Source organism: Melitaea cinxia, chromosome 25 (genome assembly GCF_905220565.1).
Source record: "Melitaea cinxia chromosome 25, ilMelCinx1.1, whole genome shotgun sequence".
NCBI classification, from domain to species: Eukaryota; Metazoa; Arthropoda; class Insecta; order Lepidoptera; family Nymphalidae; genus Melitaea; species Melitaea cinxia.
The window spans coordinates 4,600,387-4,672,475 of NC_059418.1; the positions used below are offsets into that span (position 1 = coordinate 4,600,387).

The following is a 72,089-nucleotide window of genomic DNA, read 5'->3' on the forward strand; positions in this document are numbered from 1 at the left end:
TAGACATCCGCTAAGAACGGATTTTACGAAACTCGACCCCTAAGGGGGTAAAACGGGGGTTGCAAGTTTGTATGAAAGTCCCATGTTTTTGAAGTAGGAGACTTGAAATTTAAAATATATGCTCTATAGATGATGAAAAGGTGTCCAAATAATGTATCTTTAGAAACCAACCCCTTTTGGGGCTAAAACGGGGGATGGTAGGTTGACTCACTCATTACAAAACCTCCGAAACTATAACACCTACAAAATTGAAGTTTGGCAGGAAGGCTCCTTATAAAGTGCAGACATTCGTTAATAACGGATTATACGAAATTCGACCCCTAAGGGGGTAAAACGGGGGTTTAAAGTTTGTATGAAAGTCCTATGTGTTTGAAGTAAGAGACTTGAAATTTAAAATATTCGCTCTTTAGGTGGTGAGAAGGTGTCTAAATAATGTATATTAAACGGTTTTATTTAGCTCACCCCGTTTGTTAAACGGTTTTATTTAGCTCACCCCGTTTGTTTTATTTTTTATTATTCTTGGGTCAAATTTAGTAATTCAAATTTCACCCTCTTCCGGTCAACCGATTAATCTGAAATTTTGTATACACTTTGGATTTTGGTGACAATACAATTATGTTTATTCATTATCATTATAAATTCAAGATGGCCGCCGCTACAAAATGGCGGATAATTTATGTTTTATTAATCCCATCAATATGGGTATCAAATGAAAGGGCTCAACAAGCAGAATACAATATACTATAAAAAATTGAAATCCAAGATGGCGGCCGCTACAAAATGGCGGATAACGTAGGTTTTATCAATCCCATCAATATGGGTATCAAATGAAAGGTCTCAACAAGCAGAATACAATATACTATAAAAAATTGAAATACAAGATGGCAGCCGCTACAAAATGGCGGATAACGTAGGTTTTATCGATCCCATCAATATGGGTATCAAATGAAAGTGCTCAACCAGTATAATCAATGTACTATATAAAATTAAAATCCAAGATGGCGGCCTCTACGAAATGGCGGATAACTTAGGTTTTATCAATCCCATCAACATGGGTATCAAATGAAAGGTCTCAACAAGTAGAATACAATTTACTATGCAAAATTGAAATCTAAGCTGGCCGCCGCTACCAAATGTCTGATAACAATTTTTTATCAATCCCACCAATATGGGTATCAAATAAAAGGGCTTGACAAGAAGAATACAGTGCACTATACAACCTCAATATTTAAGATGGGCCTTGCAATAATGAAGCACTAAATGAATTAAACAGAATGCGAAATAAAAACTAAAAAGTAGAAAATAAAAATAGGTAAAAAAACTTTTTAAGTTAAACGGTTTTATGTTAAACATACATTGCAATGTTTAAGATAAATGTACTAAAAACCAAAAAATGATAAAATAGACACAGTCGTGGGAATTATAAACATATGCATAGACTAGACTAAAATAAAACCGTGGGGCACGTCAATTGTCTACAAATTATCGACTTAATGTGCGATAGAAGAATCGTTTAATTCGTCGTTAAAATAGGCAGTTGGCCCGCAGACGGTGAGGAAATTACTTACTATTTTCTTGCTCATGGAAATTCCAATAGTTATACACTCCATGTAAATAAAAGAGATGTTTCAACTAGTTTATCGTTGGACATAATAGATCATCTTTGTCCAACCTGGATGGTCTATCCATCCAGGTTGGACAAAGATAAAGTTTGGCAGGGATGTAGATTATAGTTAGCAGACGTCTGCTAAGAACGGATTTTACGATATTCCATCGCTAAGGGGGATTAATTGGGGTTGATAGTTTGTATGAAACATATACAGCCTGAAAATAAAACCAAAAATGTGGTGTATAGAGAGGTTTTATAAAAATAACTATTAAATTATACTAAATTGTGCCTTTTAAAAAGTTACTCAGTTTGATAAGCATTTCAAGTGACTGAAATAAAAAAATAATTTGCGTTAAACATCTTAATAGTAATACATATCTTCATAACCACGAGGACGTAATCGCGGATAACAGTTGGTGTATTATAAACAAAGTCCCCAAAAGTGTATGTGATCGATTTGCTCAAAATTTACTGAACGGATTTTCATGCGGTTTCACCATTGTAGAGGGCTCCACCATTGGCAAGACGAAGGTTTACGGAACAGCTAAGCCGATTTTGATGAGAGTTTCACTGGAAGTTGCCGGCAAAACTTTGTGACACACTAATTTCAACGCGGGCGAAGCCGCGGGCACAGCTAGTATTATATAAAAGTGTATGTAGTCTTCGACGACAGAACCATAAATTATTATACGCACATATATGCTTCTTTTTTTTATCGTCCTCTTCGTTTCTTTTCTTTATACACATAATTGTGTTTGCTCGCAAACGAAAAAAAAACCGACTTCAATTACATCGACGAGTAATACAACGTAGATCGACGAAAAAATAGTCAAGTAACTACGCGTTATCAAAAATTACTCAAAAAGTAGTTATCAGATCTCAATAAACATGACAAACATCAGCTTTCGATTAAATTAAAAATTATTAAAATCGGTACACCCAGTAAAAAGTTATTGCGGATTTTCAAGAAGTTCCCTCGATTTCTCTGAGATCCCATCATCAGATCCTGGTTTCCTTATCATGGTACTAAACTAGGGATATCTTCTTTCCAACAAAAAAAGGATTATCAAAATCGGTATATCCAGTAGAAAGTTATGCGGTATAATACAACGTAGGTCGACGAAAAAAGCGTCAAGTAAAAACACATTATTAGATATAACTCGAAAAGTAGTTGTTAGATCTCAAATAAATTTAAATGGGACCAATTGGCATACACTACCTTTCGATTAAAAAAAAAATTGTCGAAATCGGTCCACACGGTCAAAAGTTCTGATGTAACATACATAAAAACAAAAAAATAATACAGTCGAATTGAGAACCTCCTCCTTTTTTGGAAGTCGGTTAATAATGATAATAAATAACAATAATAAATAACAATAATAAATAACAATAATAAAAATAAATACTCAAAGCGATGCATGCAAATAAAGATGTACAAAGGTCTCGGCGGTCTTATCGCTAAGAGCGAATGAAATTGAAGGATAAGTCAAATCATTCTCTCTTTGTGCATGTCTCCGACAGCATGTTATGTACTACCGTATTAATATATTTTAAATGTACAGCACAATATGTTTGATATTGTTTCTATTTATTTCGCTGACTTTGTGTGCATATTGAATTTTTATCTTGTTCCAGCTTTTTCAGTTGATTTTCTATTAGTTATTCTTCACGCAGGCGGGCTTTTTATTTTTAACCGACTTCCAAAAAAGGAGGAGGTTCTCAATTCGACTGTATTTTCTTTTTTTTTTTTTTTTTTTTTTTTTTTTTTTTTTTTTTTTTTTTTTTATGTATGTTACATCAGAACTTTTGACCGGGTAGACCGATTTCGACAAATTTTGTTTTAATCGAAAGGTGGTGTGTGCCAATTGGTCCCATTTAAATTTATTTGAGATCGAACAACTACTTTTCGAGTCATATCTAATAATCTGGGGGCACGGTAGTGCCCCCGCCAAGACGAAACAAAAAAAAAAAAAAAAAAAAAACGAAAAGCACTACCTATCTTTTCTCGAAGTGCTTCGTCGTTTTTTTGAACCTTCATAACTTGGGTTTGGATTATACTAGATAAACAAAATTCTGGAGATATGATGTCAATAGTAAACTTATTAAACATATAAAGTTTCAATTGCATAGCTCTTATACTTTAGATTTTATTGATATCTAAAAAACCCCTATTTCGTCACTCACTGATGATCATCAAAATTCTTAGAGTACTTCCTGAAGTTCCAGAAAGCTGAAATTTGGTATGTAACCTAGTATTAGTACACGAACAACAAAAAAATTCTAAAACTTGGAACTATTACCCCCCAACCCCTTAAACTAGGGGATGGAAGTTTGTATGAGACTTCCGCAAATTTTGATGCTAAAGGTCTGAAAATTGATATAGGGACTCCTTTTTATTAATAATAATAATAAAATACATAAAAAATAAAAATCGGTTATTAGTTTATGTCGAAAATTTACATTTTGTAATTTTGGTATTTAAGTTTTGGCGGAGATCACCGTTTGCATATCAGTTCAACATAAAATCAAAAACAGCGTGCTTAAACCGAATATGGTGAAGATTGGATGATATTTATGGTATAAAATGTGTCGGAGGTAAAATGCAACTATAATATTGTCATAAGCAACTTACAAAAAGAAGTGAAATCCCACCAAAAACATTTTCATGTAAAATGTTGCCAAGACGAGATCATAATTATGGCTCGCACTGTCAAAAAGTTATCAGATCTCATGTAGAGCCAAGCTTCTAACTCTACACGCCCTAACTCTACAAGCCCTAACTTCACAAACTCTACACCTTAGTCAAAATATGTGGCTTGGCCGTTTCGTCACTACCGGCTGCCGATGTTGTAGATGACGACTTTCCTGTCTCATTTATATAAATATATTTTCTCTTTTTATTTGTATTATATATCAATTATTCTTCTTCTTTTTATTTTTTCTTTAATAGAACTATTGTATGATAGAAAAGTAAAAAACAGTGAAAAAAATTTTCACCTTACGCCCACGTGACGGTAGCGAAACGGCCAAGCCACATATTTTGACTAAGGTGTAGAGTTTGTGAAGTTAGGGCTTGTAGAGTTAGGGCGTGTAGAGTTAGAAGCTTGGCTCTACATGAGATCTGATAACTTTTTGACAGTGCGAGCCATAATTATGATCTCGTCTTGGCAACATTTTACATGAAAATGTTTTTGGTGGGATCGTTTTTACTTGACGCGTTTTTCGTCGACCTACGCTGTATTATACCGCATAACTTTCTACTGGATGTACCGATTTTGATAATTCTTTTTTTGTTGGAAAGGGGATATCCCTAGTTTAGTACCGTGATAAGGAAACCAAGATCTGATGATGGGATCCCAGAGAAATCGAGGGAAACTCTCGAAAATCCGTAATAACTTTTTACTGGGTGTACCGATTTTGATAATTTTTAATTTAATCGAAAGCTGATGTTTATCATGTGGTCACATATAAATTTTATCGAGATCTGATAACTACTTTTTGAGTAATCTTTGATAACGCGTAGTTGCTTGACTATTTTTTCGTCGATCTACGTTGTATTACTTGTCGATGTAATTGAAGTCGGTTTTTTTTTCGTTTGCGAGCAAACACAATTATTAATTATTATTTTATTATTACCTATAATTTGAGTTACTTTTCTTTTGCGCCGGGCCTGGGTTTTTTTTTTGAGCATTGTCTTTTGGATGAAATTTTTTTTGAACTGGCAGCACAGCGTCTACGTCAAAATCAAATCTTTCAACAGTTTAGAATAAAAAGTGCTCTGTTCATCGTTTCAATAGTTAAGGTTCAATAACTTCTACAAATGGGCATTTTATTTATTCTTAAAATAGGTAACGCGTAATTAAATCTCTTAAAATGTATTTTACTCATTGCGTCGTTAAAAATTAAATTTTTCATCAAAGTGTAACGATGGTTATTTAACCTAACTACCTACAAATAACAAACATTTTGTAAGTTTTATTTTTACTTTTTATATTTCAAATAATTTAATATGTTAATTAGTTTACATAATATTATATGAAACTGTGCAACGTATTTTAATACCTATTTATTACAGGTCTGTCATTACACTCGTGAAGATAAATAATTATTTTATACATGAGGGTACCTATGACACAAAAATCCTCATGGCGAGTTCAGACATCGATGCAATTTAAGGAACTTTTTAACTGCTAAACAGAAGTTCAGCTACATCGGAATACAAGTATAGTATAATTTTACAGATACTATAAAGCTGAAGAGTTTGTTTGTTTGCTTAAAAGCGTCAATCTCAGAAACTGCGTGTTCGAATTTAAAAATTCTTTTATAAGTATAGCATCACGTTACGACAAATAGCGCTGAACATTAAGAAAACAGGTTACGAAAAATAGAAAAAACTATCTTTTTTAACCAACTTACAAAAAACGAGAACGTCCTTAATTCGACTTTATTTTTATGTATATTACCTCAGAACTTTTGGGTGGACCGTTTTCCATGATTCTTTTTAACCGACTTCCAAAAAAGAAGAAGACTGTATTTTTTACCCGACTGCCAAGAAAGGGTTATATTTTTCGCGCGTATCTTGTATGTATGTATGTATGTTTGTATGTAATATTCTTTACTACCTCATATTTCCAGGACCACTGAACGGATTTACATAATTGAGGTATCGTTAGGTTTGTCTTAGCTGTCCAAGTGTTCTTAGATAGGTGACATTAAAAAAATCAAACATGGCAGCTGCGCGAAGCCATTGTAGTTAATGAAAAAAAAAATTTTTTTCTCGAATACTACAAAATGGGTATCAAATTGAAGGGCACAATACAAGGATTTTAAAAAGGTATATCCTGATTATTATTACCGTAATACTAATAAAGAAATACAATATTAAAGTTTAAAAAATGTGGACAATGCTCTTTCCCACGCCTATGCCATGCCAAACTCGCCTCCTAGGCGACGATCAACTTCGGGGTGTAGCCTTTCTAATATAATTGTGTTTGCTCGCAAACGAAAAAAAACTGACTTCAATTACATCGACGAGTAATACAACGTAGATCGACGAAAAAATAGTCAAGTAACTACGCGTTATCAAAGATTACTCAAAAAGTAGTAATCAGATCTCAATAAAATTTATATGTGACCACATGACAAACATCAGCTTTTGATTTAATTATAAATTATTAAAATCGGTACACCCAGTAAAAAGTTATTGCAGATTTTCGAGAAGTTCAATCGATTTCTCTGAGACCCCATCATCAGATCCTGGTTTTCTTATCATGGTACTAAACTAGAGATATCTTCTTTCTAACAAAAAAGAATTATCGAAATCGGTACACCCTGTAAAAAGTTATTGCGGATTTTCGAGAGTTTCCCTCGATTTCTCTGGGATCCCATCATCAGATCCTGGTTTCCTTACCATGGTACTTTTGAGATATATCCTTTCCAACAAAAAAGAATTATCAAAATCGGTACATCCAGTAGGGAGTTATGCGGTATAATACAACGTAGGTCGACGAAAAAAGCGTCAAGTAAAAACACATTATTAGATATAACTCGAAAAGTAGTTGTTAGATCTCAAATAAATTTAAATGGGACTAACTGGCACACACCACCTTTCGATTAAAAAAATTGTCGAAACCAAAAGGTCCACGCGGTCAAAAGTTCTGATGTAACATACATTTAAAAAAAAATACGGTCGAATTGAGAACCTCCTCCTTTTTTGGAAGTCGGTTAAAATACAATGGTTAAAAAAAAACATACAATTAAAATTACAAATAAAAATTAATAAATGTCACACCAATTTACAATTACATTAATAAAATCAATAACAAATACATAATTTTAATAATAATTTCATTATATTATAAAATAATTTTTAACAAAAAACCGACTTCAAACAGGAAACTTAAAAGTGAAAAATAAATTTACTTAGTACAAGGTAATTCGTATTTTGATTTAGTTAATCAGAAATGATTAAATAAATATTTTATAATTTTGAAGTCGGTGCCAAGTGTATTGATCCAGCAGCTGTAGCGGTCGCGGGGCAAGCAGTAGAGCTCGTAGACGGAGTCGGAATAAGTTATTATATTCATTTTCATATAATTTTCTAGATTTTTCTGGCAAAAGATTGTGAGTTAATTTTGTTGCCAATTCTAGAATATCCGGAGGCGTACAAATATCATCGTCGCTATCCATTTTTAACTTTTAATTTATTAAATTAAATTCACGCGTACGTGTATTGTCACAGTGATTCTGCCGCCATTAAAATCTAACCAATGAGAGCGCAGCTGCGCGCATGCGCGCGATGTTATAATGAGATTTTTAACCGACTTCCAAAAAAGGAGGAGGTTCTCAATTCGACTGTATTTTTTTTTTTTTTTTTTTTTTTTTTTTATGTATGTTACATCAGAACTTTTGACCAGGTAGACCGATTTCGACAAATTTTGTTTTAATCGAAAGGTGGTGTGTGCCGATTGGTCCCATTTAAATTTATTTGAGATCTAACAACTACTTTTCGAATTATATCTAATAATACGTTTTTACTTGACGCTTTTTTCGTCGACCTACGTTGTATTATACCACATAACTTTCTACTGGGTGTACCGATTTTGATAATTCTTTTTTTGTTGGAAAGGAGATATTCCAAGCTTAGTACCATGATAAGGAAACCAGGATCTAATGATGGGATCCCAGAGAAATCGAGGGAAACTCTTGAAAATCCGCAATAACTTTTTACTGGGTGTATCGATTTTGATAATTTTTACTTTAATCGAAAGCTGATGTTTATCATGTGGTCACATATAAATTTTATTGAGATCTGATAACTACTTTTTGATTAATCTTTGATAACGCGTATTTACTTGACATTATTTTCGTCACCTTACGTTGTATTATACCTCATAACTTTTTACTGGGTGCACCGATTTTGACGTTTCTTATATAAATTAAAAGCTACTATTCGTCACGTGGTCCCATTCAAATTTAATTGAGATTTGATTAGTAATTTGTGAGTTATATCTAATATTGCGTATTTACTTGACGGTTTTTTCGTCACCCTACGTTGTATTATACGTTATATCTTTTTACTGGGTGCACTGATTTTGATCTTTTTTGTATAAATCAAAAGCTAATACTTGTCATGTCGTCCGTTTTAAATATGATTGAGATATAATGAGCAATTTTTGAGTAATCTTTGATGACACGTATTTACATGACGATGTTAAGACGACTATGGTCATGTTCAATACTTTGCCACAACGCCATCTATCAAAATTTAATGAAATTACTTCGTTCACTATCGATCAAATTACAATATTCCACTAGAGTAGAGAGTAGCAGTTTATTCGTTATAAATATATTTGAGCTTTTAATTTTTGAGTTATCGCTAATACTGGGTATTTACTTGGCTATTTTACGTCGACCAACGTTATATTAACCTCATTACTATTTTACTGGGTGGACCGATATCGATGATTCTTTTTTTAATCGATAGGTGGTGCTTGTCATGTGGTCCCATTTAAATATAATTGAGATTTGACTCGAACTTTTTGAGCTATATCTGATATGGCGCATTTACTTGACTGTTTTGGAGTTTTCTCCTTAAGAATCGATTTTCATTTAAGGCCCCGGAATGAAAAAATTGAACAGTAAAATCTACTGAACGAATTACCTTGTTAGAGATGGCGTTCAGACGTTTTCTAATAACGCAATTAGGTTCCGATAGATGGTGTTATTGAATTCATTTATTTACAATTTGATATAGTAATAATATATTTCTTAGACTAGTAAGCCTTTTTGTGCCTATTTAGACAGTTGATCTGAAGGGGTAAACTCTAGTCGTGCATCGGAGCTGTGTGAAAACATGAACATTACATATTTTTAATAAAAAAGACATAACCCGTAATTCAATATAAATCCGCTTCAACTAAAAAACCCGCCGTAATAAGCGATGTCAGAGCTTCGCGCGAATCGACGACGGGCCTTTTATGAAATTTCTGCCTACAATCGCTAACAAAATGTTAGAAATAACAGTAGAACATTATATAATTCTACAATTTTATAATGTCGCGTTATATGGAATACGAACAAAGTATTACTATTTTTTCGTCGATCTACGTTGTATTACTCTTCGATGTAATTGAAGTCGGTTTTTTTTTCGTTTGCGAGCAAACACAATTATACGATATCGATGTGGATATTATACCATCATGTGAAATTGCTTAAATTGAGTGTTTTGTTGTCTGCGCTATAACAGTAGTAATTATAAGTCAAGTATTGGAAACATAAGTAGAATGTTACAACATTAGTGTAGATAAACAATATAAACAAACTAAATACAATAAAACTTCTCTAACATTAACACCTATCGACTCTTAACAAAATTACCATAATTAAACAATCCCTTTAAGACCTAGTTTTTTAACAAAATTATTGTGCTTATAACTAGTTAAACCTTTTGTTAAAAGATCAGTAAAACAATAAGTACTCTAGTATCTACTCGTAAGTTGTATTCAGTTTTCTTTCATAATTTGTTTCATTGAATATTAGGTTGAATCACTACATAGTATAAAACAAAGTCGCTTTCTCTGTCCCTGCATATGTATGTACGCTTAAATCTTTAAAACTACGCAACGGATTTTGATGCAGTTCTTTTTAATAGATAGATTGATTCAAGAGGAAGGTTTATATGTATAATAACATCCATTAAATAGTGGAGAAATACAGTTATTTTTGAGTTTTCTAATGTTATGTCGTAAATAATTATTATTTTTTTCGCTTAAATTGCAAACGCAGGCTGAACCCTACGAGATTTATCAAAATAATGTACTAAATATTGTACACATTGAAAAGGTCTACAGAAAACTCCGCGATGGTATATACCTATCTCTTATGGATATCGCACAATAACATTTTTTTGTCATTTACTTTTTACGACAAATAATGGCTAATTTTCGAAGCGATTTTAACCAATACAGCATTAATCCTTATCCAATTAAATACCTTAAATATGTTTTTTATTTAATATAGATCTATATGGCCCTTTACAGCATATGATTTAAATGAATATTTTCAAAGATATTACAGATTTAAAAATCGCGGTACGTAGCGTTTGCGGCAGTTCCGGCCGGCTTTTATTCTAAGTTAACGCGTGCGGGCCACAGGCAGTAATGAATAAATCAAAAATAATTTTTAACAAAAAAAAAACCGACTTCAAAAAGGAAACTAAAAAGTGAAAAATAAATTTACTTAGTACAAAATAATTCGTATTTTGATTTAGTTAATCAGAAATGATTAAATATTTTATAATTTTGAAGTCGGTGCCAAGTAAAACAATAACTACTCTAGTATCTACTCATAAGTTGTATTCAGTTTTCTTTCATAATTTGTTTCATTGACTATTAGGTTGAATACTGTTATTATTCTGTTATTGTTTTGAAATATCTAATAATATTTTTTGTACTTGTTTGTTGTGTGTGTGTTGTTTGTATTTTTTTTTTTGTAGCCAGGTTGTTGTAGTTATTACTTGGCACCAACTTCAAAATTATAAAATATTTATTTAATCATTTCTGATTAACTAAATCAAGAAACGAATTACTTTGTACTAAGTAAATTTATTTTTCACTTTTTAGTTTCCTTTTTGAAGTCGGTTTTTTTTTGTTAAAAATTATTTTATTTTACAATTTTTAGTGATGGGTAGACCTAACAAGGATGCTTTTTCTCTTATGTCGGGGGTTTGGAAACATACACAATACACAAGCACAAACACCCAGATCATGACAAACATCTATATGGCCAATACAAATGTCTGTCGTGCGCGGGGATTGAACCCACTAACGCCAGCGCAACAGCCGGTGCTGTGACCGCTGCGCTAACGCGTCGACATACTATGAGTAAAGTTCGCTATCAGGTGTACGTAATAACAACCGGGACTGACAGCCTAGCGTATTCTCCGAGGCTAGGTTGGGAGAACCACAAGGATTAACAACTAGACCGAAAATAAATATTTGTATAAACATAAATATCCACTCCGAGCGGGAATAGAACCCGCGACCGTCGGTGTTTAGGCGCCGCCGACACGGCACATGCACCATTATATCAAAGCGGTCGTCAAACAGCAAATATTTTTCACTTTTTAGTTTCCTGTTTTTTCAGCCAATTCCAGTCCACTGCTGGATAAGGTCTCGCCAGTTCGCGCCAGACATCCCGGTCTTACGCAATCCTCATCCAGCCTCCATCGACAATCTTAAGTGGATCGTCGGTCCAGCGGCCCGGAAGACGTAGCACACTGCGTTTGCCAACACGCGGTCTCCACTCCAGGACACATCTGCTCCAGCGGCCGTCGGTCCTGCGACACAGGTGACCAGCCCACTGTCACTTCAACTTGCTAATTGTAAGAGCCCCCTCATGGTAATCAAGTGTCTTTTTAACCGACTTCAAAAAAAGAGGAGGTTCTCAATTTGACTCTATTTTTTTCCAACTAAAACTTCGTAGTTCATAACGCACGCTTGACTTGCGGAATAAGCTGGTGAATGCGTGATGAGAGCGTTACGAAAAGTGAGATCGGCCGAAGCGAGCGGAAGTTGAGAGGGAAATATAATATGTACGATTTTATTTTTGTGTTATCCACACATTAGGACGGCGCCACGGTTCGCTTAAACCGTATATAAAAAAAATTAAAAAAAAAATCATCATATCAAAAATTTCGATCTAGCAGGTACATCGTTCCATAGCTTAATTGGCTAGAGCGCCGACACGGTCAGTCGGAGACGCGGGTTCGATCCTCGCTGGAGCGGTCAATTTTTGATATGATATTCAAAAATGTTTAGGGAAATATAAGTTAGTCAAGATAGAAAGGGAGAGAGTTACGTTTCGTATATTACTGTAGGAGATAGAAAGTTTTACATCAGTCGTGTGTTCTGATGCAAATTGATGATTGAAATCGCTCTTTTTTCAACAGAACTCTGGCTTAAAATTATGTGGTGTCATGGGACACCAGGTAGGAACGAAGTTCCTTCTGATAGTATAGAAGCAACACAATTTGAAAAAAAATGTTGAATTTTATAGATATTTTCTAGTTCTTGATTTTTTTTTAATTTTGTTGATTGGTTTTTAATTAAGTATATAAAAGTATTTAGGAAATTTAGTATTTTAGTAATTACCAAATACCGTAATATAAAATAAATAAACAAAATGATAATAATAATAATAATAATAATAATAATAGCCGTGTGGTTCCCGGCAGAGTAGAATAGGGCCACCCTTTCCTACGTCTAGGCTGTCGTAAGAGGCGACTAAGGGCAACAAAAGCTGCATAACACCTACGCAGCCTCCTCGGAGAGCGTGAGTGCCTTTCCAAGTGAGTATATTAGCACTCAAAAAACTAAAATGATGGAGGATGATTTGGAAAGGCGTATAGGGCCGCTGCCTGGGGGACGCCAGGGTGCGTCTGGAGCTGGCGCTGGACGTGGTAGCACGCGGGCCGCCAGCCAACCCCGCCGACCGGTACCACCACCTGACCGGTCGGGTTACCCACCATCCCCACCAGTTGACTTGGTGACGACAAGTCCCAAGGGACTCGGCATTCGTTGCCCGCCGCTGGTGGAGTACGTCGCATGAGATGGACACCGAAAATGAACGAGAGTGTCATGCGTGCGTACTATAGGGCTGTAGGACGTGAAACCGGGCGGACTGGCTACCGGGCAGTAATGCACCGCGAGTTCCTACTGCTTGAGCCTACGCTAACTGTTACGGAACAGAACCTGGCAGATCGAGCTCGGTACATCCAACGAAAGGGCATATTTGACGCCGCCGAGCTCGAACGATATCGACGTGAGGCTGCTCCTGAAGTCGAACCCGTGTCCACGGTGCGCAACGAAGTATCAACGCAACAAGAAGGCGTTCGTAGCGAAGCGCCTGTGGAGGTGATCACTGAGGGAGCAGTCGCCCAAAAAGTAGAACAGATGAGAGGGATCTTGCAAGAGGCGATTTCCGAGACTCGAGGCGCTCCTCTGGAAATGAGACCGCGACTCTCTCGCCTCCCCCTCAATGCCGCGACGCGGAATGCCATTGAGGCAGCCAACAGACTATTGCCTCCCTATTTGGAAGGCAGCCTCAGCCTGGAGGATACGGGTTCTATTCTCTTCGGCGCCCCTCTAGCGGTGCACCGCCTTGTCGGAGCCAAAACCCAGGAGTCTGGACGCACTACTCATAAGAATAGCGACGTACCAGCCTGGAAGAGGAGAATAGAACACCGTATCAACCTGGCCAGGGCCCTCATTGGTAGGCTGCTAGCTTTCAGGTCGGGCAACACAAGGCGAAGGATTGTGCGCATTGTTAGAATGGCCTTCAACGGGCTAGGTATCAGCCTCGATCAGCCTGACATAGCCGATAAACTAACGGAGCGCATCGATGGCCTGAAGCAGAGAATCGCGGCATGGGGAAAGCGCATTCACAGGTACTCTAAGAGAGTTGAGCGCTTTCGACAAAATCGCCTCTTCGTGAGTAATCAGAAAAGGTTCTATAGAAAGCTAGAGAACCCGATATCGGGCTCTGCTTCCCTAAAACCGAGTACGGTTGACCTCGTCACCTTCTGGCGCAACATATGGTCAGGGGAGGTGGAGCACGTGGAGGGCCCTTGGATTGCGGCGGTTCAGGACGCATGTGCTAAAATCGAACCGATGAACCCAATCACCCTACGGAGGACGTCAGTGGTGCGGTCCGGCGGGCTCCGAACTGGAAAAGTCCGGGGGCCGACGGTCTGCATCACTACTGGCTGAAAGGGCTCTCGGTCTGCCATGCGACCTTGGCTCGACAATACCAAGAGGCAATAGATCGGAAGACACTCCCGAACCTTTTCACTACCGGGATCATTCACTTAGCTCCTAAGTCCACCAACACCGCAGATCCCACCAACTACCGCCCCATAACGTGTCTGACCTCCATCTACAAGACACTGACGTCCGTTCTGAGCTGTAAGATCTCACGACATATTGGTGAGTTTAATATCTTGTCTGCAGCTCAGAACGGATGTCGTGGAGGCGGTCGCGGTACAAAGGAGCTCCTTCTCATCGACTCTGTGGCGGGCCAGCTTGTCAGACGCAACCGTCGGAACTTTTCGGCCGCCTGGATCGACTACAAAAAGGCTTTCGACTCGGTACCTCATTCATGGCTCCTGAGGGTCCTCGAGCTGTAAAAGATTGACCAGGCAGTTCGAGACTTCCTCGGAGTATGTATGGGGCAATGGAGCACGATCCAGGGCGAGCGACTGACGGGTGCGGATGACCCAATCATGATACGGAGGGGTATTTTCCAGGGTGATTGCCTGAGTCCACTATGGTTCTGCTTGTCCTTGAACCCTCTAAGCACCCTGCTGGAGCGTTCGGGGACAGGCTTTCAGTTTCGGAGAGGAGGTACTAAAGTCTCCCACCTTCTCTACATGGACGACCTCAAATTGCTGGCACCTAACGCTGCACGCCGGCAGGAACTGCTGAAAATCACCACGGAGTTCAGCAGTTCCATCAGGATGTGGCTTGGAGTGGATAAGTGTGCGGTCGTGCATGTGGACAGGGGTCAGGTGACTCAATCGTCGCAGCTTAGTCTCGAATTAACATCATTCAAGACCCTTTCCGAAGCTGAATCTTACCGGTATCTGGGTATGTCACAATGCATAGGGGTGAAGGAAGTGGACGTGAAACAGGCAGTTTGTGAAATCTTTTTTGGACGGCTGACAAAAGTTCTTCGGAGCTACTTGTCTGGAGCCAACAAGGTCCGAGCCTATAACGCTTGGGTCATGCCCACTCTCTTGTACACCTTTGGCATACTCAGATGGACTCAGACCGAACTTGACGCCCTGGACAGAAGAGTCCGCACAACTATGACGTACCATCGCGTGCATCACCCTAAGTCGTCGGTCATGAGACTGTACATCCCGCGGAAGTGTGGTGGTCGAGGCATGTTAAGCGCTAAGACCATGCATAACCGCGAGGTGTGCAGCCTCAGGGCCTACTTTGAAACGAGACGGGACAGCGCTTTGCATGGTGACGTTTCAATGTGTGACAAAGGACTAACCCCCCTAGCCTTGGCCAAAGAGAACTGGCAGAAACCGGTCATACTGAGCACCTCTGACCGGGAGACCGTATGGATGGAGAAGGAACTGCATGGACGGTTCTACAAGGCGCTTCACGCACCACACATTGACAGTAAGGCCTCCGTGCAGTGGCTGCGATTCGGCGACCTCTTTGGGGAAACCGAAGGTTTTGTCTGTGCAATACAAGATCAGGTGGTCAAGACGAACAACTACCGAAAGCACGTCCTGAAGGATGGCACTCCCGACTTCTGTCGAGCCTGTCGTCATCCCGGTGAGTCACTCTGGCATGTGCTTTCGGGTTGTTCCGCGCTTGCTAATACTGAGTACTTGCACAGACACAACCAAGTGGCCAAGATTCTCCACCAAGAGCTTGCTCTTATGTACGGTCTCCTGGAACAAAAGATGCCGTACTACCAATACTCACCGGTGCCAGTACTCGAACGCGACGGAGTCCGTCTCTACTGGGACCTGCCTATCGCCACAGACAGGACGATACTGGCGAACAAGCCTGATATCGTGGTGATGGACAGGGCACGGTCGAGGGTATTTTTAGTGGACATCACCGTCCCGCATGACGAGAACCTCGTGAAAGCCGAGACTGAGAAAAAACGTAAATATCTGGATCTGGCGCACGAGATTGTCGACATGTGGGGTGTGGGGTCTGCTGAAATAATCCCTATCGTAATATCTGCCAACGGTTTGATCCCGGTTAGCCTCGCTCACCATTTGAGGCAACTGGGGATCCGGGACGGTTTGCTCGCAGCCAGGATGCAGAAGACGGTGTTACTTGACTCGGCTAGGATTGTCCGCCGGTTTCTCAGCCTACAGCCCTAACCCCCGGCCGTTTGATCTCCCTGCCGGGGCGTATTCCTCCACCCGCTTATATTTAAATATGTAAGTATAAGTAAATTTACTATATTATTTATATAAGTAGTTATCTATCTATATATCTATAATATATATAAACGCGAAAGGTCATTCATCACGAAATCTCCGAAACTATAACACCTACAAACTTGAAATTTGGCAGGTAGGCTCCTTATAGGAAGTAGACATCCGCTAAGAACGGATTTTACGAAACTCAACTCCTAAGGGGGTAAAATGGGGGTTGGAAGTTTGTATGAGAGTCCCATGTTTTTGACGTAAGAGACTTGAAATTTAAAATGTATGGTCTATAGATGATAACAAGGTGTTCAAATAATGTATCTTTAGAAATCAACTCCCTTTTGGGGTTAAAACGGGGGATGTTACGTTGACTCACTAATCACGAAATCTCCGAAACTATAATACCTACAAACTTGAAATTTAGCAGGTAGGCTCTTTATAAGGCGTAAACTACCGCTAAGAATGGATTTTACGAAACTCGACCCCTAAGAGGGTAAAACGGGGGTTGGAAGTTTGTATGAAAGTCCTATGTTTTAGTAGTAAGAGACTTGAAATTTAAAATGTATGCTCTAGAGATGGTGAGAAGGTGTCCAAATAATGTATGTTTAGAAATCAACTCCCTTTTGGGGTTAAAACGGGGGATGGTACATTGACTCATTCATCACAAAATCTCTGAAACTATAACACCTAGAAACTTGAAATTTGGCAGGTAGGTTCTTTATAGAGCGTAGGCATCCGCTAAGAACGGATTTTACGAAACTCGACCCCTAAGAGGGTAAAACGGGGGTTGGAAGTTTGTATGAAAGTCCTATGTTTTTGAAGTAAGAGACTTGACATTTAAAATGTATGCTCTATAGATGGTGATAAGGTGTCCAAATAATGTATCTTTAGAAATCAACTCCCTTTTGGGGTTAAAACGGGGGATGGTAGGTTGACTCACTCATCACAAAATCTTCGAAACTGTAACAGCTACAAACTTGAAATTTGGCTGGTAGGTTCCTTATAGGGCGTAGACATCCTTTAAGACCGGATTTTACGAAACTCGACCTCTAAGGGGGTAAAACGGGGGTTGAAAGTTTGTATGAAAGTCCTATGTTTTTGAATTAAGACATTTGAAATTTAAAATGTATGCTCTATAGATGGTTAGAAGGTGCCCAAATAAGGTATTTTTAGAAATCAACTCCCTTTTGGAGTTAAAACGGGGGATGGTAGGTTCACTCACTCATCACGAAATCTCCGAAACTATAAAAGCTATAAACTTGAAATTTGACTGGTAGGTTCCTTATAGGGTGTAGAGATCGTCGACTAGTATATAATGTTTAATATTTTTGAATACTAACTTTAGACATATCTCACCCGAAGAGTAGCAACGGAACATTTAATTAGGCACCTTCGTACGACTATTCGTCCGTTCGCATACCCTGCAATATTCGAAGGATATGTAACCCTCTAAACGAGGAAATGTTTGAAATGTTACAGAGATACCGGATCCTTCGTGAGGAACGACGATTCGCACGTAGTCGGCTCATCAACCGCGTCGTAGTGAGGCTTCCGAAAACCAAAATCAAGAGAAATTAGAAGAATCTGTGGCTCATGTCTCTTCTTCTGTGGCCGAAACCTTTAGTCGGTGGTAGGTCACTGCAAATGACTGTTGCGCTAGCAGTCTCAGTTTGCAGTCGCGCATACAATAAATATAGTTACAAATTGTAACAGAATACGAGTAAACCAGTTCATACTATTTTTATCTTGAAAGTAAACGGATCATGTACAGAAGTTATGAAAGTAGAAAGCGATAGTACGAAGTACAAGTGACCACTTTTGTTAATTTGACAATGTTTAAAGCGTCTGTTTCGAACAGTACCTAGACATTACTTGCAATAACGAAATTAATATTATAAAGACATTATTATGGCGTCGTCTGTTTAAGACATCGTGAAAGGAAGTCAAACAATGCACAGAACATGTAGACTAGCTATTGCCCGCGGCTTTGGTATATGTGATATTTACAATAATAATCTTAATCTTTATTCCTTCAAACATTATTATTAAACATTATTTCCTAGTGTGGGGACCAGAGATAAATTGTTTTTTTTTTTAGTGACTAAACATAATTGATGTAACATGTGTTAATGTGATGTACTAATGTTTGAAGGAATAAAGATTATTATTATTATTATTATTATTTACAATAAAATAAATATAATATAACGTAAATTTAGGCCATTATTGTATACCACGTATTTATTATTCGACATCTTGTGCTCGAGTAGCTGCTGCTTAGAACAGTCACGCCTATTTTATTTACCAGAATTCATTTTTAATCGATTTCTAAAACAGGTGGAGTTTCTCAATTCAACCGTATTTTTGAAGTGAAACTTCTTTAGGCGCATGTGGGTAAATTTTTTACGGATGAAACGTCACGAAGATGTGTAACGTTTTTTAATTATGATACCGCCTACTTCGTCCGATACAGGCGTCGCTCGCCCCGTGTCCCGCTTCACCTTAGTTTTAAATTACTTATTTATTATTTATATACGCACTTTTATTTTTAATTTATGTTACCTCAGAACTTCTTACTGGGAGGACCGCTTTCGATGATTCTCTTTATAATCGAAAAGTGTTATTTAATTTTATTGAGACCATCACTCACTTAAATTTAATTGAGATCTAACAAGTACTTTTCAAATTATTACTAAATACTATTAGATATAATAATCCCACCAAAAACATTTTCATGTAAAATGTTGCCAAGACGAGATCATATGGCTCGCACTGTCAAAAAAGTTATCAGATCTCATGTAGAGCCAAGCTTCTAACTCTACACGTCCTAACTCTACAAGCCCTAACTTCACAAACTCTACACCTTAGTCAAAATATGTGGCTTGGCCGTTTCGTTACTACCGGCTGCCGATGTTGTAGATGACGACTTTCCTGTCTCATTTATATATATATATTTTAATATTAATATTATAAATTTTTCACCTTACGCCCACGTGAAGGTCAGGGGGTCAGGGGGTCAAACTCAGGGATTTCACTCCTTTTTGTAAGTTGCTTATGACAATATTAGATATAGCTGCATTTTACCTCCGACACATTTTATACCATAAATATCATCCAATCTTCACCATATCCGGTTTAAGCACGCTGTTTTTGATTTTATGTTGAACTGATATGCAAACGGACCTCCGCCAAAACTTAAATACCAAAATTACACAATGTAAATTTTCGACCTAAACTAATAACCGATTTTTATTTTTCATGTATTTTATTATTATTATTTATAACAAGGAGTAACTAGGAGTCCCTATATCAATTTTCAGACCTCTAGCATCAAAATTTGCGGAAGTCTCATACAAACTTCCATCCCCTAGTTTAAGGGGTTGGGGGGTAAAAGTTCCAAGTTTTAGAATTTTTTTCATGTTTGTGTACTAATGTTAGCTTATATACCAAATTTCAGCTTTCTGGGACTTCAGAAAGTACTCTAAGAATTTTGATGATCATCAGTGAGTGACGAAATCGGGGTTTTTTAGATATCAATAAAATCTAAAGTATAAGAGCTATGTAATTGAAACTTTATATGTTTAATAAGTCCACTATTGACATTATATCCCGAGAATTTTGTTTATCTAGTATAATCCAAACCCAAGTTATGGGGGTTCAAAAAAACGACGAAGCACTTCGAGAAAAGATAGGTAGTGCTTTTCGTTTTGTTTTTTTTGGCTCGTCTTGGCGGGGGCACTACCGTGCCCCCAGATGCGTATTTGTTTGACTATTTTTTAACCGACTTCAAAAAAGGAGGAGGTTACTCAATTTGACCGTATATATATACTAGCGACCCGTCCCGGCTTCGCACGGGTGCAATGCTGATACTAAATATACTACAGAAGGTCACTGAAAGACTAGGGCTGCCTTGTACAAAGAGCATCGGATCTACTTCATGTACGCTTTCTTGGCGCGGTGTGTGGATTGGAGCGTCGATCAATGAGATGCAGGAGCTCTGTTTAGGCTTTCATTCATGAGAAGATTTATTATTACATATATTTTAAGTTAAAGTTTTATTCTACAAAGTTGCAACACAAGAAATTAGTTTTTTACAACTGGTATCACCGTTCCTGCCCAGGCGTCACTTTACTTGCAAGAGAAAATCGAAGCCATCAAAATGGAGTCGAATAATCTAGCATTCATTTAACAAATTATTCATATTCATTATTCATGTAAGCGCAAACAAATTTTTGGCGACCGTGTTGATTACGAATCTGCAAGATGAACGATTAGAAAATTAAAATCAACAAGAATCACCTATGAAATTTTACATCGCAATAATCATAATCAAGATTCAAAATTCAAGATATACTATAACTACTACTTAGAACCAAAGGCCTGATCCTGAGACAGCAGTCAATTCATTCATTTAATCAGAAGAACAATCATACTCGAAAAAATGATCGGAAGGGGCGGCTACGGCGTGACCTTAGCTTGGTGCGCAGAACCCATCGTGGACCACGCAGCTTACTAAGATAAGTGCCCTAAATCCCTAAAATCCTTTTTTCTATCCATTACATTATCCTATACCCAATGCCAGCTTCACTTGAGCAAATTATATACAAAAATTGCAAGTATTAACATGTACGAAACACGTGTTTTATCTACCTACATTCATTTTGTTAAAAGTTATATTACGTATTAATTTCATTAAACAGTTAAGAATCAACATTTTTAGACGTAAAATATTTAATTATTTAATAAAACCATAGTAAAACTAACAAAGAATTATTCAATAAAGTAAATTTAATCTTTAAGTTGCAGTAAAAAGTTACTTATTATAACAATAGATGAACAGTATTGTATTTTTGTTATTTTTATATACGAGTTATACGAATTAATGTAAAATTATAATACGAATTAACGTAATAGTGTTGACGGGAAATCATATTAATTTATTCGCCGAATACTTCAGGATTTTCGAATGCTGCGCGTACGCTTGACGCTGGCCGATCGGTGCAGCTAGTGGATCAGCTGAGCGGTAACCAGTGCTTGCTGCGAACATTTTTTTTTTGTTTACGAGCGGAGTCCTGAGCATCGTCGAATTGAGGAGCGTGAGACATTATTATTATTTTTTAACTACCTACTTAATTTATTTTCGATTTGCCTATTCACTTCTTTGCATTTAGATATATTTTTTTTTTTTTTTTTTATAATCACTTCACTTTATTTGAATTAAGTATTTGTATTAATTTTGTAATAGTTCTAAATTTAAATAACCACAATGACCGAAGCTAGTAGTGTCTCAACGGTTAATGCAAAGGAGTTGAAGGATCTATGTGTAAGACGTAGTTCTGTAAAAGGCCGTATTACTAAATTTAAAACTTATTTGAATTCTATTTCCTCGATTGGTTTGACGCCGCTTCAGATAGGTGAATTACAATTGAAGGTAGATAAAATTAAAAAACTGTCAGATGATTTTGATATGCTACAATCACGAATAGAAGTACTTAATTTTGAGAATATGACCAGTGAGCTTATCGAGCGTGATAATATTGAACAGGATTTTTGTATTACTATTGCAACGGGGTTACAAATAATTCAGAATAATCAGAAAGACACAAGTAACACTAGCTCGCCGCGCGAAGATCAAACTATTCTTGAACATTCTTGTTGTAATCATGATCGTCACGAGGTCAACTTTAAGCTTCCACAAATTCAAATTTCCAAATTTGATGGGTCTTATTTCAGATGGTTAGATTTTCGGGATTCATTTTTATCACTAGTACATAACAATAATCGACTTCAGGCAATTCATAAATTTCATTATTTGGTATCATATTTGGAGGGGGATGCTGCACGTATAGTTTCTAATATTGAAATATCCGAGGCAAATTATAACGATGCTTGGCTTTTGCTTTGTGAGCGTTATGATAACAAAAAACAACTTATAACTCATCACCTCAGTGCTCTTTTTAACATAAATACAGTGGCTCGTGAATCAGAAAGATCACTTAGATTTTTGGTAGATCATGTAACAAAAAACCTTCGTGCTTTAGCTACTTTAGGCGAACCTACTGACAAGTGGGACACACTCATTATTCATATGGTATCCTCAAAATTAGACAATGTTACTATGGTTAAGTGGCAGGAATATCGTAATACATTGGATGATGTACCCACACTTAAACAATTTCATAAATTCTTATCCGATCGTTCAGATGTTCTCGAAAGTTTAAATCGAAATAAACCAGATAAAATATTGTCTCAGTCACGACCTGCAATTCCATTAATTCGTAAAAATAATTTTGGTGAACGACAATTGAAATCTTTTGCAGCCACAAGTCAAATAAATTATCGCTGTGTTTTATGCAAAGGAGATCACCGAATATATAATTGTCCTATATTTTTAAACAAAAATGTTGAAGAACGCAAAATTGAAGTTTCTAAGTTAAACTTGTGTCCTAATTGCTTAAGATTTGGGCATTCAATTCGTGAATGCCACTTAGGACCTTGCCGTGAGTGTAATAAGAGACACAATACTCTTTTGCACATCACCAAAAACAAAACTAGTTCTAAAATTCCTACAGTAGAAAACGATACTAATCTCAGTAATAATCATTCATTAGCAAATTTTTCTAAACAAAACTTTAATCAAATCATATTGTCTACAGCATTAATCAATGTAACAAATCCTAATACAAATCAAAGCAAAACAGTCCGCGCACTGCTGGACTGCGGCAGCCAATCTTCATTTATTACTCAATCTCTTAAACAATCATTGTCGCTAGATTCAAATCCAATCCATACAATCAACGTTATAGGCATAGGCAACAACTCTTGTGATAAAGTCACAGAGTCATGCAATTTGAAATTCAATTCATTAGTTAACAAAGATTTTAGTATTTCACTTTCATGTTTAGTACTAAAGAATCTTTCAGGAGAAATCCCTATTCAATCCATCAATATTCAGCAATTCAAATTACCAAAAAACATTCAGTTAGCAGACCCGACCTTTGATCAACCCGCACCAGTAGAAATCATTATTGGTGCCGATGTATTTTGGGACATCTTAGGCTCTGAGCAGAGATCTCTGGGCCCTAATAATCCTAAACTAAGAAGTTCCAAGCTAGGGTGGCTGATCGGAGGCCCTATCTCTACCTCTACTAATATTCATAAAAGCAATTATAATCAGTGTCTGTCTAACCTATCTTACTTCAACAAAATTGATTCACAATTATCTAAATTTTGGGAATTAGAATCAGTTCCCCAAGATCCAATATTATCTGATGCAGATAAAGAATGCGAAAACCATTTTATTCGTCATACATACCGTCTCCCCTCGGGTAGATTCTGTGTTAGGCTCCCATTAGCTAATACACCCGATGTGTTGGGCGATTCTTATACACTAGCGAAAAGGCGCTTCCTTAATTTAGAAAAGCGATTAAATAAGAAACCAGAAATGAAATCACAATATAGCAATTTTATTAATGAATATGCACAGTTAGGCCATCTGGAAAAAATATCAACTTCAAATCTAGGTACATCATATTTTTTATGCCATCATGCTGTATTTAAAGCTAACAGTGAATCAACAAAATTACGAGTAGTTTTTGATGGGTCGGCACGCACTTCCTCAGGTCTATCTGTAAATGACATACAGTTAAAGGGCCCAAATATTCAAGACTCTCTTTTTTCCATTTTGATAAGAGCCCGACAGTATAAATATCTCTTGACAGGGGACATAGAAAAAATGTACCGCCAGATTCTCCTTCATGAAGAGGATCGTAATCTGCAGCTCATACTGTGGAGAGAAGATGAGTCAAAACCTTTAGAAACGTATCGATTAAATACTGTCACTTACGGGTTTAAAAGTGCCAGCTATTTGAGTACTCGGTGCCTTTGGCAACTAGGGGAGGAATGCGATGACGATCTCATAAAAACAATTATTCAACACGACTTTTACGTTGATGACCTAATAACTGGTGCAGATGAAGAAGACACACTTCTCTATATACAGAAGTTCGTAGTTGAAGCACTTAGGAGGGGATGTTTTAATTTAAGAAAATATAGATCAAATTCAAAGGCAATTTATCAGTCTGATGTAGTCGATTCAAAGGATAATTTAAGCATTAGTAATTCATTAAATACGTTAGGGTTAGGTTGGAATTCCAACACAGATAATTTGCATGTTTCTATACAGATACCTTCAAGTAATGTGTTAACCAAAAGATTCATATTATCTTCATCATTTAAAATTTTTGATCCTCTTGGGTTATTGAGTCCATGCATAATCAAACCTAAATTATTATTACAACTTTTATGGACTGAAAAACTAACTTGGGATGAACCAGTCTCCGATCATATTAATTTCGAATGGAAAAAATTTGCTGATAATTTGCATTGCTTAAAATCACTAGACATACCTAGACGCACACTTTGTGATTCACCATCATCCATTGAACTGCATTCTTTCAGCGATGCATCTCAGTCTGCATATGGGGCGTGCCTATATATGCGATCCCTTGACTCTCTAGGTAATGTTACCGTTTCTTTGTTATGTGGAAAGTCCAAAGTGGCGCCAATAAAACCAATGACCATACCACGGCTTGAGCTGTGCGCCGCTTTATTGTCTGCAAGACTGGTAAAAACAACTATTGATTCTTTAAGATGCCAAAATGTACGTCTTATTCATTGGTGTGACTCTAGTGTTGTCCTTGGGTGGCTCCGAGCCAACTTCAGTAATTTAAAAACTTTCGTAGCCAACCGAATTGTTGAAATTTGCGAGTTAACAGATGCTAATTCTTGGCGTTATGTTCCATCCTCTGAGAACCCTGCTGATCTTATATCAAGAGGAGTACAACCCAACGAAATTGTTAATATGTCATTGTGGTGGTCAGGGCCTTCATTTCTTTTAAAACCAGAGTGTGAATGGCCACAATTAATTAAAAATTCAGATTCTACTTTACCGGAAATAAAATCACATACAGCTACAATAAATTCAATGAATTCTGTCATAAATATAGAAAATTACTCTAAGCTTAATAAATTAAAACGCATAGTTGCATATGTAAAGCGATTTCTTTATAACATAAAAAATCCTAAAAATAAAATAGTCAGTAAACTTACAATTGAAGAATTGAATCGTTCATTTTATTATTTATGTATAACAGCTCAAAAACAACTATTTCCACAAGAATATCATTCGCTAACTAAAAACAAATTTATAAATTCTAAGTCAACCATTTTATCTTTGTCTCCATTTATTGATGCAAACGGTTTGATTAGAGTCGGTGGTCGTATAGATGCTTCTAATTTAAGCTATGATAGAAAACACCCGATACTTTTACATGCCTCTCATCATCTTACCAAGCTCATTTTTGAAGATTGTCATTTACGAAATTTACACGCAGGCCCACAATTACTGCTCGCTTCTGTACGGGATCAGATATGGCCTATCAATGGTCGACGCTTAGCTAGAAGCACAGTTCAAAAGTGCATCACATGCAGACGGCTGCGAGGTAAAACTCTAAGTCCATTCATGGGAACTTTGCCATCACAACGTGTTACAGTCGATTTTCCGTTTCGTACTGTAGGCATCGACTTCGCGGGTCCATTCATGATACTAAATAGACGGGGTCGCGGAGCTCGGCTTGTAAAATGTTATTTGTGTCTATTCATTTGCCTTCGCTACAAATGCATACATTTAGAAGCCGTCAGCGATTTAACCAAAGACGCATTCATAATGACTTTACGCCGTTTTATTGCTAGGCGTGGTAAGCCGCTGGAAATATTTTGTGACAATGGTCGCAATTTTGTAGGAGCAGCTAAAGAAATTGCTATTTTTTTAAAATCCTATTCTGATTCAGTGTTAGATTTTGCGATTGGAGAGGAAATAAAATTCAAATTCTCACCATCTTATGCTCCTCATTTCGGCGGTGTCTGGGAGGCCGGCGTAAAATCGGCTAAATACCATGTTAAACGTGTTATGGGTAACACCCACTTAACTTTCGAAGAGATAAGCACACTATTTGCACAGGTGGAAGGTATCCTTAACAGTCGCCCGTTGTGTCCTTTATCCTCTAGTCCTAACGATTTTCTTCCCCTCTCTCCAGGGCACTTTCTTATTGGACGACCAATCACTGCATTACCTGCACCTGAGCTAGTGGAACAGAAGACGACCGCACTCCAACGATATGCTCGTCTTGAACAAATAAGGCAACATTTCTGGCAGCGCTGGCACAAAGAATACATCTCGGAACTGCAACAACGCTCCAAGTGGCGAACAAAGTATGGACCAGCTTTGAAGATTGGAGATTTGGTCCTACTTCAAGAGGAAAACTTGCCTCCCTTATGCTGGCGTCTTGGACGAGTTGCTCGTCTCTACCATGGACCTGATGGTGTGGCACGAGTGGCTGATGTTAACACAACCAGGGGCTGCCTTAGAAGACCCCTCACCCGCATCTGCCCACTTTTGGACGACGAATCTGTTGAAAGGAAATCTTTCAACGCGGGGGAGGATGTTTAGGCTTTCATTCATGAGAAGATTTATTATTACATATATTTTAAGTTAAAGTTTTATTCTACAAAGTTGCAACACAAGAAATTAGTTTTTTACAACTGGTATCACCGTTCCTGCCCAGGCGTCACTTTACTTGCAAGAGAAAATCGAAGCCATCAAAATGGAGTCGAATAATCTAGCATTCATTTAACAAATTATTCATATTCATTATTCATGTAAGCGCAAACAAGCTCCTTGGGCTCAATAGGGCAGTTTTCGAGGTAATTCCTGGCATGGTGCTCAGGGGGTCGCACATAAACTGGACCAGGGTGCCTCTGAAGTCGCAGCAGCGGCTCGAAATAGTAAGGGATCACCTGATTCCGAGGTTCATCCATGGCCTCACCCATGGAAGGATCTCGGATGGCAGACATGCCGAAGGGGTATTTCTTCCATGTAAAAGCTAAAGGTGGTGGCCTAGCGACTCAGTTGCTGCGGGCGATCACCCTAGAGCTCATTTTACGGAACTACGGGGGCTTTGCCTCGTCGCGATGGTCTGCAGCTAAGGCCGCCGCAAGATCCGATAGGATCGAGAAAAAGCTGAGCTGGACCCGGAAGCAAGTCCAAAAATTCACCAGAGATCATCCGATGTCCAATTCAAAATCTGTGTCGCAGTATTGGCGTGAGATGCTGCATGCATCGATAGACGGCTACGACCTTCGTGAGTTGTCCGGAGTCCGGCCCCCACTAAGTGGATCAAGGAGCGATGCAAGGAGTTCAGCGGCCTAAAACTACGTGCAGTTCATACACTGTCACATAAACGCCCTTCGCTCCCGAGTCCGGGCCTCGAGGGATCGTAGGAATGGTCGTGAGTTTGAGTTGAGCTACCGTGCCGGTCGTATGGTCGGGGAGACAATGGCTCACGTCATCCAACAGTGCTTCAGAATACACGGCAGCCGAGTCAAGCGCCACGACTGCCTCACAAAGTTTATTGCCGAGGCGATGACGGGAAAGGGTGGGAGGGAGGTGATATTGGAACCTCGCTTCACGACATCAATAGGGTGTTGGAACCGACATTCTCGCGTCAAGAGATGGTGTGGGAGTGATTATTGACGCGCAGGTTGTCTCGGGTCAGAGGCCGCTGGACAATGCTCACCATGAAAAACGCAGAAAGTACGGGAAACATGAGAAGCTAATTCGGTTGGTCACTGAAAGACTAGGTCTACCTTGTAAAAATAGCGTCCGATCTACTTCATGCACGATTTCTTGGCGCGATGTGTGGAGTGGAGCATCCTTGGGCTCAATAGCGCAGAATTTGAAATAATACATGGGATGGTACTTAGGGGGTTGCACACGAATTAGAACAGGGTCAATCAGATGACTGCCATTTTGGCAGCAGCGTCGGATTGAGCAACCGAGGTCCTGTGGTAAGATTGGTTTAAACAGGAACTATGTGGTATCGGACTCGAACCACAGACTATCAGGTCGTTGCAATTATAATTCCCCGCCAGACAACTGTGTACCGCTACCGACACCAACCTGTGCAACGTCACCTGGGCTTTGACTCTTGACACGCGAGTGGGGAACAGCAGATCACTTTCGTGACCGAATATCTCGCTTTGATCGAGACGCTAAGTACGAAGGGAAGCAACAAGGGGAATCCGACTGTCTAGTTAAAACAAAACATTGCGATCGCCTTCGCGGGGTTGACGTAATGTGATTTCTGCCCAGTGCTCTGAATATCAACGTGAAAAAATTCAAGCAAGCGCGGGTAAAGGTTAAGTTGCATACATGTCAATACATGACCAATGGGTCATGGCGGTAGTTGTGCAATTACTTCGGTGCACTCTGGACCGTAACCATGGCATGTACTCGGTACGATGGCTCACACCCCTAACGGGGAGGAGAAGGTGTAGATACTCACGGGCGGGTCGTATTATTCGATGAACGCGATTTCCCAGCCTGCCGGCTAGCTGCGCGGAAGCGGAGAAACACGACCTACCCGGCAATGGGGAAGAGCGGCCTGTGATGGGCCGTGACGCCCAACTCCTACCCACAGCCTGCACGTGGCGCCGCTGCGAAAGCCAATGTGGGGGGGGGGGACCGACGCCTAAATTAGGCAGCCCGGAAGTAGCCGATGCGGAGCTGCAAGCCTCGTAGGCGTCACTTTCCCTGCTATCGGACGAGGCAAGTGCACTTTCCGCTGCATGCTCCGCCACCGCCAGGGCGAGCGTTTTACGACAACGCATGGGGGTGACGGAGCACGTAGCCAGGCTAGTCCCTGGGTTCTCTGCGGAGTGGTGCGACACCCTTCGAGCTTGGGGGTATAATCCAGGTTGGCTACGGTTGAGGTACCGTAGTAGTCCCGATGCGTGGTCTTCGAGCTTGCTTGGAGTCCATCAAGTCTAGCGGTTTTTCTTCGGTCGGGACCTAGCGAAAACCGTGGGCGAGCCCGGTGGCTGGGTTTGCGGCCCGGCCACATATGGGAATTTGAACGTTGCACATGATCCGAATAAAGAAAATTTGGACCGCCCCGACCTCCCACAGGAGTCGGGGAGCACGGTCAATCCCTCCCCGGTGGCTCGACCCAGCACTTCCGGCGGGAGCGTTGGGTGGGCGCCTGGTTGGACCTGCCCAGTTTGTGGGAGTACATTTAATACCAAGATGGGGCTCGGTGTTCACAAGCGTAGAGCCCACCCCGTCGAAGCCAATGCGGAGACCGCTCCACTGCAGGTAAAGCGCAGGTGGTGTGAGGAGGAGCTGTCGCTCATGGCGAGGACCGAGGCGCAGTTTACGGCGGATACTGGGAAGTGTTCGAACGTAGACCTGCTCGCCAAATTGCCCCAACTCCAGAGGACGTTGGAGGCGATTAAGGGACAGCGGCGGAGTGTGAAGTACAAAGGGCTGGTGAAAGCCTGCCTGGAGGAGATAGCGCTCTCGTCGTCTGGCCCAGCGAGTAGGGGTTCGATATCGGAACAGCCCCCGGAAACGCGGCCCCTGGGACCGCCGGACGGCAGCACTGAAGTCTCACCTGTCGTGGACAAACCGGCAGAAGCAGTCGAAGCCCCACTAAGCCCGGAAGCAGCGCAAGCCCTCGAATCCCTGCTCCTGAGAGCGGAGAGGCGCAAGCGATGCCAGGGACGCGGGGCCAAGGCCGCAAAGCGGTCGTCCGTCTCCGCCGTACATCTCGGACTGATGACGACATCGCGCCAGTTTCGATTTCAAACCGCAAAAGAAGGCGAATGGAGTACGCACGGATGCAGGAACTGTTCCGGAAGTGTCCGAGTCGTGGAGCAGCCGAGGTAATAGACGGCCACGCCCGGGTCGTAAGACACAACCTCGAGGACCTGGAGACCTATTGGGGACCGGTTCTCGAGGAAGTGTCGACCGCCCCGGGACCAACGCGGCAAGCGCTTGACGCGGGGGGAAGTGGCCGACTATTCCGGGCTATGGGCGCCGATCACGGTCGAGGAGGTGAAGGCGTCCTGTATTGAATCGCGGACAGCGCCAGGGCTGGACGGAGTTCGTTCGAAGGAATGGCGTGCAGTTCCCGCTCCATTGAAAGCGGAAATATTCTCTAACTGGTTAGCCAAGGGCGCTATTCCGGATCCGCTGCGGCAGTGCAGGACCATCTTCGTGCCAAAAAAGGACATCCCTGCCGGCCCGGCGACTATCGACCAATTTCGGTTGCGTCGGTGCCGCTCAGGCACATGCACGGCATACTGGCCAAGAGGTTGCTGCGATGTCGCCCCCTGGACGCGCGTCAGCGCGGCTTTGTGAGTGCCGATGGAGCGCTGGAGAACACTGCCGTGCTGGACGCGGTGCTGGGGATAGCAGGAAAAAGCTGAGGGAATGCCATGTGGCGGTCCTCGACTTTGCCAAAGCGTTCGACACAGTGTCGCACGGGGCATTGATTTGGGGAATTGCTGAAGGCCAGGGGCCTGCCCGAGGGTTTCGTCAGTTCTGGCTCATATGTACGGAACGGCGCATACCATTTTAGCCGTTAACGGAAAAACTAGCCGTCCTGTGAAAGTGGGTCAAGTCGCCCGGGCCGGCTTATTCTGTTATTGTTTTGACATATCTAACAATATTTTTTGTACTTGTTTGTTTTGTGTGTGTGTTTGTATTTGTTATTGTAGCCAGGTTCTTGTAGTATTTACTTGGCACCAACTTCAAAATTATAAAATACTAGCTGTGCCCGCGGCTTCGCCCGCGTTGAAATCTGTGTGTCACAAAGTTTTCCCGGCAAACTTCCAGTGAAACTCTCATCAAAATCGGCTTAGCCGTTCCGTAAACCTTCCTCGGAATCGAACACATACATTTTTGGTGACTTTGTTTTATAATACACTAACTGTTGCCCGCGACTACGTTCGCATGGTTATGAAGATATGCATTACTATTAAGATGTTTAACGCAAATTATTTTTTTACTTCAGTCACTTGAAATGCTTATCACACTGGGTAATTTTTTAAAAGGCACAATTTAGTATAATTTATTAGTTATTTTTATAAAACCTCTCTATACACCACATTTTTAGTTTTATTTTCAGGCTGCAGTATAAATAACCTAGCAGGCGAACTTATAGCTGCTGTATATGTTTCATACAAACTATCAACCTCAATCAAAGCCCCTTAGCGGTGGAATATCGCAAAATCCGTTCTTAGCGGACGTCTACTAACTATAATCTAATTTCAAATTTAATCTATGTCCATCCTGGATGGATGGACCATCCGGCGGTTTTTGAGTTCTTGTGATGAGTGAGTCAGTGACCTTGCTTTTTTATATATATAGATTACGATGCATTATTTGGACCCTCCTCACCATCTATAGAGCATACATTTTAAATTTCAAGTCTCTTACTTCAAAACATAGGACTTTGATACAAACTTCCAACCCCCGTTTTATCCTCTTAGGGATCGAATATCATAAATTCGTTCTCAGCAGATCTCTACACCCTATAAGGAACTTACCAGTCAAATTTCAAGTTTATAGCTTTTATAGTTTCGGAGATTTCGTGATGAGTGAGTCAACCTACCATCCCCCGTTTTAACTCCAAAAGGGAGTTGATTTCTAAAAATACCTTATTTGGGCACCTTCTAACCATCTATAGAGCATACATTTTAAATTTCAAATGTCTTAATTCAAAAACATAGGACTTTCATACAAACTTTCAACCCCCGTTTTACCCCCTTAGAGGTCGAGTTTCGTAAAATCCGGTCTTAAAGGATGTCTACGCCCTATAAGGAACCTACCAGCCAAATTTCAAGTTTGTAGCTGTTACAGTTTCGAAGATTTTGTGATGAGTGAGTCAACCTACCATCCCCCGTTTTAACCCCAAAAGGGAGTTGATTTCTAAAGATACATTATTTGGACACCTTATCACCATCTATAGAGCATACATTTTAAATGTCAAGTCTCTTACTTCAAAAACATAGGACTTTCATACAAACTTCCAACCCCCGTTTTACCCTCTTAGGGGTCGAGTTTCGTAAAATCCGTTCTTAGCGGATGCCTACGTCTTATAAGGAGCCTACCAGCCAAATTTCAAGTTTTTAGGTGTTATAGTTTTGGAGATTTCGTGATGAGTGACCTTTCGCGTTTATATATATTATAGATAGATAGATTTATTTAATCATTTCTGATTAACTAAATCAAAATACGAATTACTTTGTACTAAGTAAATTTATTTTTCACTTTTTAGTTTCCTTTTTTAAAGCCGGTTTTTTTGTTAAAAATTATTTTATGTATTTAAATAATAGTAAATAATGTTTCTGAGGCAAAGTTTATGAGACTGATATACTTAATTAAAAAATAGGTAAAAAAACTTTTTAAGTTAAACGGTTTTATGTTAAACATACATTGCAATGTTTAAGATAAATGTACTAAAAACCAAAAAATAATAAAATAGATACAGTCGTGGGAATTATAAACATATGCATAGACTAGACTAAAATAAAACCGTGGGGCACGTCAATTGTCTACAATCGTTGATTAAAATGTTTGTTTTGTAATGTTACACTATAATTAGGCAGTTGTTCAACCGACAACGATGGACGTGTGATAAGTAGGGCTAGAATGTGGAAACAAGCTAGCAAGCTCGATTATAAGCGAGTTTTAGGGTTTCATAGTGGTGAGCGAGTAGTACTTTTATCATATGTTTTGTCGATTAAAGACAAACTACGAGCAGTGAAACTATTCCTCGCCAGTCAGCAGTGTGAATGTCCAACGATAAACTAGTTGAAACATCTCTTTTATTTACATGGAGTGTATAACTATTGGAATTTCCATGAGCAAGAAAATAGTAAGTAATTTCCTCACCGTCTGCGGGCCAACTGCCTATTTTAACGACGAATTAAACGATTCTTCTATCGCACATTAAGTCGATAATTTGTAGACAATTGACGTGCCCCACGGTTTTATTTTAGTCTAGTCTATGCATATGTTTATAATTCCCACGACTGTATCTATTTTATTATTTTTTGGTTTTTAGTACATTTATCTTAAACATTGCAATGTATGTTTAACATAAAACCGTTTAACTTAAAAAGTTTTTTTACCTATTTTTATTTTCTAGTTTTTAGTTTTTATTTCGCATTCTGTTTAATTCATTTAGTGCTTCATTATTGCAAGGCCCATCTTAAATATTGAGGTTGTATAGTGCACTGTATTCTTCTTATCAAGCCCTTTTATTTGATACCCATACTGGTAGGATTGATAAAAAATTGTTATCAGACATTTGGTAGCGGTGGCCAGCTTAGATTTCAATTTTGCATAGTAAATTGTATTCTACTTGTTGAGACCTTTCATTTGATACCCATGTTGATGGGATTGATAAAACCTAAGTTATCCGCCATTTTGTAGAGGCCGCCATCTTGGATTTTAATTTTATATAGTACATTGATTATACTGGTTGAGCACTTTCATTTGATACCCATATTGATGGGATCGATAAAACCTACGTTATCCGCCATTTTGTTGCGGCCGCCATCTTGTATTTCAATTTTTTATAGTATATTGTATTCTGCTTGTTGAGCCCTTTCATTTGATACCCATATTGATGGGATTAATAAAACCTACGTTATCCGCCATTTTGTAGCGGCCGCCATCTTGGATTTCAATTTTTTATAGTATATTGTATTCTGCTTGTTGAGCCCTTTCATTTGATACCCATATTGATGGGATTGATAAAACCTACGTTATCCGCCATTTTGTAGCGGCGGCCATCTTGAATTTATAATGATAATGAATAAACATAATTGTATTGTCACCAAAATCCAAAGTGTATACAAAATTTCAGATTAATCGGTTGACAGGAAGAGGGTGAAATTTGAATTACTAAATTTGACCCAAGAATAAATAATAAATAAATAAAAATAGGTAAAAAAACTTTTTAAGTTAAACGGTTTTATGTTAAACATACATTGCAATTTTAAGATAAATGTACTAAAAACCAAAAAATAATAAAATAGATACAGTCGTGGGAATTATAAACATATGCATAGACTAGACTAAAATAAAACCGTGGGGCACGTCAATTGTCTACAATCGTTGATTAAAATGTTTGTTTTGTAATGTTACACTATAATTAGGCAGTTGTTCAACCGACAACGATGGACGTGTGATAAGTAGGGCTAGAATGTGGAAACAAGCTAGCAAGCTCGATTATAAGCGAGTTTTAGGGTTTCATAGTGGTGAGCGAGTAGTACTTTTATCATATGTTTTGTCGATTAAAGACAAACTACGAGCAGTGAAACGATTCCTCGCCAGTCAGCAGTGTGAATGTCCAACGATAAACTAGTTGAAACATCTCTTTTATTTACATGGAGTGTATAACTATTGGAATTTCCATGAGCAAGAAAATAGTAAGTAATTTCCTCACCGTCTGCGGGCCAACTGCCTATTTTAACGACGAATTAAACGATTCTTCTATCGCACATTAAGTCGATAATTTGTAGACAATTGACGTGCCCCACGGTTTTATTTTAGTCTAGTCTATGCATATGTTTATAATTCCCACGACTGTATCTATTTTATTATTTTTTGGTTTTTAGTACATTTATCTTAAAATTGCAATGTATGTTTAACATAAAACCGTTTAACTTAAAAAGTTTTTTTACCTATTTTTATTTTCTAGTTTTTAGTTTTTATTTCGCATTCTGTTTAATTCATTTAGTGCTTCATTATTGCAAGGCCCATCTTAAATATTGAGGTTGTATAGTGCACTGTATTCTTCTTATCAAGCCCTTTTATTTGATACCCATATTGGTGGGATTGATAAAAAATTGTTATCAGACATTTGGTAGCGGTGGCCAGCTTAGATTTCAATTTTGCATAGTAAATTGTATTCTACTTGTTGAGACCTTTCATTTGATACCCATGTTGATGGGATTGATAAAACCTAAGTTATCCGCCATTTTGTAGAGGCCGCCATCTTGGATTTTAATTTTATATAGTACATTGATTATACTGGTTGAGCACTTTCATTTGATACCCATATTGATGGGATCGATAAAACCTACGTTATCCGCCATTTTGTAGCGGCCGCCATCTTGTATTTCAATTTTTTATAGTATATTGTATTCTGCTTGTTGAGCCCTTTCATTTGATACCCATATTGATGGGATTGATAAAACCTACGTTATCCGCCATTTTGTAGCGGCCGCCATCTTGGATTTCAATTTTTTATAGTATATTGTATTCTGCTTGTTGAGCCCTTCCATTTGGTACCCATATTGATGGGATTAATAAAACATGAATTATCCGCCATTTTGTAGCGGCGGCCATCTTGAATTTATAATGATAATGAATAAACATAATTGTATTGTCACCAAAATCCAAAGTGTATACAAAATTTCAGATTAATCGGTTGACAGGAAGAGGGTGAAATTTGAATTACTAAATTTGACCCAAGAATAAATAATAAATAAAAAATAAAACAAACGGGGTGAGCTAAATAAAACCGTTTAAAAATAAAACAAACGGGGTGAGCTAAATAAAACCGTTTAAAAAATAAATCTATAATGATCGTGATTGTAGGAAAAGCTCACTTGGATGTCAAGCCATAGGACTTGTGAATCGCGACTATGTATCATACAACTTGTTGTACAAAAGCACAAGACAGCCTCTTTCAGAGGCAGCTTCCGCTATGCTGCCTCCAGGTGCTGGAACAACATACCCCCACCAATTAGGAATACACAAAGTTTTCTCAAGTATAAATTTAAACTGAAAGAATATATTTTACTTTGCCAGCAAAGCCAGAATAAGAGTAATTTGATTTTTGTTGTACTGTACATTATTAATGCTTATTGAATTGTGATTGATCCGATCGGTACTACATGGCGGACTCGTATATAAATTGCTTGATTGATTAGAAGTGTTCGTTATATTAGATAACCTATTATTTATTTTACCTGGCAAGCGTTATTCGTTGAAAGAATATTTTTATTACTTACTTTAGAACTGAAATGTAAACAAAGCTAAATTGTACTCTAATGTATCGGAATAACAACGAAATTCCTTTCAATATCCAGAGCATTTCACTTTGCCGTATAATATATTAGTCCCATGTCTACTTGATTATATCCATTTAATTTTCATGTTTCTTTTTAACCGACTTCCAAAAAAGGAGGAGGTTCTCAATTCGACTGTTTTTTTTACATCAGAACTTATGACTGTGTGGACCGATTTCGACAATTTTTTTAATCGAAAGGTGGTGTGTGCCGATTCGTCCCATTTAAATTTATTTGAGATCTAACAACTACTTTTCGAGTTATATAGAGTCATATGATAAGGAAACAAGGATCGGATGATGGGATCCCAGAGAAATCGAGGGAACTTCTTGAAAATCCGCTATAACTTTTTACTGGGTGTACCGATTTTAATGATTTTTAATTTAATCGAAAGCTGATGTTTGTCATGTTTATTGAGATCTGATAACTACTTTTTGAGTAATCTTTGATAACGCGTAGTTACTTGACTATTTTTTCGTCGATTCACGTTGTATTATTCTGTATTCCGATTCTGTATGGTATGTGGTGTTGGTACGACCGTGTTGTCACCCGACGGCTCAAGCGGAAGATCGGCGATGACAGCTCGGCCAGCATATGCCGAGCTTGAGACCGGGTTTGCGATATCCTTATTGTATAATTTAATTGTTTAGTTTAATGGATATGTAATATTGATTTGTGTGGATGTTGCAAATAAAAAAGTATTATTATTATTATTAAGTCTAGTATATAATTTAGTTTCGATACTATATATTTAGAATTGTAGATCAATAGATTTTGGAAGTTGACTACCTACATATTTTTAATTTCATTTATGTTTCTATAAAAATATTTTGAGTAGTTTTGTTTGTTGATATTGTATATTTCAAAAGAAATACTTGAATAATGATGGTTGATGAATCGAGATGGTTGGGCGATGAGGTAGAAGTTTAGGTGTATCCTATTTAAACGTTTCTGTTTGCCCAACTCTGATGATAAATTGTTGAATACTTGTAAAATATATGTTACAATTTCTTTTGATGTGATGGGTACACAGGATAAAAGTAGAATGTGAAGTATAAGAGGTACATACAATAAAGTGTGATCTTAAGACTGAGTATAATAAAGTTGTAACAATAATGGTAATAACATGTTAATGAGTCTAGTTTTACAGGTAATGATGTAGGAATTAATTAATTTAATTTTACATTGTAGCCAATCGGTAACTAATATTTCACGTGGTATCATCTTTTGATTTAGGAGATGATGTATTTTTGACTCTATTCTCAGTTTTTTTTAAATATATAATATAAACTTACATGCTAATATAAATTAAAGATAATTACAATTTAATTATGATAAGATAAGGTAAGAGTAATATATATATATACTTTATTGCACTTAAGAACAAATATACAGAAAATTACATATACGAGTATAGTTGATGGCAAAGGTGGACTTATCCTAGTAATACAAGGTAAAAATGCACATGAGTGCAAGTAATATGCATTTAAAATTATATGTAATACAGTATATATAATTTATATAATTTTAACACAGTAGCCATAATAAGTAGAAGTTTGAATTATAACAGGTCGCCCATGACTATTAAAAACGTCGGATGTGAATAATTGTGTTTGCTCGCAAACGAAAAAAAAACCGACTTCAATTACATCAACTAGTAATACAACGTAGATCGACAAAAAAATAGTCAAGCAACTACGCGTTATCAAAGATTACTTTAAAAGTAGCGATCAGATCTCGATAAAATTTATATGTGACCACATGATAAACATCAGCTTTCGATTAAATGAAAAATTATCAAAATCGGTACACCCAGTAAAAAGTTATTGCGGATTTTCGAGAGTTTCCCTCGATTTGTCTAGGATCCCATCATCAGATCCTGGTTTTCTTATCATCATACCAAACTAAGGATATCCCCTTTCCAACAAAAAAAGAATTATCAAAATCGGTACATCCAGTAGAAAGTTATGTGGTATAATACAACGTAGGTCGACGAAAAAAGCGTCAAGTAAAAACGCATTATTAGATATAACTCGAAAAGTAGTTGTTAGATCTCAAATAAATTTAAATGGGACCAATTGGCACACAAAACCTTTCGATTAAAACAAAATTTGTCGAAATCGGTCTACCCGGTCAAAAGTTCTGATGTAACATACATAAAAAAAAAAAAAAAAAAAAAAAAAAAAAAAAATACAGTCGAATTGAGAACCTCCTCCTTTTTTGGAAGTCGGTTAAAAACAGCAACTTTACAGGAGAGCGATTCAAAGTGTAAATTGCGTGTATCTTTTTACTTATTTTAAGCAGGATCATGAAATTTTAGAGTAATGCTGTACAGGCTATTTATATTTTGGATAATATTATTACTAGCCGGTATTTAATGTGTAAATATGAGAAAAGTCACTTGTTACATTTTTAACGGGTTAAGACTAATACTGATTTGTCATAAGTACCACAACCGACATTGTTGCTTGTACGAAATTGATGATTGCTTGTCGGAAATGCAATTTACGTCATTGTTCATTGTTAGTATTTATAACAAATGTATGTCGTATGTAAATATTACTAAAGAAGAAACACCAAAAATTTTAAAAAGTGAATATATTTATTGAGAAATAACAAAGAAAAGTTTGTTGAATAAAGGCAATCCTCAAAGTAAATACAAAATGTTTCTTTTGACGTAAATAACTTAACCACCCTCTCACCCTAGCCCTCTTCCCGTGGGTGTCGTAAGAGGTGACTAAGGGATAACACAGTTCCACTACTACCTTGGAACTAACAAAGCCGACCAATGGCGGCATAACCATCCAACTGCTGGCTTTGAAATACACAGGCCGAAGACGGGCAGCAGCGTCTTCGGTGCGACAAAGCCAGCCCTGCGGTCACCAACCCGCTCAGCGTGGTGACTATGGGCAAAACGCACGAGTTCACGCCATTTTTGGCGTGAACTTATGGAGGCCTATGTCCAGCAGTGGACTGTGATCGGCTGAGATGATGAAATAACTCACCAAATAATTACAGCTTTTTGTTTTTATTAAACTAATATTCAGATTAACTAAATCAAATCAATCTTCTTATTGACAATCAACAAAGAGCACTAATTGGTGGCATAACTAAAATCTACTAAACAATAGCATCTTTTTTATTAAGAATATCCGCAATTTTTTTGGCTTCCCATCATGGTCTATGCGCACCCGCAGCGCTCACCTTGTCTTATGATATAAAAGTTAAATTTGTTCGAACTTTATATATTTATTTAAAAATTAAGGAAAGTGGAGCTGTTCCAAACTGAACTTGAGCAATTATAAATGTAACTTGAGCAGTTATTTAACACGTTGAGCAATTTAAAATATTGTATACATCAAAAGATACAGGAGTTGGAAAATATTGATAAAAGAATATTTTTCAACGACTTTTTTGATTTTTAATTAAATAATTTGAGGTGAGCAATTTAAAAGGACAACGTAGTTGAATTGAGCTATTGAAAATCTATCGATTAGCATTTTTTTTTACAAATATCATTATTTTATTTGTTCAAACTATTTATATTTATTTAAAAATTAAGGGAAGTGGATCTGTTCCAAACTATACTTGAGCAATTATAAATGCAACTTGAGCAGTTTTTTAACACTTTGAGCAATTTAAAATATTGTATACATCAAAAGATATAGGAGTTTGAAAATATTTGATTTAAAAAAAAATTGATTTTTAATTAAATAATTTGAGGTGAGCAATTTAAAAGGACAACGTAGTTGAATTGAGCAATTCAAAATCTATCAATTAGTATTTTTTTTATTACAAATATCATTATTTTGCAGGCTGGGGTGGGGTAGGTAAAAATTGCTCGTTATATCTCAATCATATTTAAAATGGACGACATGACAAGTATTAGCTTTTGATTTATACAATAATTGTGTTTTCTCGCAAAAGAAAAAAAAACCGACTTCAATTACATCGACAAGTAATACAACGTAGATCGACGAAAAAATAGTCAAGCAACTACGCGTTATCAAAGATTACTCAAAAAGTAGTTATCAGATCTCGATAAAATTAATATGTGACCACATGATAAACATCAGCTTTCGAATAAATTAAAAATTATCAAACTCTGTACACTCAGTAAAAAGTTATTACGGATTTTCGAGAGTTTCCCTCGATTTCTCTGGGATCCCATCATCAGATCCTGGTTTCCTTATCACGGTACCAAACTAGGGATATCCCCTTTCCAACAAAAAAAGAATTATCAAAATCGGTACATCCAGTAGAAAGTTATGCGGTATAATACAACGTAGGTCAACGAAAAAAGCGTCAAGTAAAAACGCATTATTAGATATAACTCGAAAAGTAGTTGTTAGATCTCAAATAAATTTAAATGGGAAAACAAAATTTGTCGAAATCGGTCTACCCGGTCAAAAGTTCTGATGTAACATACATAAAAAAAAAAATAAATACAGTCGAATTGAGAACCTCCTCCTTTTTTGGAAGTCGGTTAAAAAGATCAAAATCAGTGCACCCAGTAAAAAGATATAACGTATAATACAACGTAGGGTGACGAAAAAACCGTCAAGTAAATACGCAATATTAGATATAACTCACAAATTACTAGTCAAATCTCAATTAAATTTGAATGGGACCACGTGACGAATAGTAGCTTTTAATTTATATAAGAAACGTCAAAATCGGTGCACCCAGTAAAAAGTTATGAGGTATAATACAACGTAAGGTGACGAAAATAATGTCAAGTAAATACGCGTTATCAAAGATTAATCAAAAATTAGTTATTGGATCTCGATAAAATTTATATGTGACCACATGATAAACATCAGCTTTCGATTAAAGTAAAAATTATCAAAATCGATACACCCAGTAAAAAGTTATTGCGGATTTTCGAGAGTTTCCCTCGATTTCTCTTAGATCCCATCATCAGATCCTGGTTTCTTTATCATGGTACCAAACTAGGGATATCCCCTTTCCAACAAAAAAAGAGTTATCAAAATCGGTACACCCAGTAGAAAGTTATGTGGTAAAATACAACGTAGGTCGACGAAAAAAGCGTCAAGTAAAAACGCATTATTAGATATAACTCGAAAAGTAGTTGTTAGATCTCAAAGAAATTTAAATGGGACCAATTGGCACACACCACCTTTCGATTAAAACAAAATTTGTCGAAATCGGTCTACCTGGTCAAAAGTTCTGATGTAACATACATAAAAAAAAAAAAAAAAAAAAAAAATACAGTCGAATTGAGAACCTCCTCCTTTTTAACCGACTTCCAAAAAAGGAGGAGGTTCTCAATTCGATTGTATTTTTTTTTTTTTTTTTTTTTTTTAACCGACTTCCAAAAAAGACCTACGTTGTATTATACCGCATAACTTTCTACTGGATGTACCAATTTTGATAATTCTTTTTTTGTTGGAAAGGGGATATCCCTAGTTTAGTACCGTGATAAGGAAACCAGGATCTGATGATGGGATCCCAGAGAAATCGAGGGAAACTCTCGAAAATCCGTAATAACTTTTTACTGGGTGTACCGATTTTGATAATTTTTAATTTAATCGAAAGCTGATGTTTATCATGTGGTTACATATAAATTTTATCGAGATCTGATGACTACTTTTTGAGTAATCTTTGATAACGCGTAGTTGCTTGACTATGTTTTCGTCGATCTACGTTGTATTACTTGTCGATGTAATTGAAGTCGGTTTTTTTTTCGTTTGCGAGCAAACACAATTATTTTATGTATGTTACATCAGAACTTTTGACCGGGTAGACCGATTTCGACAAATTTTGTTTTAATCGAAAGGTGGTGTGTGCCAATTGGTCCCATTTAAATTTATTTGAGATCTAACAACTACTTTTCGAGTTATATCTAATAATGCGTTTTTACTTGACGCTTTTTTCGTCGACCTACGTTGTATTATACCGCATAACTTTCTACTGGATGTACCGATTTTGATAATTCTTTTTTTGTTAGAAAGGGGATATCCCTAGTTTGGTACCATGATAAGGAAACCAGGATCTGATGATGGGATCCCAAAGAAATCGAGGGAAACTCTCGAAAATCCGCAATAACTTTTTACTGGGTATACCGATTTTGATAATTTTTAATTTAATCGAAAGCTAATGTTTATCATGTAGTCACATATAAATTTTATCGCGATCTGAAAACTACTTTTTGAGTAATCTTTGATAACGCGTAGTTACTTGACTATTTTTTCGTCGATCTACGTTGTATTACTTGTCGATGTAATTGAAGTCGGTTTTTTTTTCGTTTGCGAGCAAACACAATTATTTGGAAGTCGGTTAAAAAACAAGAAAATGTATCAAAAGAGTGTGCGTGCGTGTGTGTGTGTGTGTGTGTCGGTGTGTCTGTGTGGTGTGTGTGTGTGTGTGTGTGTGTGTGTGTGTGTGTGTGTGTGTGTGTGTGGGTCTTCCTGACAGTCCCGAGGGTCTGTCACGGTACGGGCCTCGAGGTTGCCCTCTTTACCCGGGCTTTCATCACCGGCGCTTCGCCTCCGGGGTCACCTTATTTCGGCCCTAATGGGCCAGGCTCTCAATGCCCTTGGGGTCTTCGCCTTGTATATATTCTTATCTAACGTTGGTCAGTCCATTAACGTCGGTCAATCTATTTTACGACGAGATGTCCTCCCCCGCGTCGTCCAGATCGTCGCCACCACTGTCCGCGCTGGGTCGGCTCGGCGGTGGTTGCAGGAGATCGCGAGGTAGAGGACGCCCTTCTGGCGGTCTTGCATGTAGCGGGGCAATCCTGTGGAGGTGTACGCACGCACCTTTGTCCGCGCGAGCGAACATGGCGCGCGCCAGTCGGCGCACGTACTCCTCCACGGTGGGCGTCTTGGTGTTTCTATGAAGTAATAATAATAATAAATACTCTTTATTGTACACCACAAAGAAACATTACAAAAAAGTGATACATGAAAAGAAAGATGCACAAAGGCGGTCTTATCGCTAAGAGCGATTTCTTCCAGACAACCTTTGGGCATAGGACATAGCGAAGAAAAAGAGAAGCGGGAGGGAAGTGTACAAACAGTAGTATGATATTAACAGAGGTAAATATACATATACACATACATATACACACAATATACATACACATACATATATACAAATAAATATATACATATATACTACATAAACAAATACTACATAATATATATATTTATGAAGCTGATAATGATATTTATGAGGCATTTAGTGACAAAAAATGCGCCTTTAGATATGTGAGTGTTCTTGACGTACCACGGAGTTCCTGCAATCAAGCGCAGGCAGCGGTTCTGCTGGACTTGCAATCTTCTGGCCTAGTGCACCGAGAAGAGAGCGTACCAGGCCGGGGCCGCATACGTCAGGCGCGAGCGGACGTAGGCACCGTAGACCATCAGCTTGGTTCTACGGGGCAGTCTTGATGTCCAGACGGAGTGGAGTTTCAACCGGGCTGCCGCTGCATGGCTCACCACACGGTTAACGGTGGGAACCATGCGCAGCCTCCGGTCGATGTGGCACCCAAGATGCCTAACTGAGGTTTTCCACTCTACGTTTTGGCCTCGGAGCTTGAGCTAACGCAGCGGCCTGGAGCCGCCGGTGAGTAAAGCGGCCGTCTTCCCAACGTTGACGGCCATCCTCCACTTGTCCAGCCACTCCGGTAGCAAGTCCAGCAGACCCTGCATTCTGTTGGTGGCGACGATCTGGTGATACGACGATGCAAATAACGCGATGTCGTCCGCATACAGGGCCAACAGCACGTCCTCCTCACCCTCACGCAAGTGATTGCGGAGAGTGGGGATGTCGTCCGTGTACAAAGAATTTACGTCTTTATCAGTTTTTCATTATCGGCACTAAATAGAGGAGTCGCTTCAGTCGTGCTTAAATAAAGCGCCATCTACCGCAGAAAGCTTACACTACGAAGTCTAGTGAGTTTATAAATCGGGTTCATGCACGCGTCATACTTTTACCTTCTTTTAGCTACAACTTTACTCCACTAGATGGCGTCTTGAAGCAATTTTAATAATAATATTTTAATAAAAATTTATTACATTTAATACCTTATTAAGCGTAAAATATAGATGTAGTATGATAGTAGAGTTTTTTTAATGAACTAAATAATAATTTCAACATTATATAGTTGAATTATTTCAATAATCTCAGCGTAATACTTTACTAGGGTTGATTTTGTTGATAAAAGCCTGTTTAGTTTTAGAGGGCGCATAAACAGTAGGTTCGTTTTCAACTTTTTCAACTATCCGAAAGGAAGGCAAGATAGCGAGCGGTTAGGCGTTTATGAAAAAAAAAGAATTCAGCGATGAAATATAAATATTGTAATTATGTTTGCTGGCAAACAAAAAAACCGACTTCAATTACATCGACAAATAATACAACGTAGGTAGACGAAAAAATAGTCAAGTAAATACGCTTTATCAAAGATTACTACAAAAGTTGTAATCAGATCTCGATGAAATTTAAATGTGATCACATGTCAAACATCAACTTTCGATTAAATTAAAAATTATTAAAATCGGTACACCCAGTAAAAAGTTATTGCGGATTTTCAAGAGTTTCCCTCGATTTCTCTGAGATCCCATCATCAGATCCTAGTTTCCTTATAATGGTACTAAACTAGGGATATCTTATTTTCAACAAAAAAAGAATTATCAAAATCGGTACACCCAGTAAAAAGCTATTGCAGATTTTCAAGAGTTTCCCTCGATTTCTCTGGGATCCCATCATCAGATCCTAGTTTCCTTATCACGGTACTAAACTAAGGATATCTCCTTTCCAACAAAAAAATTATTATCAAAATCGGTATATTCAGTAGAAAGTTATGCGGTATAATACAACGTAGGTCGACGAAAAAAGCGTCAAGTAATAATTGTGTTTGCTCGCAAACGAAAAAAAAAACCCACTTCAATTACATCAAAGATTACTCAAAAAGTGGTTATCAGATCTCGATAAAATTTATATGTGACCACATGATAAACATCAGCTTTCGAATAAATTAAAAATTATCAAACTCTGTACACTCAGTAAAAAGTTATTGCGGATTTTCGAGAGTTTCCCTCGATTTCTCTGTGATCCCATCATCAGATCCTGGTTTCCTTATCATGTTACTAAACTAGGGATATCTTCTTTCCAACAATAATATAATTGTGTTTGCTCGCAAACGAAAAAAAAACCGACTTCAATTACATCGACAAGTAATACAACGTAGATCGACGAAAAAATAGTCAAGCAACTACGCGTTATCAAAGATTACTCAAAAAGTAGTTATCAGATCTCGATAAAATTTATATGTGACCACATGATAAACATCAGCTTTCGATTAAATTAAAAATTATTAAAATCGGTACACCCAGTAAAAAGTTATTGTGGATTTTCGAGAGTTTCCCTCGATTCCTCTGGGATCCCATCATCAGATCCTGGTTTCCTTATCATGGTACCAAGCTAGGGATATCCTCTTTCCAACATAAAAAGAATTATCAAAATCGGTACATTCAGTAGAAAGTTATGCGGTATAATACAACGTAGGTCGACGAAAAAAGCGTCAAGTAAAAACACATTATTAGATATAACTCGAAAAGTAGTTGTTAGATCTCAAATAAATTTAAATGGGACCAATTGGCACACATCACCTTTCGATTAAAACAAAATTTGTCGAAATCGGTCTGCCCGGTCAAAAGTTCTGATGTAACATACATAAAAAAAAAAAAAAAAAAAAATGTAAATACGCGTCATCAAAGTTATGTAGTGTGAGGAAAAGGGAGGATCCTCCGACCAGACGGAAGTTGTGTCTGGCGGATTACTGCGCCCCGACGGTTGTTGTCGGGTTCTTGTATAATTATATACTTAATTACTTTGAAAACTCTGATAGCGCGATGTAGCATACGTCAGTTTTTCTCTAATTACGTAGTTTCGTAGTCGTTCGTATTTCGCGTGATAGATGTCGCCACAGTTACTCAAAAAGTACTCATTATATCTGGATCATATTTAAATGGACCAAATGGCAGGTATTTAGCTTTTGATTTATACAACAAACATCAAAATCGGTGCAAGCAGTAAAAAGTTATAAAGTATACTTAATAAAACGTAGGCTGACGAAAAAAAAGTGTATGTGTCAGGTCCGACGCAGCACCCATATATTAGTGTATTATCTATGGACGCAGCACTGAAGTTTACTCCCTCAGATCTACCGGATTAATAGACTAAAAAAGGGTTACTAGTTAAAGAATAAGATTAATACCATATCAAACGGTAAATAAAGGAAACAAATAATGCCATCTATAACGTAACGAGGTCATTCGTACAGTCGATTTTACTCCTCATATTTTTTTTCACACTGGGGGCCTTATATAAAAATCAACTGTTAAGGAGTAAACTCCAAAGATAGAAAATAAATAAGAATATTCATAATCTTATAGTACGCATTCGTTATAAAACATTTTTGTCATTCTTTTCAATAAGAAAAAAATTTGGATTAAACATTTTTTTGAACTGGCAGCACAGCGTCTACTTCAAAATCAAATCTTTCAACAGTTTAGAATAAAAAGTGCTCTGTTCATCGTTTCAATAGTTAAGGTTCAATAACTTCTACAAATGGGCATTTTATTCATTTTTAAAATAGGTAATACGTAATTAGATCTCTTAAAATGTATTTTACTCATTGCGTCGTTAAAAATTAAAATTTTCATCAAAGTGTAAAGATGGTCATTTAACCTAACTACCTACAATTAACAATCATTTCGTAAGTTTTATTTTTACTTATTATATTTCGAATAATTTAATATGTTAATTAGTTTACATTATTATATGTAACTGTGCAACGTATTTTAATGCGTATTTATTACAGGTCTGTCATTACACTCTTGAAGATAAATAATTATTTTATACATGAGGGTACATATGACACAAAAATCCTCATGGTGAGTTCAGACATCGATGCAATTTAAGGAACTTATTAACTGCTAAACAGAAGTTCAGCTGCATCGGAATACAGGTATAGTATAATTTTACAGATATTATAAAGCTGAAGAGTTTGTTTGTTTGTTTAAAAGCGTCAATCTCAGAAACTGCGTGTCCGAATTGAAAAATTCTTGTATAAGTTTAGCATCACGTTACGACAAATAGCGCCGAACATTAATAAAACAGGTTACGAAAATAGAAAAAACTATCTTTTTTAACCGACTTCCAAAAAACGAGAACGTTCTTATTTCGACTTTATTTTTATGTATATTACCTCAGAACTTTTGTGTGGACCGTTTTCGATGATTCTTTTTAACCGACTTCCAAAAAAGGAGGTTCTCAATTCGATTGTATTTTTTATGTTTGTTACTTTGGAATTTTTGGTAATCCCAGCGAGAAATTTATGGGGATTGGGGGTGGGGGGGGTTGTAAGTGTGGATTTTTCACTTATTTTCGTGTAAATCACGTTGTTACAGAGATATCGTGGTTGAAGTTTTTAGGTTCAATTTTTAAATCTTTAGGTTAAGGTTAAGGCTCCTTAAGGTTAAAGTAACGCTTGGCTCCGGCGCTGCGGGAAGTGCAGCCCTTCCGCCCTTGCGTGCGACAGCACGCTCACTTATGCTCCGTTCCGCAGCGGAGGCTGGTCAGCCCCTCCTCTACGCATTCGTTCGCGCGCTTTCGTACGGCGGGCTAGGGCTGCCCTCCTTTCGCGCCTCCGCGGCTTAAAAAAAACACTCTAGGGGTAGGGCAGACCAAGACCACGTGGACAGTGACGGGTGCTCCGATTCGGTTTTGGGTATTTTTCGAATTTCTATACCTAATAAAATAGTTACTAATTTCATTAGATATTGTCTCACGCGTTATTTTGTTTAAAAGTGTCTATTTGTCAGTCGTTAAAGGTCAGTTCGTATCGTATTTTGATCTTGCACTAAAGATCGTTTTTAACAGACTTCCAAAAAAGGAGGAGGTTCTCAATTCGACTGTATTTTTTTTATGTATGTTACATCACAACTTTTGACTGGGTGGAGCGATTTCGACAAATTTTCTTTTAAAAAAGGAAAAAGGTGGTGTGTGCCAATCGGTCCCATTTAAATTTATTTGAGATCTAACAACTGCTTTTCGAGCTATATCTAATAACGCGTTTTTACTTGACGCTTTTTTCGTCGACCTACGTTGTATTATACCACATAACTTTCTACTGGATGTACCGATTTCGATAATGCTTTTTTGTATGAAAGAAGATATCCCAAATTTAGTACTATGATAAGGAAACCAGGATCTGATGATAGGATCCCAGAGAAATTGATGGAAATTCTTGAAAATCCGCAATAACTTTTTATTGGGTGTACCGATTTTGATAATTCTTTTTTTGTTGAAAAGGGGATATCCCTAGTTTGGTACCATGATAAGGAAACCAGGATCTGATGATGGGATCCCAGAGAAATCGAGGGAACTTCTTGAAAATCCGCAATAACTTTTTACTGGGTGTACCGATTTTAATAATTTTTAATTTAATCGAGAGCTGATGTTTGTCATGTGGTCATATATAAATTTTATTGAGATCTGATAACTACTTTTTTAATAATCTTTGATAACGCGCAGTTACTTGACTATTTTTTCGTCGATCTACGTTGTACTACTCGTCGATGTAATTGAAGTCGATTTTTTTTCGTTTGCGAGCAAACACAATTATTTTATGTATGTTACTTCAGAATTTTTGACAGGGTAGACCGATTTCTACAAGTTTTTTTTTTAATTTAAAGGTGGTGTGTGTCATTTGGTCCCATTAAAATTTATTTGAGACCCAACAAGTACTTTTTGAGTTATATCTAATAATGCGTTTTTACTCGACTATTTTTTCGTCGACCTACGTTGTATTATACCGCATAACTTTTTATCAGGTGTACCGATTTTGATGATTTTTAATTTAATCGAAAGCTGATGTTTATCATGTGGTCACATTTATTTCGGATTTCATTGAGATCCGATTACAAGTTTTTGAGTTATCTTTGACTAGCTGGTACCCGCGACTTCGTCTGCGCAGGATTAGTAAGTACTTCGAGTTTATACCGAAATTCATCAAAAAAGGTTCTGAGATATAAAAGTCAATTTGTCACTACCAGATGTGCATTAAAAATATATTGTCAATTTTTACCGTATTAGTTCACTGTTTTTGCGATAATGGCTTACTCATAAAAGATAGATATATGCTTTCGCAGACTTTTTTGTAAGACTAATCAAGATAAAAATTTCTCTTATACATTGTATACTCTACAGTTTTTCAACACACGCCAGAATAACTCGTAGAAGGCAGATTTTTTCCAACTTATTTGACAATTATCGTTATATTTTGGACAATTTACACACTATCTTTAAAAATTATAGCCTACTAGCTGACCCGGCGAACTTCGTATCGCCTAACACAAACTTTATCGTATGGTAAAGTTCAAATTGACTTTTAAGTATTATCACAAATCTTTTGTATGGGACTATAGAAAAGTGTTGTTTTTAGACTTTTTCAGGAAATTTAAATTTTTTTTTTTTAGAATTTTTCTCTCCGTAAGAACCATCCTCGTACTTCAAGGAATATTTTAAAAAAAGAATTAGCGAAATCGGTCCAACCGTTCTCGAGTTTTGCGCTTAGCAACACATTCAGCAACTCATTTTTATATTATAGATGTGTTACTCTACTGTATAAGCTGTATTATTGTAAGCTTTCATTAAAATCCATTCGGTAGTTTTGCGTGAAAGAGGAACAAACATCCATACATTAATAGATACAAACTTTCGCGTTTATAATATTAGTAGAATAATGCGTATTTACTTGACTATTTTTTTTGTCTACCTACATTGCATTACTTGTCGATGTATTTAATATAACTCGGTTTTTAACCAACTTCAAAAAAGGCGGAGGTTACTCAATTCGACCGTATATACTATATATATGGGAAACGGAACGTGAGCGTGAGGGAAAGAGAGAGAGTGTAAGTATGAGCGAGTGAGGTATGGTAAAAGGAAGTGGCGCCATACTGATTCGAGCGATGGATACGAGCGGTGGAAAGACGGTGCGGTTAGCTTTTGTTTAAAATAAATTAATAGAAGAATTTTTGTATTTTACTCTGAGACATCAATCCCACATATTTTTGGGGGCTCGTCTGGGATAAGCTCAGCAGAGTTAAAGTAGACGACGTAAAAACGACGACGACGACGACGGACCGGCGACGTGGCGTGGCTAACCTGTGAAACAAAGACGAATCAAGATGGCAGAAAACTACGGCGAAGCTGGCGCGCCAGTGGGTCAATTTTATTTCGATGGCAGCTGCACATTTAACGGTGAGGACAAGACGTACTCCTCAGTGAAATGGGCGCAGGGTATCGAGGACAACGCGGACATTTTCGGTTGGACAGAGCGGCAAAAACTGGTCATCGCCCGTAGATCCCTATGTGGTACGGCAGGCCTGTAAAAACCGAGAAGGTATTCAAGTCATACGAAGAACTCAAAAATGCAGTTATAAAGGAATTCCCAGAATCAATAAATTCCAAAGAAATGCACGAAATAATGGCGGCGAGAAAGAAAAGAAAAAGCGAAAGCTATTTTAAGTACATGCTAATTATGAAAGAGCTAGGTAAGAGAGCGAAATTTCCTGATTACGTAGCTATACAATATGTTATAGACGGCATTGAGGACTCGAACACGAACAAAATGATTTTGTACGGCGTTAACTCCTATAGCGTGTTAAAAGAAAAGCTAGCTTTTTATGAAAAGATTAAAGGTGAAGCTAAGAAAGAAGCGATAGTTGGAGTAGCTGGAAGAAAAAGTTCGAAGCATCAACATCAAAGCGGCGTTGCTATAATTGCGGTGAAAATACTCATGTGTCTGCGCAGTGTCCGAACGGCTTAAAATGCTTTCGTTGCAACGAGTTCGGCCATATTGGTGTTCGGTGCCCTGTGATTGGTCAACGTGGCTACGAAACGAAGTCAGAATCAATACAGAGTATTTCCGCTGAGACGGTAAAACAGTCGACGTCAAATCCGGCGACGGCGCGAGTCTATGGCAGAGGTGCAGCGCGGTCGGTAAAACAGCGATCGGCCATGTTCGGGACAAAGACGGAAATGAAATCTACCAATGAGAATGAATGTAGCTATAGCGGCCATGACAGCGGAACGTCAACGTCAAACTGTGATAATATGGAGGTTATGAAGATTGTAAACGATGATTCGCGGAGTGTTAAAAATAATCAAAAGCCGGTAAAGACTAAAAATTGCTAGTTGTTTCAGTTCCCTTGCGCTAATAGACTCTGGTAGTGATGTCAACCTTATCTCGGTGGAATTGTGTGATAAATTAACAAAAGATAAGTATTACGATAGTGACATTTTAACGTTAACCGGACTTGGACGTTCACAAATAGAATCGTTGGGCAAGATTACGACGGAAATTACAATAGATGGGCAGGCTTACGAAAGTGTTGCGTTCTATATTATACCTAGAGACTGTATGCCTTATGATATAATATTAGGTCTTGAGTTTTTGAAAGATGTGACGATGGTTATGAGTGACGGAAACGTTAATATATTTAAGGACCAGGGGGAATAGTTATGCAATGTTAATTGTGTTACAGGAGAGGCAGAATCTCTGGTAGAGCATATCAAGTTGCCACAGTTTAAGTAGGAGGCTTATGACTGCATCAATAGTTATTATCCAGTTCAAATAAAGGAAGCACCATTGGAGCTCAAAATTGTTTTGAAAGACGAAGTGCCAGTAACTCAGCGACCGCGGCGTTTATCCTATGCAGAACAGGTAATAGTTGAAAAACAAGGTGATGAATGGCTGGCGGATGGCATTATAAGGGTAAGCTTTTCTGAGTACTCTAGTCCTCTTGTGCTGACTAAGAAAAAGGATAGTTCAACACGTGTGTGTGTAGATTACCGGCAATTAAATAACAAAATTGTCAAAGATGAATATCCCCTACCGGTTATCGAGGGCCTGATAGATAGATTGGCTGTGTTAGTTATTATCCCTATGCTGACCAAATTGTGTATTGAAACTCTGGGAGTATGGTATAAGCATGTGAGTAGAGTACAAAGAGCACTCAATGGTTCATTTCAGTGCAGTATCAATACTATACCTTATGAACTGTTAATAGGAACAAAGATGAGAAGTAAGGAAGATATTGAGATCCTAACTATGCTCCAGGAAGAGACTGCTAGGCAATACCATGCTGACAAAAAAGATTTTCGACAAAATCCTAAGGAACAAATAACTACTGTTCGGGAGGAGAACAGAAAGTATTTCTATAGAAAGAGAAAGCAAAGTCACACATACAATTTAGGAGATCTAGTTGCTATTAAAAGAACTCAATTTGGAGTGGGGTTAAAGCTGAGACCTAAGTATATAGGACCTTACAAAGTTACCAAGGTGCATAACAATGACTGCTATGACATGGAAAAGGTCAATAGTGCGACAGAAGGTCCCAACTGCACTTCCAGTGCTGCTGATCATATGAAGAAGTGGCCAGAGACCACTGTTTAGTAAAAAAAGGAAAAAGTAAGTAAGTATTAGGTATATCAGATGCTTTAAAATATAAGGTTTTGAAAGTATGAAAGTCTTATCTTATTGTGTGTATAATTAAGTCCTAGGTTGTACTTTTTGTGATGGTACTGATCTTATATGTATACCACTTATAGTATAAGGTAATAATTAGTTTAAGTTGATAAAAGAAATAAACCAATTTTGTATAATGTTTCATTTAAGAGTTTATAAGAGTTCAGAATTGTAACTAAATGCTTAATAAGAATTATGTACAGAAAGTAATCTAAGTTTTAATTGTATACCTAATATTATTGTTTAAAAAAGTATGTAACTACTACTACAGATATTATTATCTAGATATAATGTAGACAAAAAAATTGATAGGAACTACTACTACAAATAATGTTACTAGCTAGACTGGTCAGGACGTATGGTAGTATGTGGTAGTCTGAGGACAGACGAGTGAGTAGGATGGCCGAATGTGGGGAACGGAATATACACATGTATATATATATAATTTTTTGTATGTTCGGGGATAACTTCGTCGTGTATGAACTGATTTTGATAATTCTTTTTTGTTGGAAAGGAGATATCCTAAGTTTAGTACTATCATAAGGAAACCAGGATCTGATGATGGGATCCCAGAGAAATCAATGGAAATTCTTGAAAATCCGCAATAACTTTTTACTGGGTGTACCGATTTTGATAATTCTTTTTTTGTTGGAAAGAAGATATCCTTAGTTTAGTACTATCATAAGGAAACCAGGATCTGATGATGGGATCCCAGAGAAATCAATGGAAATTCTTGAAAATCCGCAATAACTTTTTACTGGGTGTACCGATTTTGATAATTCTTTTTTTGTTGGAAAGGGGATATCCCTAGTTTGGTACCATGATAAGGAAACCAGGATCTGATGATGGGATCCTAGAGAAATCGAGGAAAGTTCTTGAAAATCCGCAATAACTTTTTACTGGGTGTACCGATTTTAATAATTTTTAATTTAATCGAAAGCTGATGTTTGTCATGTGGTCACATATAAATTTTACCGAGACTACTTTTTGAGTAATCTTTCATAACGTGTAGTTACTTGACTATTTTTTCGTCGATCTACGTTGTATTACTTGTCGATGTAATTGAAGTCGGTTTTTTTTTCGTTTGTCTGCAAACACAATTATTTCCTCTACTTACTTTTTTTATTACTTGTCTATGTAATTGAAGTCAGTTTTTTTCGTTTGCGACTGTACACAATTATGTTATTGCTTGTCGTATACTATACTGCGATTTTTGCTATTTATATCAAAACTATCAATATTCCTGTGATTAAACATAATGTTGTTAAAGATGAGACGCAATTGTTAGTATATCTCTTTATTCATTATTTAATTTCAGCCAAGTCCAGTCCACTGCTGGATAAGGTCTCGCCAAGTTCGCGCCAGACATCCCGGTCTTACGCAATCCTCATCCAGCCTCCATCGGCAATCTTAAGTGGATCGTCGGTCCAGCGGCCCGGAGGACGTAGCACACTGCGTTTGCCAACACGCGGTCTCCACTCCAGGAGACATCTGCTCCAGCGGCCGTCGGTCCTGCGACACAGGTGACCAGCCCACTGTCACTTCAACTTGCTAATTGTAAGAGCCCCCTAATGGTAATCAAGTGTCTTTTTAACCGACTTCAAAAAAAGAGGAGGTTCTCAATTCGACTCTATTTTTTAAACGGTTTTATTTAGCTCACCCCGTTTGTTTTATTTTTTATTATTCTTGGGTCAAATTTAGTAATTCAAATTTCACCCTCTTCCTGTCAACCGATTAATCTGAAATTTTGTATACACTTTGGATTTTGGTGACAATACAATTATGTTTATTCATTATCATTATAAATTCAAGATGGCCGCCGCTACAAAATGGCGGATAACGTAGGTTTTATCAATCCCATCAATATGGGTATCAAATGAAAGGGCTCAACAAGCAGAATACAATATACTATAAAAAATTGAAATACAAGATGGCGGCCGCTACAAAATGGCGGATAACGTAGGTTTTATCGATCCCATCAATATCGGTATCAAATGAAAGGGCTCAACAAGCAGAATACAATATACTATAAAAAATTGAAATACAAGATGGCGGCCTCTACAAAATGGCGGATAACTTAGGTTTTATCAATCCCATCAACATGGGTATCAAATGAAAGGTCTCAACAAGTAGAATACAATTTACTATGCAAAATTGAAATCTAAGCTGGCCGCCGCTACCAAATGTCTGATAACAATTTTTTATCAATCCCACCAATATGGGTATCAAATAAAAGGGCTTGACAAGAAGAATACAGTGCACTATACAACCTCAATATTTAAGATGGGCCTTGCAATAATGAAGCACTAAATGAATTAAACAGAATGCGAAATAAAAACTAAAAACTAGAAAATAAAAATAGGTAAAAAAACTTTTTAAGTTAAACGGTTTTATGTTAAACATACATTGCAATGTTTAAGATAAATGTACTAAAAACCAAAAAATAATAAAATAGATACAGTCGTGGGAATTATAAACATATGCATAGACTAGACTAAAATAAAACCGTGGGGCACGTCAATTGTCTACAATCGTTGATTAAAATGTTTGTTTTGTAATGTTACACTATAATTAGGCAGTTGTTCAACCGACAACGATGGACGTGTGATAAGTAGGGCTAGAATGTGGAAACAAGCTAGCAAGCTCGATTATAAGCGAGTTTTAGGGTTTCATAGTGGTGAGCGAGTAGTACTTTTATCATATGTTAATTCTTTTTTTGTTGGAAAGGAGATATCCTTAGTTTGGTATCATGATAAGGAAACCAGGATCTGATGATGGAATCCCAGAGAAATTGATGGAAATTCTTGAAAATCCGCAATAACTATTTACTGGGTGTACCGATTTTGATAATTCTTTTTTTGTTGGAAAGGGGATATCCCTAGTTTAGTACCGTGATAAGGAAACCAGGATCTGATGATGGGATCCCAGAGGAATCGAGGGAAACTCTCGAAAATCCGTAATAACTTTTTACTGGGTGTACCGATTTTGATAATTTTTAATTTAATCGAAAGCTGGTGTTTATCATGTGGTCACATATAAATTTTATCGAGATCTGATAATAACTTTTTGAGTAATCTTTGATAACGCGTAGTTACTTGACTATTTTTTCGTCGATCTACGTTGTATTACTTGTCGATGTAATTGAAGTCGGTTTTTTTTTTTTTCGTTTGCGAGCAAACACAATTATTTTTGTTAAAAATTATATTTTAGTTTCACAAACGTCATATTATACAGTCGTGTGACTGATATTACGTCGCTTCCGTTATATATTTTTCTTACGATTTTAGTAGCACATTTTTTCAGTTCGCTCGCCCAGCCAAATGTCAAGTCTGCCGTAAGGAACTTCGTTCCAAAAATATTTTAGTTCGTGTTTTCTAAAATCAACATAGGTGGAACCACGTGGAACGGCTAGTAGTTCCATAAACAGTAACGGTAAACTCGACCGATACCGTTCATATCGTCGACTAGTATATAATGTTCACCCGAAGAGTAGCAACGGAACATTTAATTAGGCACCTTCGTACGACTATCCGTCCGTTCGCATACCCTGCAATATTCGAAGGATATGTAACCCTCTAAACGAGGAAATGTTTGAAATGTTACAGAGATACCGCATCCTTCGTGAGGAACGACGATTCGCACGTAGTCGGCTCATCAACCGCGTCGTAGTGAGGCTTCCGAAAACCAAAATCAAGAGAAATAAGAAGAATCTGTGGCTCATGTCTCTTCTTCTGTGGCCGAAACCTTTAGTCGGTGGTAGGTCACTGCAAATGACTGTTGCGCTAGCAGTCTCAGTTTGCAGTCGCGCATACAATAAATATAGTTACAAATTGTAACAGAATACGAGTAAACCAGTTCATACTATTTTTATCTTGAAATTAAACGGATCATGTACAGAAGTTATGAAAGTAGAAAGCGATTGTACGAAGTACAAGTAGTAGTGTGGGGACCAGAGATATATTGTTTTTTTTTTAGTGACTAAACATAATTGATGTAACATGTGTTAATGTGATGTACTAATGTTTGAAGGAATAAAGATTATTATTATTATTTACAATAAAATAAATATAATATAACGTAAATTTAGGCCATCATTGTATACGTATTTATTATTCGACATCTTGTGCTCGAGTAGCTGCTGCTTAGAACAGTCACGCCTATTTTATTTACCAGAATTCATTTTTAATCGATTTCTAAAACAGGTGGAGTTTCTCAATTCAACCGTATTTTTGAAGTGAAACTTCTTGAGGCGCATGAGGGTAAATTTCTTACGGATGAAACGTCACGAAGATGTGTAACGTTTTTTAATTATGATACCGCCTACTTCGTCCGAATCAGGCGTCGCTCGCCCCGTGTCCCGCTTTGCCTTAGTTTTAAATTATTTATTTACTTACTCTCAAATAGTTTGCCAAAGAAGTTTCACTTCTAACATGTGTACTTTGTACTACGTACAAAGTACGCACTTTTATTTTTAATTTATGTTACCTCAGAACTTTTTACTGGGAGGATCGATTTCGATGATTCTCTTTATAATCGAAAAGTGTTGTTTAATTTTATTGAGATCATCACTCATTTAAATTTAATTGAGATCTAAGTACTTGACTTTTCAAATTATTACTAAAATTCTGTTACGTGTTAGGGTTCGAATGATTTGGAGAGAAAGACCTGCTGACTCTTTTCAAGACTTTATTCACTAGCACTAGGTCCAACACAAAGCACTAGGTTCAAACACTAAGCACTAAGTTCAAACACTAAGCACTCACGGTGTCCTCAGTCGTAGCCAATGTCGTAGTTTTCACTGGTACAACTCTTGATCACTAGTTTTCACTTTGAAGTCGCCTCGAAGATCGCTTAAACTGAACTGCACTCGCTCGCCTCCCTGCGGCTATTTATATCGGCCGAGACGAGGTCCAGATTATTCTGGAAAGTTAGCGCATGTACCCGGTTTTCGAGACTATACTTCTTTATAGTTCCACAGTAGTTCCTCTAACGCCATCTAGTATTGAGTAGAGAGTTTCATGCTATCGTTGTCTTTGTGTGGTTTCAATGGTTGCCGTTAGATGGCGCTAGTTTCCTTGCGTATTCGTAACAATACTATTAGATATAATAATGCGTATTTATTTGACTATTTTTTAACCGACTTCAAAAAAGGAGGAGGTTACTCAATTTGACCGTGTATATATATATATACGCGGCATCTATATATATATAGATGCCGCGTTGGCGCAACGAGCATGCCTCGAAGAGCACGTTAAGCCGTCGGTCCCTGCCCGTCTGGTTCTGGCCGTGATTATCTAAATATCCTCTTCCCCGTTATATGTGTGAGCGATCGTCCCAGAAGTGCGTCATAGCTACAGTCAATAGTGTACGGGATTACATGTATAACCACCACCAATACCCAACAGTCGTACTTCAACTGATCAACCGAGTAAGTAATGAAACAATAAAAGTAGTGGCTTTGACACTGTCCCTGGCATCACACTCCCCTTTCTGGGGCTGACGACAACACAACACGTTAGTGACGGCACGGCAGTCCAAGTTGTCAACATTGCAGCTACTGCGTCATTTCAGTCCTTTGTTTGTGCCAACTGTGCGCGAACATTCGAAGATGGCTGAAGTTGTTTTCCGTGGCAGTCAGGTCCTCGTGGTAGACTGCGCCTACCCTCGTCCGTTCGATTCCGTCTAGCATCGCATTCCGCTCTTCCTTATACAAGTCACACTCCCACAGAATGTGGTCACGGGTCTCGCTTTCGTGCTCGCAGTAACAGTACGGCGTGACACACAGCGCCATACCGTGTAAGCGAGCCTTGAAGCATCCGTGGCCGGTGAGGATCTGCGAGATCATGTAGTCTGCTTCGACCCAGCGACGCGCCAGCCGCGAAGCGATGTCCGGGAAGAAGCTGTACAACTCCCTCCCGTTCTCGCTCGCAGCCCAGCGCGCCTGCCTAACGGAGACGACATCGCTGAGAATCGCATTCTTCTTCGCCTTGCGCTCGCTGCCCGCGAGCCCCTCGCACTCCTCCTGCACGCGCCCCGCACGAACGACCTCCAGGTCGGCCGGCAGAACACCCGCGAGCACCGGAAGTGCTGCGGTGCTGCACGACCTGTAGGCCTTCGTCAAGAGCACCAAAGCTGGTCTCTGGCTCCGCAAAACCGCGCTCTGCACAACGTATAAATGAGAGCGCCGGTACCATATGGTTGCAGCGTATGTCAGGATAGCGACATAGGTCCCTTGATACAGAAACCTAAGCGCCCGGTACTTCACGCCCCAAGATGAGGCAGAGACACGTGAGACCTTCCCGAAAGAGCTGGCGGCCTTCTCGCCCATCAAAGACGCATGCGACGCATAGGACCTCGCATCGTCAATAAACACGCCGAGTACTTTAGCTGTGGTGACGCTCGCGACAGTGGCGCCGTCGAGCTTTACGGTCGGTGCGCGTTAGAATCTACCCTTAATCGTCATGGTCTGGGACTTGGCCGACGAGGACGACAGCCGATTACCAGTCCCCCATTCCGAGATCGATTGCAAAACGGTGGAGCATTTTTGCTCGATGGCGCGGGACGACGCCTCGATCGCAAGCGTCACGTCGTCTGCGTACGCCACGATGGTGACACCATCCGGCTTCGGCAGCCTCAGGAGATCGTCCAGGAGGAGGTTCCATAACGTGGGGCCCAGAACTGATCCTTGAGGACACCCCATGGTTGAAGTTTTCCACAAGGTCCGGGAGCCGACCGACATGCCTATGCGTCGGCCGCTGAAGTAGCTCACCAAAATCCGATAGATATTCGGTGAGACCCCAGCGGCCTTCGCCTTCAGCAAGATCATCGACCACCAGGCGTTGTCGAACGCACCAGAGATGTCCAGAAAGACCAGCTGGACGTACTTATGCGCAGAGTTATCGACGCGCTCAAACACTGTTCGAAGGGCGGTCACAGTGGAGTGCCCCTTAACGAAACCGTACAGGCAGGGAGCGCACGCGATGATAATTCGCTCGAGAATTTTGCCCAGGATAGGCAGCAATGTGATGGGCCTGTAAGCCTTCGGATCTGTCAGCGGCTTGTCGTTTCCCTTCGGCAGGACTATCAATGCACCTATCTTCCAGATATCCGGAAAGACCCCCTCAGAGATGCAGGCTGAGTACATCAGCAGCATCTCGCCGGAGGAAGCCTTCCAGGCGTTCTTGATGATCCTACGGGTGATTCCCTCCAATCCGGAACTTGTGTTAGGCAGGTTCCTGATGATGAGTTCCACAGTGGCTCGACCGGGCGCATCCGAATCCCCACCGGACGGTGGGAAAGCGGCGGCCACGCGCACCTTACGTTGGTACTCGTCGTCGGTGGCTGTAGCGTAATCGGGGCATAGGTAGTAAAGAAGTTCGTACATGGCGGTTCCAGTGTCGTTGGCGTATCCCTCAACGAGCTTCCCTCCGTGAAACACGTTCCTGGGGGGGCGCGTCCTGCCGGTCGCGGCGCGGTACGCGAGCCCCCAGGGGTCGTTGTTTCCCGTTTCGGCAACTTGTCTAAATTGCGTGATTTCCGCTTCCTTCATGGCCCGCTTGTATTCGCGTCTGGCCTCCTGTAACGCTTCCCTCAGCACGTCGTCACCTTTAGAATTAATCCGTCGAGAGTTCTGCCAGGATCTGCGCGTTCTGTTCATCGCGCGGCGAAGTCGATCCAGTTCAGGCGTCCACCATTCGTAGCCCCCGTACTCCCAATCCCTGCGATATCCTAGACATCCAGAGGCTGTTCGCGTGAGTATTTCGCTGTATTTGTTGGCGAGGTCGTTTGCTGCCAGTCTTGAGTCCAGCTTACCCATTCGGGCGCTCAGCGTGGATCGAAAGTAGGCCCAGTTTACCCCTCGTTCCCGGAAGGCGATCCGAACGTTTGGTTCCCGATCCGACTGTCTCGCTGTCCCGCTGCCGCACATCTTGTAGGTGATCAGCTGATGGTCGCTTACACTGGCACCTTCGTGCACCCGCCACTCCTTGATCGCGACTCCCCTAGTCGAGAGTGTCAAATCCACATTGGAAGATCCGTTGGGTCCGCAGAACGTAGGTGGCTGGCCCTGCACATTATGAATGAGCAGGCCTCTGCTGAATATGAAGCTCTCCATCTGGGTCTTCCTATGTTCGGTGTCTGGTCCTCTTCCCGAGTATTGACGTCGCTCACAGAACCAGAGTGGCGAGTGCGCGTTGCTATCCATTCCGATCAGTACCGGGTTTCCTGCTAGGCGGTCCATTACATAACTCAGGTGTTCAAGATGACGGACGATGTCGTGGCCGTACTGGAAGTACGCTGAGATAATGTAGATGCCGAGTCCATGGTAATCAGCGTGCGCAACGGTGCAGTGTTCTGTGCTCAGGTTGTGCAGCAGCGTGAGAGCGATCCTGTCGTTGAACACCATGATCCCCGATTTCGGAGCAGATCCACACTGAAGCAGACCAGTCAAGCCGGAGTTAGCGTACTGTTCTTGTACGAGAACCAGGTCGAGGTTCATCTCTACAGCTATGACGGGCAATTCCGATGTGGCGACCTCCGATCCTTGGAGATTAAGCTGCCCTATTGACAAACCTAAACTTGTCCTATCCATACTGGGTCATGTTGACCGACTGCTGTTCAGCGTATATACGCGCCGGGCATGTCGAGGCATTTGTGGCGTGGCTGCTGGCCTCTTTGCGCTTGAAGCGCTTGCAGGTCGCGCAGCATTCTGAAGCGGACTGGCACTCGGTCTTCTTGTGGCCAGTATCGCCGCACCTGCCGCATACCATCTCCGGGGCATGGCAGAACTTTTCTGGGTGCCCGTACTGATGGCACCGGTTGCAACAGGTGACTCGCAAGTAGTCACAGACATCAGCCTCGTCCCAGCCAATGTAAACACGCCCCAAGCCGATTAGCTTGTCCCGCAGGGGTGGAGAGCACTCCAGGACAACTGTAGTGCGCTCCCCCCGACGGCCCTTTTTAAAGGCTACTCGGCAGTTGGCCTTCACCTTTTCGATAGTCCATTCCGGGTCATCCGCTAGGTTGGTGGTCTGTAGCTCCTCAAGCAGACCGTCCGACGAGGGATCGACCCTCAGGTTGCGTATAGCGACCAGAGGGCGACGACCGCGCGGCTCTGTCACCCGGAGGGTGGGAGGAGCCGCCGCCTTCAACTTCTCGACCGCTGCAGGCGTAGCGGCTCTGACCGCAATGCCGGAATTCCCGATGCGTCGAACGCTCTGTACGGGAATCCCCATGCAGCCAGGCTGTATTGCCTTCTGCAGCTCGGTCTTGGTACCTTCGGATGTTTTAATTTCATCCGTGTTTGGCTAGAACAGGACAGCCTGTCCTTGGGTTGCCGGAATGTGCACCGGAGGCTGTCCCTGCGGACGCTTCAGCAGAGATGCGTAGGTGACCGCAGGTTTAGGCGCTCCGGTGGGAGGAGAGGGGAGGGTGTGGGAACTGGCAGCATTTTGAAGTTCCAGCTGCGCGCACTTCAGCTTTGTGGCGGTGACCTGGTGCTCGGTCTCCGCGAGCCGAATTTCGATCGCCGCTACCGCCGCGAGCACGTTCTGCCCAGCTTGGCCGATGGCGTCTCTGTCACTGGCATTCAGCTTATATTTATTATGAGAGGCCATACCATTGGCGATCTCCAATATCCGCCGCAGCTCAGTGTGCACCTCGTCCAACAGCTGGACCTTGGACAGACTAGCTAACCCCGACCCAGGTTCGGTGGATAATGCGCCAGCGAGAGCGGGAGCGGGAGCAGGGGCAGCAGGAATCGTGACTGGGGAGGGGGCAGCAGTGGAGGCAGGAGGGTGGCATGACGCAGGCGTTAGCGTGGATGTGCTGGCAGAGGGGATCGGGGAAGTGGCGGGTCCGGGAGATGCTGTTGCGGCCGGGGGAGGGGCGGACAAGATATCCGCCACGGGCGGGACACCCGCTTGGTGTGACGGGCCGGCACGGCGTTCGTCACACCGTCTCGTGGGCTCCTGCTCCTCGGGCGAGGTAATCTGCCTCTTGCTGGCCCTCCCCCGGTATAAGCCGAACGTCGTGTCCACTATTGAAGCTATTGGTGAGCTGAACTCCTGAGGAGGAGTTCTCGCTAACGAGGCCCGGGGCGTAAACCCCGCTTCCCGGCCGATGGCCATTAACTCCTCCAGCTCGTGAGACTTACGTCTCACGTCCGCCTCGAACATTTCGCGGAGGCGCTCCGTCTCATCATCGTCCGCCATGCCTAGACCGGCCTAACACGTATACACGCAAGAAAGGGCAGTTCTTGTATTAAAATAAAAATAAAAATGGGGAAGAAATAAAACAGTATATGGCAACACTAGTGTTACCAACAACCGTCAGACGTCAAACGTCAAACGTCAAATGTCACACGTCAAAAGTCACACTACAGACGGCAGCCGTCAAGCGTCGATGTCGCTGACAACTACCCGCAATAAATAAATCACGTGCGAGCACGTGGCTTACGAAATAAAACACGTTAATTAGTAACTAATTAATGTAATTACACTAAATACTTTTATCACAATCGGTCCCTGGGGACCTTATGCACAATAAAAACACAAAATCTGCACTGAAAAGCACGAAAAAACCACTTTTTCGAATATTTTAAATGCAGAGCGACACAAACACGTCCGGCGTTAATCCATTCATGACATAGAATGGAGCAGGGGCAGGTGCTCCTGCTCCTCCTCAGGTGAGATCATCTGCCGCTTGCTGGCCCTCCCCCGGTACAGACCGAACGTGTTGTCCATGATGGACGCCAATGGTGAACTGAACTCCTGGGGAGGAGTTCTCGCTAACGAGGCGCGGGGCCTAAACCCCTCTTCCCGACCGATAGCCATCAGCGCTTCGAGCTTTTGAGACTTACGTCTCACGTCCGCCTCGAACATCTCTCGGAGACGCTCGGTCTTATCGTCGTCCGCCATACTAATCAACGCCAACGTCAAACGTCAAACTCCAAACGCCAGCTGTCAGAGGTCGATGCCGCTGACAACTAACCTACTTAAACCACGTGCGAGCACGTGGCTTAAGAATCACTAAGTTTGTAATGCGTTAATTAATGAACTTTTAGTGTACTTACAGAAATGTCGCTTATCACAATCAGTCCTCAGGGACCTTTTGCACAAGGAAAATACAAAATTTGCACGGAAAAACAAGAAAAAAACACTTTGTCAAATTTTTAAATGCAGAGGCGACACAAACACGTCCGGCGTTAATCCATTCATGCGCGTCACTAATTAGATGACGAGGCATTTGGCTATTCCGCTGCCTGCCTTCGCCTCCTAACGTCGTGCTAAGCGTCTCGTTAAAGAGATATTTAGGCCACGGGAGTGGGGAACAGCAGGTCACTGATGTGGGCACGCAGAAGTGACCTGCTGTTCCCCACTCCCGTATCAAGAGACAAAGCCCGGGTGGCATTGCACAGGTTGGATGTTGGTTGCGATACGCAGGTGGTCTGACGGGGAATCTGTGTGGCAACGACCTGATAGATATAGACTGTCGTTCGAGTCCGGTACCACATAGGTTCTGTGTAGACCTATCTTACCACAGGACCCCCGTTGCTCAAACCGACGCTTCCGACGAGACGGCGGTCATCTGGTTGAACCTGGTCCAGTTCATGTGCGACCCTCTTAGTACCATGCCAGATATTACCTCGAAAACTGCCCAATTGAGCCCGAGGAGCTTCTGCGTCTCGTTAATCGACGCTCCACTCCACACACCGCGCCAAGAAATCGTGCAAGAAGTAGATCGGACGCTCTTTGTACAAGGCAGCCCTAGTCTTTCAGCGACCAGACAGACGAGCTCCTCGTGTTTTCCGTACTTCGCCGTTTTTCACGGTGAGCGTCATCCTGCGGCCGTTGACCGGACAACCTGCACGTCGACAATCACTCCCACACCATCTCTTGACGCGATAATGTCGGGCTTCCGACACCCTATAGAGGTCGTGAAGCGAGGTTCCAGTATCACCTCCCACCCTTTCCCAGTCATCGCCTCGGCCAGTCATTGACCGTGCTCCCCGACTCCTGTGGGCGGTCGGGGCGGTCCAAATTCTCTTTATTTGGATTCATTGCATCGGTAAAATTCCCTTATGTGGCCGGGCCGCAAACCCAGCCACCGGGCTCGCCCACGGTTTTCGCTAGGTCCCAACCGAAGAAACTATACTATTTACTTATTTTATATTTACTTTATTATACTCTAGAACTATACAATTTGGTTCCACCATCACCTTTCTACCACCGAACCGCAAGGCATCGCATGAATCTGCACCGCTATGTGGTTGAAATCCCACGATCTCGCACTAAACGATTTGCTTCCTCGTTCCTAATACGCACCGCAAAAATTTGGAATGCCCTTCCGGCTTCCGTTTTTCCAACGAACTATAACTTGGGTATCTTTAAATCAAGAGTGAATAGGCATCTTCTAGGCAAGCGCGCACCACCTTAGGCTGCATCTTCACTTGCCTTCAGGTGAGATCGCAGTCAAGCGCTAGTCTATAAATTTAAAAAAAAAAAAAAAAAAAAAGAAAAAAAAAAAAAAACCGCTAGACTTGATGGACTCCAAGCAAGCTCGAAGACCACCCATCGGGACTACTACGGTCTCTCAACCGTAGCCAACCTGGATTACACCCGCAAGCTCGAAGGGTGTCGCACCACTCCGCAGAGAACCCAGGGACTAGCCTGGCTACGTGCTCCGTCACCCCCATGCGTTGTCGTAAAACGCTCGCCCTGGCGGTGGCGGAGCATGCAGCGGAAAGTGCACTTGCCTCGTCTGATAGCAGGGAAAGTGACGCTTACGAGGCTTGCAGCTCCGCATCGGCTACTTCCGGGCTGCCTAATTTAGGCGTCGGTCCCTCTCCCCCCACATTGGCTTTCATGTTACTGGCTCTAATTCGTACTGAATAAACTAGATGGCGTTGACAGTGTTTACATCGCGATGGTGAAAAAAAATTTGCTGTGTAAAGGTTGTGAGTGTTGCGGGGTTGAACCTCAGCGTCAGCTGTTTATCGTCAGCTCGGCCGTGTGATAAGTTGCTTTCTCTCGACGTAATGTCAGCCAACCAACCTATTTGTCCATGTTCCGAATCAGTTTACGTTGAACGTCGTCTTTAAAGAAGCATTATGAGGCATTGCGATCTGTAAAATATTAATTGAAGGAATAATAAATACCACGCAGACAAAGTCGCGGGCATCAGCTTGTAATGTAATAAAATCGTAGAAACTTTGGGATGACTCAATTAATGATTTAACAAATTTTTATCCTTGTTGATTTTGTAAAAGCCATTCTTAATTATAAGATGTTCCTGTTATATTCAATACTACTTAATTAACCACCTACATTTGAGAGACGTTATTCATTCAAAGTTTGTAAGCAATAGTTTAAAATTAAGATCTAGAATGTGAACTAACTTGTTGCTGTAGAACATTATTATACATATTACGTGGCAAGATCTCAATAATTTTGTACATCTCTACGTATTAAAATATATTTTTTAATTTCACTGGCATGTTTTATTTTATTATTTTTAATCGACTTCCAAAAAGGAGGAGGTTCTCAATTCGACTGTATTTTTTTTCTCTTATGTCTGTTACTTCAGAACTTTTGACTGGGTGGACCGATTTCGACAAAAAAAATTTTTAATCGAAAGGTGGTGTGTGTCATGTTGGAGCGCCTATCAGTTTTTAGAAGCAAACTCAACCTTCTAATTATGTATGCCTTTGTCAATTTTTAAATCACCGTCATTTTTATTTTATATTTCATATTACTTTGTTCGAGACGGTTCATTATTAAAAAAGACTTCATCCATACCAGCAGCAAATTATTTTAACCCTCTCTTCTACCAATCCTTCAGTCCCACTTAAATTTATTTGAGATCCAACAACAACTTTTCGAGTTATATCTAATAATGCGTTTTTACTTGACTATTTTTTCGTCCACCTACGTTGTATTTTACCGCATAACTTTTTACTGGGTGTACCGATTTTGATAATTCTTTTTTTCTTGGAAAAAAGATATCCCCAGTTTAGTACCATGATAAGGAAACCAGGATCTGATGATGGAATCCCAGAGAAATCGAGTGAAACTCATGAAAATCCGCAATAACTTTTTAACCGACTTCCAAAAAAGGAGGAGGTTCTCAATTCGACTGTATTTTTTTTTTTTTTTTTTTTTTTTACGTATGTTACATCAGAACTTTTGACCAGGTAGACCGATTTCGACAAATATTGTTTTAATCGAAAGGTGGTGTGTGCCGATTGGTCCTATTTAAATTTATTTGAGATCTAACCACTACTTTTCGAATTATATCTAATAATGCGTTTTTACTTGACGCTTTTTTCGTCGACCTACGTTGTATTATACCACATAACTTTCTACTGGGTGTACCGATTTTGATAATTCTTTTTTTGTTGGAAAGGGGATATCCCTAGTTTGGTACCATGATAAGAAAACCAGGATCTGATGATGGGATCCCAGAGAAATCGAGGGAAACTCTTGAAAATCCGCAATAACTTTTTACTGGGTGTATCGATTTTGATAATTTTTACTTTAATCGAAAGCTGATGTTTATCATGTGGTCACATATAAATTTTATCGAGATCTGATAACTACTTTTTGATTAATCTTTGATAACGCGTATTTACTTGCCATTATTTTCGTCACCTTACGTTGTATTATACCTCATAACTTTTTACTGGGTGCACCGATTTTAAAGTTTCTTATATAAATTAAAAGCTACTATTCGTCACGTGGTCCCATTCAAATTTAATTGAGATTTGATTAGTAATTTGTGAGTTATATCTAATATTGCGTATTTACTTGACGGTTTTTTCGTCACCCTACGTTGTATTATACGTTATATCTTTTTACTGGGTGCACTGATTTTGATCTTTTTTGTATAAATCAAAAGCTAATACTTGTCATGTCGTCCGTTTTAAATATGATTGAGATATAATGAGCAATTTTTGAGTAATCTTTGATGACACGTATTTACATGACGATGTTAAGACGACTGCGGTCATGTTCAATACTGTGCCACAACGCCATCTATCAAAATTTTATGAAATTACGTCGTTCACTATCGATCAAATTACAATATTCCACTAGAGTAGAGAGTAGCAGTTTATTCGTTATAAATATATTTGAGCTTTTAATTTTTGAGTTATCGCTAATACTGGGTATTTACTTGGCTATTTTACTTCGACCAACGTTATATTAACCTCATTACTATTTTACTGGGTGGACCGATATCGATGATTCTTTTTTTAATCGATAGGTGGTGCTTGTCATGTGGTCCCATTTAAATATAATTGAGATTTGACTCGAACTTTTTGAGCTATATCTGATATGGCGTATTTACTTGACTGTTTTTGGAGTTTTCTCCTTAAGAATCGATTTTCATTTAAGGCCCCGGAATGAAAAAATTGAACAGTATAAAATAATTTTTAACAAAAAAAAAACCGACTTCAAACAGGAAACTAAAAAGTGAAAAATAAATTTACTTAGTACAAAGTAATTCGTATTTTGATTTAGTTAATCAGAAATGATTAAATAAATATTTTATAATTTTGAAGTCGGTGCCAAGTAAAACAATAACTACTCTAGTATCTACTCATAAGTTGTATTCAGTTTTCTTTCATAATTTTTTTCATTGACTATTAGGTTGAATACTGTTATTATTCTGTTATTGTTTTGACATATCTAATAATATTTTTTGTACTTGTTTGTTGTGTGTGTGTTGTTTGTATTTGTTATTGTAGCCAGGTTGTATTTCTATTGTATTTACTTGGCACCAACTTCAAAATTATAAAATATTTATTTAATCATTTCTGATTAACTAAATCAAAATACGAATTACTTTGTACTAAGTAAATTTATTTTTCACTTTTTAGTTTCCTGTTTGAAGTCGGTTTTTTTTTTGTTAAAAATTATTTTATTTTACAATTTTTAGTGATGGGTAGACCTAATAACGATGCTTTTTCTCTTGTGTCGGGGGACCGGAAACATACACAATACACAAGCACAAACACCCAGACAATGACAAACATCTATATGGCCAATACAAATATCTGTCGTGCGCGGAGATTGAACCCACTAACGCCAGCGCAACAGCCGGTGCTGTGACCGCTGCGCTAACGCGTCGACATACTATGAGTAAAGTTCGCTATCAGGTGTACGTAATAATAACCGGGACTGACAGCCTAGCGTGTTCTCTGAGGCTAGGTTGGGAGAACCACAAGGATTAACAACTAGACCGAAAATAAATATTTGTATAAACATAAATATCCACTCCGAGCGGGAATAGAACCCGCGACCGTCGGTGTTTAGGCGCCGCCGACACGGCACATGCACCATTATATCAAAGCGGTCGTCAAACAGCAAAAGGTAACTGCTGTAAATTGTTGAGAAATTCCCTCGAGTGTTTATGGTCTCCATCATCAAACATGGTCCTGCGACACAGATGATCACACAGCAGGTAATTGCTATAAATCGTTGAAAAGTTCCCTCGACTATCTTTCGTCTCCATCATCAGACTGAAATGGTACTTGTAACTCATATAGGTGCAAAGTTCTCATTAATAGAAACGAATTAAGTTCAAACAGCAGGTAATTGCTTTAAATCGTCAAAGAGTTCCCTCGACTATCTTTCGTCTCCATCATCAGACTGAAATGGCACTTATAACTCATACATATGCAAAGTTCTCATCAATACAAGCGAATTAAGTTCAAACAGCAGGTAATTGCTTTAAATCGTTAAAGAGTTCCCTCGACTATCTTTTGTCTCCATCATCAGACTATAATGGCACTTATAACTCATACATATGCAAAGTTCTCATCAATACAAACGAATTAAGTTCAAACAGCAGGTAATTGCTATAAATCGTTAAAGAGTTCCCTCGACTATCTTTTGTCTCCATCATCAGACTGTAATGGCACTTATAACTCATACAGGTGCAAAGTTCTCATCAATATAAACAACTCAAGTTCAAAAACCAGGTAATTGCTATAAATTGTTGAGGAGTTCCCTCTACTATCTTTCTTGTCCATCATCAGATCGACTCCAGACCTTTATTAAATAGTAGTGCTTTATAGTACTTAATGAAAACATGATTAAATTTACTAGTCACCCGTACGATTTTTGAAAGTTTCCCTCGATTTCTCTGGGATCCCATCATCAGATCCTGGTTTCCTTATCATGGTACCAAACTATGGATATCTCCTTTCCAACAAAAAAAGAATTATCAAAATCGGTTCATAAACGAAGAAGTTATCCCCGAACATACATAAAAAAAAAAAAAAAATATATATACGGTCGAATTGAGTAACCTCCTCCTTTTTTTGAAGTCGGTTAAAAATCTACTGAACGAATGACCTTGTTAGAGATGGCGTTCAGACGTTTTCTAATAACGCAATTAGGTTCCGATAGATGGCGTTATAGATTCATTTATTTACAATTTGATATAGTAATAATATATTTCTTAGACTAGTAAGCCTTTTTGTGCCTATTTAGACAGTTGATCTGAAGGGGTAAACTCCAGTCGTGCATCCACAGAGTACTTTATTATATATAGGAAACGTGCATCGGAGCTGTGTGAAAACATTAACATTACATATTTTTAATAAAAAAGACATAAACCGTAATTCAATATAAATCCGCTTCAACTAAAAAACCCGCCGTAATAAGCGATGTCAGCGCTTCGCGCGAATCGACGACGGGCTTTTTATGAAATTTCTGCCTACAATCGCTAACAAAATGTTAGAAATAACAGTAGAACATTATATAATTGTACAATTTTATAATGTCGCGTTATATGGAATACGAACAAAGTATTACTATTTTTTCGTCGATCTACGTTGTATTACTCTTCGATGTAATTGAAGTCGGTTTTTTTTTCGTTTGCGAGCAAACACAATTATTACTTTGTGTACCGATTTTAATAATTTTTAATTTAATCGAAAGCTGATGTTTGTCATGTGGTCACATATAAATTTTAAAAACATAAACATAAAAACTAGCAGCCACTCTTTATATCTCTGCTTCTAAACAACATATTGAGTTGTAACTTTACACAAATTAGTAACGTTTGTTCATATAACTATGCAAAAAAATCCAAGGGGTAAATACCACCCCTTCTATTTTTTTTTTCATTTAAAAACTAAAAAAGGAGGTTAATTCGATATAAAAGCTAAAAAATTAATGTTACTAAGCATAAAATAGGGTCAAAATTTGAAAACAAAGGTAATTTATAATAACAAGAAAGATTAGAAAAAAAAATCACTTTAATTTTTTTTTTAATTTGGGATTTTTTCTAAGTAGACGATTAAATAAAATTTATTAAAGTTATCATATCTCGGCTCATAGACACTGCATTTTGTTGTTACTTTGCAGGAACCTTTTTGTTTACTATCAAGAAAAGATAAGACAATTTTCAAAGCGGATACTCAACCCCTTCTATTTTTTTTTATTTTTTTTTCTCTAAGACAACGCCTATGTACCATTTCTTCAAATGTCTATATCTCTGCTCGTGGACATTACATTTTATTGTAACTTCGCAGAAACCTTTCTGTTACTGTCTAGAAACGATGATAAAAATTTCAAAAGGGATACTCAACCCTTTCTAATTTTTTTAATTTTTTTTTCTCTAAGACAATGCCTATGTACTACTTCTTCAAATGTCTATATCTCTGCTCGTGGACACTACATTTTGTTGTAACTTCGCAGAAATCTTTCTGTTACTGTCTAGAAACGATGATAAAAATTTCAAAAGGGATACTCAATCCCTTCTAATTTTTTTTTATTTTTTTTTTTCTCTAAGACATTGCCTATATACTACTTCTTCAAATGTCTATATCTCTGCTCGTGGACACTACATTTTGTTGTAACTTCGTAGAAACCTTTATATTACTATCTAAAAACGATAATAAAAATTTCAAAAGGGATACTCAATCCCTTCTATTTTTTTTTTATTTTTTT

The 72,089-nt window shown here is 39.1% G+C and overlaps 2 protein-coding genes across 2 annotated transcripts; both read left to right on the forward strand.

Annotated features, from left to right (window-relative positions):
* The first annotated feature begins 21,840 nt into the window (after window positions 1–21,840).
* Window positions 21,841–26,032, forward strand: LOC123666030. The gene is made up of 2 exons (XM_045600239.1): window positions 21,841–25,626; window positions 25,970–26,032. Exons 1-2 carry the CDS (start codon window positions 21,841–21,843, stop codon window positions 26,030–26,032), a joined length of 3,849 nt encoding a protein of 1,282 aa, XP_045456195.1.
* Window positions 26,033–26,179: 147 nt separating this feature from the next.
* On the forward strand, window positions 26,180–27,157 carry LOC123665984. Its single transcript, XM_045600201.1, has one exon. It carries the CDS (start codon window positions 26,302–26,304, stop codon window positions 27,082–27,084), a length of 783 nt encoding a protein of 260 aa, XP_045456157.1. The 5' UTR covers window positions 26,180–26,301; the 3' UTR covers window positions 27,085–27,157.
* The last annotated feature ends 44,932 nt before the right edge of the window (window positions 27,158–72,089 follow it).

Coding starts and splice junctions, on each gene's coding strand:
- LOC123665984 (XM_045600201.1), top strand. CDS start 26,302: ATGACTTTACGCCGTTTTATTGCTAGGCGTGGTAAGCCGCTGGAAATA.
- LOC123666030 (XM_045600239.1), top strand. CDS start 21,841: ATGACCGAAGCTAGTAGTGTCTCAACGGTTAATGCAAAGGAGTTGAAG. Junction 25,627..25,969: donor TAAAACGCATAGTTGCATAT/GTAAAGCGATTT, acceptor ATTTACACGCAG/GCCCACAATTACTGCTCGCT.